Here is a 72,089-nt window from a genome sequence, read left to right on the forward strand (position 1 = left end):
AAACCCAACTTGAAGAAAACTTACCTTTGGCTATGGAGGAGAGAACGGGACGAGCAAAATAGAAGAATAATATAACTTAGCTAACTTCCCCTTTTGCTCTTATTAAATATCCCCAATAAAATAAACTTTTAAATCCATTTCCCCCTAAAGGACCAAAATGCCCCTTCATTCATCCATTCTTACTAATAGGTTTTAAACACAATTTTTCCCAATTTATTTCTTATACTTTACCATTTATTCAATTTAATCATCCAAATTTTAAATCCTTTCATTATGGTCATCGACCCGATATTTGGGGTATTACACCAACCACACTTCCATTGTGCACTATGATCTAAAACTTACACCACAACAGACATTTCCTGCATACTCTATAAAAAATCTCACTAACTCCCAAAGTCCAATCACTACTAACCCCACATCTTTGAAACAACTACTAGTTTGATGTCGATACTTGTCTGAATGTCTCCTCTCGTAAGTCTCACAGATGGGAGGATAGTGAAATTTACCTTCTTAACCTCCTCTATATGTTTGTCTTGGATGAAAATTTATACAGTCACATTGACGATCAAACCCTCTGCTCATTTTAACTTGGTGACTAACTGAACCAGATGTATTCAAGGATCTATTCTTTGGAGTCTCGCGAGCTAACTCACCCAAAATATTATCGATATCCCTAGCCTGATCAACCAAAGTATCGGACTAACCAAAAAATCAAGTAACCAAGTATACTTGAATTTCTTTTTTTAACATATCCTTGATCCTTTTACACCACTCAGCCTCGGTCGAAACTATCTCGTTAGCATACTCACTTAAGCGAATGAATTCAGCCTCGTACTCTGATGCAGAAGATTGACCCTAAACTAGCTTTAAAATTTTCTTCTTCCTTGCATCGGTATATTGTGTCCCTAGAAACTTTCAAAGAAATATCTCTGGAAAATAAGTCCAAGTTAACCGATCAAATGCAGTACCTCTTTTGATCGTCTACCACTAACGGTGTGCATCATCTTGTAGCAAAGACGAAACACATCCCAGTTTCTCTTCATCATAACAACCCATCTTCTCCAAGATAGGGGTCACACTCTCCAACCAATCCTCAGTAATGGTTGGCTTAGTCCGGTGAACACCATTAAATAATCTAGCTCTTAAAGCCTGGATATGCCTTAAAGGTAACCCTCTAACTACTACCTCTAGTGTAGAATCAGGAACTGTATTAGGGATGACTCGATGTAATACACCAATGGTCATCTTCATCAACAGGAGGAGCTGGAAGTGAAACTTATGGTTAGGGTTCATTAGTACCATCTCCGATCTCGATCACATTTACTTCGATAGCTAAACATTTAGTATTTGAAGGCCATAAAAGCACAAGATGTGGTAACATCATAACTGAAATAAACAATACAAATAAACAACAACATAAATCAAACAAAGATGAGTAGGAATTGCATCGGTTATTATTAACCTCGTACAAAAACTATAATTTTGTGCATTTTTACTTAGGTTATTGGTTGTTTAAAAGGCATTGTCATATCATTTATTTGCATTTAGAGTCATTTAGTTGCAAGTGGTGGTAATGTTTTACTACATCATTTTTTATTGACCAAATTGGTGATGCTTAAAGGGAAAGGTCATGTTTTGTTGATGATGTGCAGGTGAGGAAATGTAAAGGAAAATATAATATTATTCTGGATAAGGAGATATGGAGAACTGTTGAAGTTGATGGAATAACAAAATGTTCAAAATTCTGGATAGCATTCCTGGGCATAGAAAAATATAGAAAATTGAAGATATTTTATGATGTTATCCAACCCTTACATGAATTCACCTGTCAACCCATCCAGTCCATACATGTGAAGGGAATAGTCATTTTTAAGAGATAAGGATATCAAACATATTCCATAATTAAGGAGGAGTTGAAGATTTTTTGGAATATAAGAGAAATAACTTGGGAGTTAGAGACTTTATTGTGAAATTAAGAGTGGAAGTTTAAAAGTTTTTGTTTTTGACTATAAATAAGAGTAGAGAAAAGAAAATAAAGGGGGTAACGAGAGGCAAAACAAAGCACTCTATTATTTTCCATTTTTCTTCATTTCTTCCTTTCATGGTGTTCTCCATAGCCAAGCTTCAAAGAGGTACCATCTTGGACCTTGAGAGAGGTTAGCTTGCTAAGGTGGTTCAAGAAGGTGGTTCTAAGTCACGACAGCAGTTCACTTTGGGAGTCTTCTTCCTCTTTGTGCTTTTATTTCTATATTTTTAGTGGGTTTGTACTTAAAATGATTATGAAGGTTGAACTTAGCCACGCCAGGAACTAACCTTTGGGCGCAGGTTTACTTTGAATGATTTTTATTTTATGTTATCGAATGATTGGATGTTTTTATGTTTAAATGTTGCTTTGCTCATTATTTTTATTTTAATTGCTTAGACTTGTAAGAGCTTTTGAGAGTTAGGTGTTTTCTAAGTATAGATGCTTAATATCGAGAGAGTTAGGCTAGATCAAAATAAGTAATGAAACTAAACCAGGATAGTGAGGTCTAATCTACCTTAGAGATAAGGGGAGGTTTTATCGACTAAAAGGGTTAGGATGTAATCGATAGGATAGTGTTGTAATTCACGCTGAGAGGTATCGTAGTAGCATTTTTTTGACAGGTTCCTTACTAGAGATAGCCTAAGAGAACTAATAGCAAACCCTATCGAGCAATATATACTTATAGAATACATAAACCGTTCTAACACAAAATATTAATTGTCATAGCAAACCCAATCATTTATCTCTATAGAAGCTTGATTGTGCGAGGTTGTTAAGTCTTATTTTATTCTCTGAAATTTAGTTTTCTTTTGCTACAACATTCTTTACTACTTGTCACATCTTTTCATTTAATTATTTTCTACAACATTTCTATATTCACACTCCTTACACAGATTAATTTTACCACAACATTCCATCAATTGTTTATACCATAATATATATCTACATAGTTAATTATAATTAAGTTCCAAAGCTAACTTGAATTTTATCCAATCTCTGTGGAGACGATACTCACTTACTGTTATATTGCTCGTTCAATTGTGTATACTTGCATATCTTGAGTTTAATTTATAGTACTCACACAACGTAACAATTTTTTTGGTGTCGTTGCCAAGGATTGACAATTGGTGAGTTTTAGGTTTAGCTATAGCATTAGTTTTTGTTCGTTTTTGTTTATAGTTTTACTTGTTATTTTTGTTTTACTTTTAGGTTTTGTTATTGCATGATCAGAAGGACTGTTGAGGAACCACTGTATCCTATAGTACTTAAGATTAAACACTTATTTTGTTAGAGACAACGTGCTTAATGTGCTAATAGAGCTATGCACGGCGTTCAAAACCAAGGAGGTCAACAAGTTGAAGATCATGCAAATCCAAATGTTGCAGCATTTCAAAATATTGGAGTTATAGCTCGACCACATGCCATTTGAGATCACTCAGCTCCCATCTTGGATGATCTCAACCCTGGTATTATAGCTCCATAGATTTAGGCAACCCACTTTAAGCTTAAACCAGTCATGTTCCACATGTTGAACTTAATAGGACAATTTGGTGGCATGCATAATGAAGATGCAAGAAAAAAACATTTATGCTTTCTTGGAAGTTTGTGATTCTTTTAGGCAACAAGGAGTGCGTAAAGATGTGTTAAAACTTTAATTATTTCCTTATTTTTTTTGTGATCAAGCAAGAGCTTGGTTTAGTGGAGTTTCATGGGGCTCGATAAAATCTTGGGCAGATTTATGTAAAAGTTTTTTTGCTACGATATAATCCACCCAACATGAACACTCAACCCAGAAATGACATAGCATATTTCCATCAAGTTAATGATGAATCAATGTATGAGTGTTGGAACTGCTACAAGGGACTGCTTTCCTAATGCACAAACCATAGATTCCATGATTGGATACAAGTTGTTATGTTCTACAATAGTGTGAATGCTCCAACGCGAATAATGCTAGATGCTTCAGCAAATAAAACTTTGTTAGACAAGTCACCCGAAGAATCTTTTGATATCCTTGATAGGATAGCAAACAACGACTATCAATTCCCTTCTTCGAGACTAGGGACGGGGAGGAAAGCTCAAGGGACCTTTGAGTTGGATGCCAAGGAATCCATGTCAGCTCAATTGTCCACTATCATAAATATGTTGAAAAATATTCTACACCCTAGTGAAGTGAAGGAAGTGAAGGTGGCAAGTTTTGCATGTATTTTATGTTGTGGTAATCATCATGTGAATGAATGCCTTGACAACCACGAGTCAATCAACTTTGTAGGGATTAAATTTATATAGGAACACAACAACCCCTACTCTAATATCTACAACCCAAGATGGCATCAACATCCTAATTTTTCATGGGGAAATCAATGAACCAACCATGTAAGTAGATCAACTCGGTAACAGAATATGAATGACCCCTAGGTTTTCAACAGAATATTCCGTGGCAAAAATACTAACAAGGGGACATCATCTTCGTCAAATACCAACTCATTGGAAGCTAATTTATAAGATTTCATGATGACTACCAAAGCTCTACTGCAAGATCATACCACATCTATTAAGAAACAATGAGCTTTGTTACAAACCCAATAAACATTACTACAAAGCTATAGCTCTTCTCCGAGAGCTTTGAAAGGCCAAGTAGGACAAATTACCTCAGTATTACATGTTCGCCTACAAGGTAGTCTACCCATTGATACTGAAGTCATTAAAGCTCATGGTAATGAGTAATGTAGTGCACTCACTCTAAGGAGTGGCACCCAAATCAACCAAGGAGATAAGTTTGGGAGAAGAAAGTGATAGATTCAACCCCCACAATTGTGCAAGAAGAACCAGCATTACAAGAGGATGAACCGTTGGAAAATGATACGAATAAGGGATCAACAAGTGAATCTATTGAAGAAAGACAGAAAAATAATGATAAAGAAAAAGAAAGATCCCCACCAGTAGAGGAAGAACTCAGACCTCCACCACTCTTCCCTCAAAGGCTTAAAAAGCAAAACCATGACCTTCAATTCAAAAAGTTCTTAAATATTCTTGACAAGCTGTAAATCAATGTCCCATTGCTGGAGGCCATTGATCAAATGCCCATGTATGCTAAATTTATCAAGGATATTATCACCAAGAAAAGGAAGGTTGAGAGGTATGAAACAATTGCTACAACAAATGAGTTTTTTTCTGTTTTGAAAAAGTTGTTACTAAAGTAAAATCCTGGAAGCTTCATCATTCCTTGCTTTATAGGGGATAATTATATGGGGAGAGCTTTATGTGATTTGGGATCAAGTGTGAATCTAATGCCCAAGCTGGTATTCTTGAAGCTTGGAATAAGAAATGCGAGAACGACCACCGTAATCTTGCAATTAGTTGACTGATCCCACATTCAACCCGAAGGGAGGATTGAAGATGTCGTGGTTAAGGTGGACAAATTTGTTTTCCCAACTGATTTCCTCATCCTTGATTATGAAGTCGATGATAATGCGTCCATCATTTTTGGGATGACCATTTCTAGCCACTGGCCAAATTTTGATCAACTGTGAGAATGGTGAATTCACAATGTAGGTGGCCAATCAAAGTGTAGCCATCAATGTGCTCAATACACTAAAGTATGTGGATAATTCTGAGGAATGCCAATGCATTACAGACATAGACTCGATAGTAGAAAATGATGTTGCAGTAATTTATTACAACTTGAATACTATATGAAGCCCAATGGAGATGAAAGTACTAAGAAGTTCAAGGAATTTCCATTGGAGGTGCAACAATCTAGGTTACTCATAGCTAGACCATGTACGTAATTTGAACCTTTAGATTTTGCTGAGTTTATTCCTCCAAAATATTTGCTATAGTATGCATCTACCTTAGAACTAAAGTATTTGTCATCACATCATAAGTATGTTTATTTGGGTAGTAATGAGGCATTGCTTGTGATTATCTCTTCTAGTCTTAAGCCTAACCAAGAACGTAGCTTGATAAATGTTTTGTCACTGCATAAGAAAGCTTTAGGTTGGACTATGGCTAACTTGAAGGGTATAAGCCATACTTTTTGTGTGCACAAAATTCTACTTGAAGATTGCAACATTAATCCTATTAAACCTCAAAGAATGCTAAATCCAATCATGAAGAAGGTGGTGATGAAGGAAATCATTAAATGGCTCAATGTTGGAGTAATCTACCCAATATCCAACAGTTCGTGGGTCAGCCTAGTGCAATGTGTATCGAATAAAGGAGGTGTGACTGTGGTAAGCAATAAGGACAATTAAGTTCTACCTGTGAGGACTGTCATGTAATAACCCAAAATTTTGGATAATGACCAAAATGAAAATTTTGAAAGTTTAATGGTCAAAGTAGAAAATTGGGAAAATTTTTTAGGAATTAAGTGATAAATTTTCTAAAAAGAATTTTATTCCATAAATAGATGGTTTACTCTTGAGAGTGGAGTTTTATAGAAATCATATTTATGGATTCAGAAATTTAGTAAAGAAAAATTAGAAAGGGTTAAAGTCGGTAAGGAAATCGGTAATTCAGATCGAATTGGAATTTTATAAAAATTGGAAGGATGTTATAAATTGGTTGGAAATATTATTTTAATATTTTATATCAGAGAAATTTGATTTGGAAATGTGCAATTTTTCAGATTTAATCGAAACAGTGGAATTTAGTGACTAAAACGCAAGTTTTGAAATTTCATGGGAAATTTCAGAAATTAAAGTCAAAATAATTCATCTTTGACTTTGAAATATAATAAGGATGAGTTTTCATGGTTTTATGGTGAATAAGAAGATTCATTAAGGGTGATTTGGTCTTATCTCAATTAAATGAATTTTTATATTCATTTAAAGTTAGATTAAATGTAAATGAAGATAAAATGTTCCTAACATTTCATTTCACATGCTCATCTTCTTCTCCAAAGCTGCGTGGGTTTCTTCAAAGGTAAGAGAAATCTTCAACTCAATTTTCAAGCAATTTCCTTATGATTTTGAGTATGATGAAAATAGAAAATTGTTATATGGGAAAAACGCTATCATTTGGTACTAATATGTCATGATAATCTTGTTGGTTGTTCAAGTTCATCTTGAGTTGATGAAGGGGTTTTTGTGTTTTATGGGTTATGAAGAGTTAAGTGATTTTAAAGAATTGGTTGTAAGAATTGATGAAGAACTTAAGGATGGGGTTTAAGAAAACAGTCTAGATTTTGAGATTTAGAGTGGGTTTGAAAATTCACCAGATTTATATAAAAATAATTTGGAGGTTATTTTTATATATTGTGTTTATATATCGATCTAGTTTTGTTTAAAACAAACGGGGATCATTTCAAGGTGTGTACAAAAAGATATGAGTTTTTAACCAAGGAAAGGTCAGAAAAATCGGACAGCAGATTCTGTTGGTCAACTTTGAAAATTCACCATAAATTGTACATAATGAATTAGAAGGAGTTATTATATGGATAGATTCATATTTGAGTATACTTTTCAAAGGAATAAATGGAATTAAATTACAGTGTACATATCAGTACAGAATATGGATTCTTTAAAGGTACTGCAAGTTGTCTGAATATGGAAATTTTAGAAAGTTTGGTGATTGTAATATAAATTTCAAATTGTTGGGAGTGTTATTGTAATTATGCCTTTTTGTACTTGGTTGATAATAATTTCAATACTGGAATTTTTGTATTGAAATTCTAAGTGATAAAATGGTGAAGGACCATTTTGTGTAAATTGGAAAAGTTGGTTCCAATGTTAAAAGGAAATTATTAAGTATTAAGTATTTTGATAGATAATGAGTATCAAAATATTATGGAGTTATTTTGGGATATGTTTATGTTAGTACAATACTAACATATGTATCATTATGAAATTGTGAATTATACATATTATGATTGATTTGTGATTGAAGCAAGTCAAGTGGGTTTATTGTGGGCTATAGTGAGGTACAAATTTGGAAAATTATAAATGTCAAGATGAGTGCAATACATGCATGAAATTATACATGGATGTTTTATACATCATCAGGAAGACTTGCGATAAGTCGACCTTGTTTATATCAGCATGATATTATGTCATATTTTTATAAATTGACATGACATTGATATGTCATAGTATGAAATTATAATGCATTGATTTTGGAAAAATGTGATATTTTACCATGAATGTTATTTCGGGTATGAACTGTCCAATGTTAAATATTGATGATATACTTTGCCATGGATGGATCGAATAAAATTGACTATGTTCCAAGTATGTTATTGAGGTTCAGTGGTATTAATGGCATGCCAAGAGTCTAGCAACTGCATATTAGGTAGCACTAGAGTGTCTAGAGAAGGCACATAGTGCAGACCTTAGTGTCTAGTGAAGACACAATACAAACACTACGGTGTACTAGGTGGGTAAATCCCGACCTCACACTTCGGTGCAATATTTGACTCCTATACCGAGTTCCTCATATAGTTATACTATGGGCTATGGATAATGGTTTATTGCTTAATAAATGGTAAGTATGTTGGTAAAATAAGCTTACGAGCTTATGAATAACGACAAGTATATTGATAAAATAAGCTTACGAGCTTATGAATAATGGCAAGTATATTGATAAAATAAGCTTACGAGCTTATGGAATTTAAATGATAAATATTTTGGTAAAATAAGCTTACGAGCTTATGGGATAAATGGTAAGAGATTTTATATTATATTGATCATGGTAAAATATTGGATATATTAATAAAATGATTTTATGGTAATTTGAATTTGACATTATAAATCATGCATGAATTGTATTGCACTATTAAATGTTTTAATTGTCTCACTAAGTATATACTTAGTGTGTTATGATTTTCACGCGTAGGTAAAAAGCCTGTAGTAAAGTGTGCAGAAAGACATCAAGCATCGAGAGATATATTTCAACATCAGTAAGACATCCTATGATGGAATTTGAATTAGATAGTGGCATGTAAATAATAATATTCAATTTGTTTTGTTGAATAAATTTGGAAACAAAATGGAAACTTTATATGATGAAAGGTTGAATTTTTATGAATTTATGTATTTTTCGGCAATTACTGTAGCATTGCATCGATGCACTGTAGCAGTGCATCGATACACAATTTTAATTCGATGTTTTTATGCATCAGTGCACTGTTCACGCCACTGTAGCAGTGCATCGGTACTTTTTTCACTATTCATGGGTACTATTCATAAAAAATCGTTATAAAATCGTTATAATGAAACATAATTTATATGATATGATATTTTTATAATATCAATTACCATTTTAAGAAAATAAATTTTAAATCACTTGTAAAAGTGGAAAATGGTTTTAAAAAAAAAATCGGGTGACATCTATAATCTGTATAGGTATAATTATATGGGTTATGGGTGTTACATGTCACGGGATGGAGGATATGCATAGACTATCGAAAGCTCAACAAGGCAACCAAGAAAGATCATTTTACTCTCATGTTCATTGATCAAATGTTGTATTGACTAGCGGATAAATCTTTTTATTATTTTATCGATGAATACTAGGGGTACAACTAGATCGTTGTAGCACAAAAGGATAAAGAAAAGACAACCTTCACATACCCATATGATACTTACGCTTTTAGGATGATGCCCTTTGGATTTTGTAATGCTCCAACAACTCTTCAAAGTGTTGATGGTCATCTTCTCAAACATGGTATAAAACTTTCTAGAGATTTTTATGGACGACTTCTCTATCTCGGGCGATGATTTCGAAAAATGCCTTGGCAATTTAGCAAAGATACTAAAAAAATATGAAGAAGACGACGTAGTGCTGAACTGGGAGAAGTGTCACTTCATGGTGACCGAAAACATTGCACTATGCCATAAGATCTCACACAAAGGGAGAGAGATAGACAAAGAAAAAGTTGAAGTGATCGAGAAACTACCTCCACCCACCACTGTGAAGGGTATAAGAAGCTTATTGGGACATGATATACAGGCTTTTATAGGAGATTCATAAAGGACTTCTCTAAAATCTCCAAACCACTATGCATTTTACTATAGCAAAATCAACCCTTTGAGTTTAACGATGATTGCTACAGTGCATTCAAAGAGCTAAAAAAGAGACTTATCTCAATACCCATCATTGTTCCCCTAGATTGTACAATATCATTCAAGCTGAAGTGTGATGCAAGCAACTATGCACTGGGAGCACTGCTAGGGCAACATCGAGGTAAAATTTTCCATGTGATTTACTATGCTAGTGGCACTTTAAACGAAGCATAAATTAACTACACAACCACTGAGAAATAATTACTTGTTATAGTATTTTCTTTTGAGTTTAGGGCATACTTGATAGGCACTAAAGTTATAGTTCATGTCGATGACTTTGTCATCAAGTACTTAATGAATAAAAAAGGATGTCAAACCTAGACTTATTAGGTGGATACCTATACTACAAGAATTTGACTTAGAGGTTAATGATAGTAAATAAACTGAAAATCTAGTTGTTGATCATCTTTCTAGGCTAGAGAACAAGGATGCATGCAATGATATAATATAAATCAAAGACGAGTTCCCTGAAGAGAAAATTTTATATGCTACAGTAATTATATGGTATGCTGACATTGTTAACTTTCTTGTTAGTGGTATTTTGCCTCTTGATTTGAATAGCCAGGGCAAAAGGAAATTCAAGGCATGGTGTGCTATTGGGATAAGCCTTATCTATTTAAGTAATATGCCGATCAAATGATTTGAATATGTGTCCCTGAAGAAGAGCAAAAGGAGATTCTATTCCATTACTATAGCACCCCACGTAGAGGTCATTTTGGTGGAGTTAGGACTATTGCAAATGTCCTACAATCTGGATTTTATTAGCCCACACTTTTTAAAGATACGTAAGAGTTCTACAAGGTATGTGATAGATGCCAACGCATTGGCAACATCTCTAGGTAACATAAAATGCCATTGCAAAATATTATGGAGGTGGAACTCTTCAATGTATGGGGAATAGACTTCGTAGGACCCTTTCCACCTTCTTTTGGTGATGTTTACATCCTACTAGCAGTGAACTATGTGTTTAAATGGGTCGAAACCGTGGCTACCCAATGAATGACTCTAAGACTACAACTCAAGTTCCTTTACAAGAATATTTTCACTAAATTTGGAGCACTTAGAGCTATCATAAGCGATGAAGGTACCCTTATCGATAACAAGTTAATTGCTAAGGCATTGTAGACGTATGAGGTGCGGCACAAGATTGTTACAACATACCACCCACAGACCAACGAGAAAACTGAAGTCTCCAATCGAGAAATAAAAAAGATCCTTGAGAAGGTGGTGAACCCTAAGAAGAAGGATTGGTTTCCAAAGCTTGATAAGGTGTTATCGATATATCGAACAGTATTCAAGACACCACTTGGGATGTTACCTTTCAATCTTGTCTATGGTAAGGCATGTCATCTTCCGGTGGAGCTAGAGCACAAGGCCTACTAGGCCATCAAAAATCTCAATATGGATTCCCAATTATATGGTGAAATAAGATTTCTATAGCTAAATGAGATGGAAGAATTTCAAGCCCAAGCCTATGAGAATACTCATTTATACAAGGAGAAAATCAAGACGTGGCATAACAAACATCTTTTTCCATGGCATTTTTATGAAGGCGAACAAGTGCTCCTCTGTAGTTCTAGGCTCAAGATATTCCTGGAAAGCTCAAATCATGTTGGTCAAGCCCATTCAATGTACCCAAGGTTTACCCTTATGGAGCTATAGATATCAAGAACCTTGACGATGGCACCGTCTTTAAGGTTAATGACCAAAAACTGAAGGCCTACACCAGAGCTCAATCTTGCATGACAAGTCATCGTTCACCTTCAGGATATGAATTTGCCCGCTCTATCTGTTTTAAATTGCTAAAACATTTTCATTGATGCTTTGTCCATAAATAATTTATTTGATTTTATTAGTACTGTATTTTTCTTTTACCCTTTATTTCACATATTTTTCTTTTTATTTTATTTTATCATTAAGCCATAAAAATCTCCCATGTGGATGGCTAAGAATTGCTTGAAAAGGTCAGCCAAACGTGCTCGGATTTCACCTGCTGAACAAGGACCAAAACCATTAAGAAAAAGCACCAATCGATCGGTGGGCATGAAAACACCACCACCAAAATGAGGTACCCCATTGCATTTTTAGTTTGCATTGCATTTCATCTAGCTTATTTTAAATTTAGCTTTCACACATTGAGGACAATGCTTCCTTCAAGTTTGGGGGAGGTAGTGTTCATATTTAGGCATTTACATTGATAGTTTTTAACATAATTTTGCTATAACATTTGTTAGGTTTTAAGATAGTTTTTAGAAAAAAATGATGATGCCCAATGATGTTAATTTTTTATGGCTATGATTGATTGAATGTACATGACAGTTGAGCTTGATAAAACCAGCTTTGAGACTTGATTCTTTACGATTTATTTATACATGATTATATACTCTCTATGCTTAAGGAATTTAGAAACTTTTTTATGAAAGGACTCTTGCATGACGTAGTATAAATTGATGTAATAAAATTAAATGATAAATAATGCTTGAAAGGTTATATTAAACTCCCTTATGTTATTGAACATGTTGAATTGTGAATAAATGCTTTGGAATAACTATAGAGAGACACTTCTCTATGCTATAACATTGCATGGAAACCTCCTTGAATAAATGGTAGGTAGATGCATATGCGTGAATGGAAGTAGTCATGGGATAACTCTGTCTGACTAGCTCGAGGATGGAATGTTTTCTCCAATTCATCTAGAATGTGGGATGGTAGTTGTAATAAGATGACTCCCCTCGTAGCAGTGCTAAAAAAATATTTAAATTTTAAGGAAATGAGAGTAAACTTGTGCTTAAAGGTTGAATAACTACTGAAGCAGAATAGAGGACTTGCCTAGAAAATTTCTAACTTTGTTAAGCATATACTGGATATAATCAACACACACATGTAAAGGATTTTGTTCTAGGGAAAAGTTATTGAATTCTCAACTCGTTTAGCATGTTGAAGCCAATTGTTTTTTAGGGTTGAAATTGTATGCCATAGAATAAAATCCTTTACATGTGTGTGATAATTATATCCAGTCTATGCTTAACAAAGTTATGTCAACTCGTCTTGATCTGAACTTTTCCATAGCATTCTTTTATGTTGATTACTATCCATTGCTTGAGGACAAGCAATAGCTTAAGTTTGGGGGTGTGATAACCCCGTAAAAAAGGTGTAATTTTGTGCCTTTTTACTTAGGTTATTGGTTGTTTAAAAGTTATTTTCATAGTTTTTAGTTACATTTATAGTCATTTAAGTGGCGGTAATGTTTTGTTGCAGCATTTTTTATTGACAGAACTGGTATTGCTTAATGGGAAAAGTCATGTTTTGTTGAAGGTGTGCAGGTAAGGAAAGCTAAAGGAAAAATATGTCGTAGCATTCTACTTAAAAAGATTTAGAGAACTGTTGAAGTTGATGGAGACAACAAAATGCTACACCATTATGGATAGCATTCCTGGTCGTAGAAAAAGACAAAATTTTGAAGATATTTTATGGTGTTATCCCCTTCACATGAATCTCACCTTCCAGCCTATATAGCCCATACATATGAAGGGAATAGCCCATTTTTAAGAGATAAGGATAATAAATCAAACATATCTCATTATTAAGGGGGAGTTGAAGAGTTTTTGGAATTTAAGAGAAATAACTTGGGAGTTAGAGACTTTATTGTGAAATTAAAAGCTTTTTAGTAGTTGGAGAGTTTTTGTTTTTGACTATAAATAAGATAATAGAAAAAAAGATAAAGAAAGGTAACAATAGGCAAAACAAAGAACTCCATTATTTCCATTTTTCTCTCTCTTATTCTTTTTGTTGTGTCCTCATAGCCAAGCTTCAAAGGGATAACAACTAGGACCATGAGAGAGGTTAGCCTGTTAAGGTGGTTCAAGATGGTGGTTCTAAGTAACAACAGCAGCTCACTTTGGGAGTCTTCTTCCTCATTGTGCTTTTATTTATATCTTTTTAGTGGGTTTGTACTTAAATGATAATGAAGGTTGAACTTAGCCCCGCCATGAACTAACCTTATTTGGCACGGGTTTGCTTTGAACGATTTTTATTTTATGCTAATGAATGGTTGGATGTTTTTATGTTTAAATGTTACTTTACTCATTACTTTTATTTTAATTGCTTACGCTTGTAAGAGCTTTCGAGGGTTAGCATTTTCTAAGTATAAATACTTAATATCGAGAGAGTTTGGCTAGATCGAAGTGAGCTATGGAATTAAATTGGGATGGTGAGGTTCTAATCCACCTTAGAGATAAGGAGAAGGTTTTATCGACTAAAAGGTGTAGAATGTAATCGATAGGATAGTGTTGCAGTTCACGCCGAGAGGTATTGTCGTAGCATTTTCTTTGTCATGTTCCTTACTAGAGTAGCCCATGAGCACTAATAGCAAACCCTGTGGAACATCATATGCTCATAGAATACATAAATCATTCTATACACAGAATATTAATTGGCATAGCAAACCTAGTCGTTTATCTTTATAGAAGCTTGATTGTGCAAGGTTGTTAAGTCTTATTTTATTCTCTGAAGTTCAGTTTTTTTTCTACGATATTATTTTACTTCTTGTCACATTTTTCATTTAATTATTTTCTACAACATTTCCATATTCACATTCCTCACACAATTTAAATTTAGACATCATTTTATAAATTGTTTATACTATAATATATCTATACATAGTTAATTATAATTAAGTGCAAAGCTAACTTGAAGTTCCTCCAATCCCTGTGGAGGCGATACTCACTCACTACTATATTACTTGTTCGATTGTGTATACTTGCACATCTTGCGTTTAATTTATAGCACCCACACAACACAATAGTGATCGAATAATCTTGCAATCATTTCAAAACAATCGAGGAAATATGGTTCTCATTTGCACCCCAAATCAACATACTCATAATAAGTTCAAACATATATCTAATACTACAAAATATAACACCCTATACCTAGCTATGTAGGCTAACATAGATATTCTGAGTGCATATTAGATTTCAAAGCGAATAGGACAAAAAAACCATAATCATGCTCACTAAACGAAAACAGTTATGAAAAAACATTTAACACACAATAACATAACAAAACTCCACAAAATCGGGCTTTCAACAAACATAAGGTTATATATTGCTAAGAAAATGGAATCATATAATACAGGGGTAAATTAGTTATTTCACATACTATCATTAATCTAACAATAAAAATAGTAATTATTTCTCCATTAACTATAATAACAACCATTTAAACACATGCAAATTTTTATATCAATCGGACACCAAACAAGGACCTAATTAAACATGAAATTCTAAGGACCAAAAAATAAATGATGTAAAAGTATATTTAAGAGTGAAAACCAAGTCTCACCAAATCCCGATTTAAAATATAATAATAATCAACAATTCAATTCTGGGACCATTTTGAACTCATATAATCATCCTAGGGTCAAATTAAGACTTAGAAACTCTCAGAACCTTTAATGAACCAAAGTTTACCATTTTTCATCGAACACACAATGAAGGGATCGATCTTTTTTAACGGGGGATTGATCCTTTGTAAAATAGTAGGTTTTGAATCGATCCTTCAGGAAAGGGATCAATCATTTCAATCAAGGGATCAATCTTTTTTTCTAAAAAATACAAAAATTTCCTAAACATGCAAGAACAAGCCAATAAACTTCCATGCAATTGATCCTATGGCCTATGAACATGCTCGAAAAACTTGAATCAGTTAAAACATATCAAAACACATGTGTAGCATGTTTCATAACATTATTTAACACAACATGCAAGAATTATGCATCGAAAGTTAAATAATGCATACAAAGTCAACTTTTACACAAGTCACATAGTCATATTGTACATTTCAAGTCATTTCATGCAACCTATGAGCCTAACCTATTCCATACACATATTGACACTTGTCCAAATACACAAAAAAGGCTTTCCAAGGCACATAGCAATAATTAAGCACACAAGCAACATAGCATTAAGAACACTTTTGCATACAACATTACCAAGGATCAAAATTATGCATTTATTAAAAAAATTCATAGTATTCAAAAGTCCCATGATGAACTCAAATCATATTCAATGTCTCAATATTCAGTCTACCCGAACTAGAATCCCACATTGCCCTGAATTACAAAATATGTCTACATACACTTTAGTAAAAACCAAGTATTGTTTGATCACAATCAAATGCTCACTCCTTGCTCCCGAACAGTAATCAATCCTTTGTAAAATGTTAACAATGAGTGTGAAAGCTTAACGCCCAGTGAATGAAAAAACATTCCTAGGTGATGTACGTATAAAGGCCAAAGGAGAACACTCATAAATGTCCTGCAACCTCACTTGTTTTTATCTCAATGATCATACCAACATGTCATGCCATGATGCACATATATACACTTTAAATGCACACAAATATCAGATTACATCATTTTAATATTAGCATACACATTCCTGTAATCACATGCACTATAACTTTTCCAATAGGATGCACACACAATCAACATTTGATTTATTTTATGAATCATTAGCCCTTGTTCAAAATACAACTTACTCATCTGATAAACGGACTTCGTACATCTCCCATTTTATTTGTAGACTCACTTAGGTTCAAAACCATTGTTTCGAAGCAAATCTCAATGCACCAACTTTACCAAGAAATTTTTATTAGAGTTAAGCTCAACACACCAACCTTTCCACAACACACTTATAGAAAAAGTAGAGTACTCTTTCCTAGGCATGTCTTTCATATCCAAAGGTCCAATTTTGAACAATTACTAAAGAATCCATATTTACCAAGAGTGGTTAACACATGATGCATAGTTTTATGGAAACATTTTCATTTTAAAATTAAAACAAAAATCAAATTGGTTGTCAAGATCAACCCATATTAGATAGTGATATTGCTCGACTCGTCTCTTTGGACAATAATGATGCTCGACTCATCCATAACTAAACTAAATATTCAAATTTTATGCAAAATAGCTATATAATCCCAAACCAGCTTCATCATAGGATAATCGTAAAGAGTGTGAGCTATGGATTTATTGTCATCACAGCACACCAGACAAGTAGGCTCCTCAGTGAGACCATGTCTCACTCTTTCGGTTTTCATCATTAAACAATTTCGAAGAACCAACCAAATGAATTGTTTCACCCTTTGAGAACCATCAAAATCCTAAAAAATATTCCAAATATTATTATGTTGATTTCGTTTGTTGTTTTGTAATTCATAAAAAATAGAGCTGATAGTGTAATTTCCTTATGATTCCAATGCCACATGGGTTGATCCTCTCTTATGTCATCACTTGAAGGAAGAATGGTAATGATATGATTGATAGTGTCCTCATGCAAGTGAAGGCTTAAGAGGCGTGTGTTCCACTCACCATTGTCCTTTGTGTAGTCCCGCACAACGACTTCAGTATTAATAGGGTAGGCAGTATCGATAGTTTGGGAAATCAGCTAGGTACCCAGAGTCCAATTATCTTTCCAGAACATAATTCACCTACTGTCACCAATAGACTAATAAACATTCTCCTGAATAAGACCCCAAACATAAGAAAAAGAACTCCAAATAAAAGAACAATTTCTAATCTTGATATGGGCAGGGAATAACTCATTCATTTTATATATAGAGCGAAGAACTTTTAACCCACATAGCTTTTAGACACATCAACAAATTATACGCTCATTTAACTAATAAAACTTCATTTTGGGATTAGAGTGGTCTAATTTCGAGACCACCATGGGTAATTGGTCGGTATCAAGTTCTCCAATTAACGAGAGTAACTTGGGGCTTATCGCTAGAGACTTTTCCCTAAATAAACCAGCGAGTGATTTGTTCAATTTGATCGCATATACCTTTGAGAATCACTATTGTTTGCATAAAATAATTTGCGATAGCCATAAGAGTGGCCTTAGCGAGGATCACCCGACCGGCCAAAGACAATTTAGTAGCCACCCAACCATTAAACTTATTTCAGACTTTGTCAATAATAAAATGAAACGTACTTTTGGTCACTTTGCTGTAGAACAAAGACATCCCCAAATAGGACCCTTAGTTCGTAGCTCTCTGGCAGCCCAAGAAATTACTAATCTTAATAGTAAGCTCGTCCTCAACATTGGAAGAGAAGAAAACTTTACTTTTGTTCTGATTCACTTTATGCCCAGAAAATCTACTAAATTGATCAATAATCACCCTAATGAGATTAGCTTGACTTTCAGTTGACTTACAAACAATGATTATATCATCAGTGAAAACAAATGAGAAAGAATATGACCACCATGAGATAGAATCATCGAATCCCAGAGACCAACATCCACCGCGTAGTGAATACTGTAACCCAGACGCTACATGCAAAGCACAAACAAGTAGAGATAGAGGGCATCCTTGACGGATGCCTCTGGCCGGCTTAAACTCCTCCGAAAGGGATCCATTCCATAAAATTTAGACATAAGAGAAAGTGACTGACGCCATTATTACACTGTAAATGTTATCCGAGTAACCCATTTTTCTAATAGATTCAAAAAGAAAAGCCCATCCAACACGATCATAAGCCTTTTCCAGGTACACCTTCAAGGTCATCCATTTGGTTTTACCTTTCTTTTTTTCTCATGGAATGGATAACTTCCTGAGCAACAATAATATTATTCGTGATATTTCTGCTAGCAATGAAACTAGCTTGATTGAGGGCAATAATGTTGACGAAAATGTTCCTGAACCTGTTCGCAATGACCTTCATCACAACCTTATAGAGAACAGTGCACAAGTTGATTGGACGAAAGTTGGAAAAAGTTTCAGGGTTATCCACCTTCGGAATGAGAACCATAATGTTTTGTTGAGCTCGGGCTCTATCGGCTTACCATCGAAGATTCCCTTTACCCATTTACAAATCGAATTACCCACCGTATCCCACTGATTTTGGAAGAAGTGAGCATTAAGGTCGTCTTTTCCGGGGGATTTAAGAGGATCCATGGAAAAAAGAGTACTTTAAATTTCCTCATTGGAGACCCTGGCACTAAGCAACTAAATATCCGTTGACGAGAGCCGAGGAAAGGCATTTTTGATAGGAAACTTATAAGATTTGTTCCCTTCCTCACGGTAAAGAGTTTCGAAGAACTTAGTAGCTTCCCCACAGAGAATATCCTCATCGTAGCATCACTCTATAGTGCTAATCCGCAAAGCTCGAATACTATTAGACTTTCTACGGTAAATAACACCGTTGTGGGGGAAAAAAACTAGTGTTTCGGTCTCCCTCAGCTCGTCAAGTGCTTCTGGACTTTTGTTTCTGTAAGAGCTCTTCATGATAAAGAATCCCTTCAAGCGTAGCACAAAGATCCATCTCAACTATATGTAAGTTATCAAGGTCATATTGCATATTTCTTTAATTTGCGGAGACTTCCCGACATAATTATTAAATCTTATGCCTTGGCTTGGTTTTATGTAAAAAAAGGAAAAAGTTTATTTACTAGTACATGAGTACAAAAATTAATTAATAGTATCTGCTTAATATTTGGTAAATAAAAATATTGAGCAAGGGTATTGCATAATCAACGAAAACTAATCATTGATTTTAGATACAATACTAATTTTTATTTTTTAAATTGATAAATATATTCTTTCATTAAAGTTTTCCAATCAACTCTAGTTTTGGAGATTAAAACAGACTCGTCTCAAAAGAGGGAAAAAGAACCCAACAAGCTTGAGTTTTTCTCGTTTATCAGAATCTTTTATCAGAAATGGTGCAAGTAAATCAAACTTTACATTCAGTTGACTTGCTGTTGAAGTTTGTTTTTCCATATACTCTATATTTATGGTAAGTTTACGGTGAGAGAAGAAGTATAAGAAGATCTAACAATACGTGGCTTTTATCATTTTTTAAATGTCAAGTCGTTCTTTTGTTATTTGGATAAGGAGAGTTAAGGATCAAGGCATCAAAATATATTTAATTGATAACGTAAGGGATCAAAAACCATTTTTTTAATTGATGATTAAAATTGAATGGATTAAAATGATAAAGGACTATCGTTGTAGTTTACCTTTTAAAATTAAATTTTAAAAAATTAACATCTTTATTATCAAGGGTAAAATACATTATTTCTCACTAAAATTTGCTCTCTATCCTGTTTTACACACTATACTTTCATTTTTTTCTAAATTACTCACTGAACTTTCGAATTACTCCTGTTTTTATCACTCTAAATTATTTTATTATTATAATTTTCATATAAAATGATATTTTTTAGTATTATTTAATATAAAAATAATTTTATTATTATTTCAAAGATCAATTTTGATCAACATGATTGACGATGGTGATTATTTTAAGTCTGTTTAAATTTAATAATAAAAATATTTTTTAATATTTATTTTAATTATTTTTATATTAAATAATAATAAAAATGTCATATAATATAAAAATAATAATAAAATAACCCAAAAGGATCAAAATAGGAGTAATTCGAAAGTTTAGTGAGTAAATTAGAAATATTAATGTAAATTATGTAAAATAGGAGAGATAGTATAGTTTAGAGAAAATGATGTAATTTATCCTTATTATCAAACTCAATTCATACTTGAGAGATCTTCGGTTTAACCTTTACTTGATTCCAACTCACAAATTTGGGTGTAGAAAAATTTAGAGAGAAGCCGGATCTCCCTTTTACCCATCACTGGGGCTGCCGATTCTTAGACTCTCCGGTAGATCTCTGTTTCTCCTCCTCACCAAGGAACGCTTCGATCGTTCTCTCTCCATACATCTATTTCCATTTCTCCAACTTTCAATTCTCGAATCAATTGTCCTTTACTAGTTACTCGCAACCTCTCTTACTGGTATTTTCTCACGTTTACTTTTGATCCTTCGTTGGAATAGGCATCTGATGGAAAATTTATCGCAAACTTTAAATCCTTGTAGGAATTAATTGATGTGGGTTTTCTGAAAAACTGCAGTTTGGGAGATGGACATGGAAGAACAAGTAGATTTGGATCACCAGTCGATGATGATCGAAGGTGGTATGCGAATTGATCCAAGGAGGGAACGGTTTCCATGCTGCATTGTTTGGACACCTCTACCCGTTTTTCATGACTGATTCCCTTCATTGGCCACATTGGCATTTGCAGGGAAGATGGAGTTATTCTAGATTTTGCAGGTCCTAATTGCGTCTCTGTTGATGATTTCTCCTTTGGGGCAGTAGCTCGCTATGTCCAGATTAACAAAGATAAGGTATTTATATATGTTCGTCTTCCCTCTCCTTTTTTTGTCTCCGTCGATTTCTACTTCTTCACGAATTTCATTCATTGATTCCAAGGAAGTTGCAATAGGAGAGACGATGACATGATTACTCGATTAAGTAATCAGAATTAGGATTAAATAGATCTAATTGTTGAGATCTGGGAATGGGATTAGATTAGGCTGTTTTGCTTTTCCTTTTACGGGGCTTTGATAGGAAACAATTGTAATAGGCGGTACAAGGTACATTGCAAATTTCTCTGTAACTTGTGGCAAATATGATGGCAAAAACATTTTGAGTATCGGTAGCTAAGCATTGTGTAAATGACAGGAAATAGGTTTCAATTTCTGAATATAATTCATGGCTGCACTTTTTTTGGTAGATTTTCGAGCATAATATAGAGTATTTATACCCAAGTTTAGTTCCAATGAGAGTAATTAAGAGGATTGACATTTGATGCACTGTCATGATATAAATCCAAGCACTGATAGTGAATTCCATAATGCCATCTCCTAAAGACTAAGTATTTGTATTTATTTTAAACTTTATTGATGAGATGTCTTCGTGAGATTTATTATCCCTTTATAGATTTGTACACCGACACTAGGATATAATAACCCTTCATAGAGGCGTGCATTTCTACTTGAATACTACTTTGTTGGTGATTCTTCCTCATTTACGCATGTGAGTTTTTTTTATTCTAGGAATACTGCATTTCCTCTAATTCATCAGCACTGCAAGGAGATCGAGAATACCAGAATGATGACCCAAGGATAGGGACATTAACATGGGATGAGGCACTGGAAAAAGGCATGTTAGAGTTCCAGCAGCGCATGTACAGCCTTTTCACTTGCAATTGCCATTCATTTGTAGCAAACAACCTGAACAGGTTAGGCTTTCGTTCGGGTGGGTGGAACGTAGTGAATGTCGCGTTCTCGTCTTTGTCAAAGGCCGGTGGTTGAGCAAAGCAGCATTTGTTCGATCTTACTTGCCATTTGTCATAGTATCCGGTCTAGGACTTGCATTTGGTGGCACAGCATACTTGTCTTTCTTGGCCCTCATTGCATTCATTCTTGTTTGGTTGGTTCCTTCTTGGTACTTACTGTTTCAAGAATATAATCTATACGTAGCTTCTACCAAAAACCAATACCAAAGAATGAATGGAAATATTTATTTATGTGCGACGTTAATTTGAGTTGATCACATATTTCCTTTATTCTATAAAGTCTAGTTTTAATTTTACCAGTTGTGAATCTGATGTAAATTGACCTTATTTGTTTCTAAATCTTATATTTTAGTCCAATATTATTATTTATAATATTATAATGTTTTTTAGTTTTTCATTTAACTTATAACTATTAACATTATAAAAATGACTCATTGCAATGGTCTAGATTCCGTAGTTATTTGGATTACAAATCACAATACATTCGTTTCCTTCACTTACTCGCATACTTCATACCGAACAAAAAACATTAATTTAGTGAGTATGAAGTGAAAAAGAAACAGAAAACACATAAATTTTCAAAATTCATAGCAAAATATCAGTACAGACTACAACCAGGAGATGAGAGTGCGGAGAGGTCAAACGACAGAATGACACTGAATCCATACATGTTAATTGTTATCGCCATCCACTAGAGATGCACAGAAGCCGGATTTCAATCCGATCCGGATCGGATAAAAACCGATCCGGTTTTTTCTCCCAACCTAAAAACCGGATTTTAAAAAAATCGGTTCGGATCCTAACCGGTTTAGAGGGTCGGATGGTATAACCGGTGTAACCGGTTTCGGTTTGCAAAAAACCGGTTTTTAAAAAAAACCGGATTTTTTCGGATAAAAAACCGGTTTTAAAAAAAACCCGGATTTTTCGGATAAAAAACCGGTTTTTTATCCGGTTTGAAAAAAACCGGTTTTTAATCCGGTAAAAAACCGGTCGTTCAATTTTTTCTCAAACCGGTTATACTATCCGGTTTTTAAATATCCGATCCGGTTTAAAAAAACCGGTTTTTCCAAAATCCGATTTCAGATATTTTTTACCCAAAATCGATATTCGAATTTTTTGTGCACCTCTACCATCCACCTCGATATCATTACTCTTTACCGAGTTCAAAAGTTATCTCCTCATGGTTGGGGCAGCTAAAGATCAACAGACTTCAAAAATTTTCCCTCCATGCAGCAATTGATATGGATAGACGCATGATTTTATATAGGGATAACGGATTTCTAAAATTTCAAGGAACAAAAATAAATTATTGATATAGAATATAAAAAAATATCTAAAATATAATAATATAATAATTTTAAGAGAAGCGACTGCTCTGATTTGTTCCACTCTCGTCCATCCTCAGCAGCCGATATCTACTATTCCTTGCGAAGTCCGTTTGGGTGTAGCTGCAATTTATCAGCAGAATTTGTACCACCACCTTCAGGTTGCCGCATCAGCATGTCGAATCTTCCTGGTTGTTCATCAACAATGGCCTTTAAATCGAGTTAGTATTTTCTTAATTAAAATTGTCATGAGATATATTCTAATTGGCCAAGAAGACAACGTGTTTTGCGATTGAGATGTTCTTTTCGTTACATTACATGGGAATATTGGTACGGTACACTCAGTTCCATATAATAGTGGCAAAATCGTAATTCAAGCAGAATCTAGGTCTAGGGCCCATTTGCCACACCCTTGATCTTCTTATTTAATTCTACACAATAGAGCTGCAGAGGAATAGTATGTTCATTTTTCTATTAAAAAAAGAAAATCTTTTTGAAGATCTAGCAGACAATGGCAGCAGATGAAGGACAAGTGATCAGTTGCCACACTATTGATTCATGGAAGGCGCAACTTCAAAATGCAATGAATCCAAACAGCTGGTATTTTGTTTTATTTTATTTATTTTAATTCTTCACATATGGATCTGATCTGTTTTCATTTGCTTCAAATAATATTATATTTTCTGTCACTTGTTTGTTTCCTATGCATGGATTTAAAAAAAATCCCAGTTAATCTAATATTAGTCAGTCGATTTCACATATTAAAACTAGGATCGTGTGGGAAAGGTGATTAATTTATTATATTTTGATGACATGTCGTATATTGTTTGCTAAATAGCAAAAAGAAAAACCGTCAATTAGAGGAGTTTAGGGTTTTTGTGTGCATCAGATTAAGATTTGATGTGTTTATTTCTAAGGAAATTCTGTTATAGCCCGAATTAAGTTTTGTAGCGTGTTTTTCAATTCTTGGAAACAAAGTGCTAAACAAAGATATGGTAACAGACTAATGTTATAATCTTGAGATTAATAAATTTTAAGGTTGGCAACTGTTGGTGGTGAATTGGTGATGACTAATCAATTACAGATGTTAATGGTGATGTTGATATTTGCTTCTTTTTCTCCATTAACTCAAATCATTCTCTACTTTTGCTTCTTCATAAATGGTAAATGCATTACTGCTTATACGTTACATGCAGATGTGGTTGATTTCACTGCCTCATGGTGTGAACCCTGCCGTTTTATTTCACCCTTTCTGGCTGAACTGGCCAAGAAGTTTCCTAATGTCATGTTTCTCAAGGTGGATGTGGATGAATTGAAGGTAACATATATGCTGAAGATACTATTTTTTTCTCCATTTTCTATTATTATTATTTATTATTATTATTATTATTTTATATATTATTATTATTATTATTTTATTTATTATTATTAAAATTATTATTACAAACAGGCCAAGTCCGACCCAACCCAGACAGGCCCAAATACATCAAAACATAAAGCCCAACAGTGACCCAAATACGGTGGCCCAGACCTAAAGGCCCAAATGTGTAACCTAAACCCATTTAGGGTTTGTATCTCAGCCCCAACCGCCATCAGCTATCCACCATTGGATCTGACATGATCCAACGGTCTATACGCGTCCAGATGATACCAACAGCAAACCCTAGGGTTATGATACGCTAGGGCCATGACGCCGGCCGCCTCTCTGACACCTCCATCAACCGCTGCCACGCTTCAACAGAAACATCCAGAAGAAGCAAGGAACGCCGTCCACGTTTCAACCATGGGGTGAGTCACCACCTACGGTTTGGTGACTCACCGAACTCCACCCTTGGGACCAGTCCGAAGCAAGCTCCGTGGTGGCCTATAAAACCACCACCGAACCTGCAAAGAAGAACAGAGGCAACCAACAGAGAGCAACAAAAAAAAACAAAAGCAGAAAACAAAGAAAGAAGAAAGAAACTTACCCTTGGAGCCTTGACCATCGCCGGAAGCACTAAACATCGCCGGAGAACAGAAAATACAGAAGGTATTTTCATAGATCTACTCCGATTAAAAGTCTTTTTGGGGAAACAAAGGTCGGAATCGACCTTGGGGAAATTAGGGTTGTATTTTAGTGTAAAAAAAATTTTCCCGGCCACCGAGGACGGTGGCCGACGACGGGGTTAACGTCGGCGAACGGCTGCCGGCCGGTGCCATTCTCTCTGTTTTAGAGAGAAGCAAGAGAGTTCTAAACTGTCTCAGAGAAGAGAGAGAGAGAGTGAAAGTGAGAAATGAGAGCTGGCCCTTCGGGCCAGCCGGTTAAGGACTTAAATAGCCCTCCCCAAACGATGTCGTTTTGGGGAGGGGTCTGTCTGTAATTAATTAAAAGTTAAACCCTTTCCGCAGTCATCCTAATTTGTAATCCTTACATTTTAGTCACTAAATCAATTTATAATACTTTTAATTCGGTTCTTTAATTTTAATTTTATTTATTTTAGTCCTTTATATTAAATAATATATTTAGGATAAATAACGTATTTAGTCCTTTAATTTTAATAATTGATATTTTAAACCCCGAACAGCATATTTCAATTTATTTTAATTTGATATATGAATTTTATATAATTTTAGTTTAGTCACTAAATTAATAAATAAGGGGAATAGCATGTTTAGTCACTCAAATTTTAAATAATAAATTATGAATTAGGTATTTAATTCTATTAAGTTACAATTTAGTCATTAATTTCAATTTTTATTTATTTTAAATATATAGTTTTAATTTTGTTCATTGTTTAGTTATATGTTAATTATTACTATTATTATTATTATTATTATTATTTAACCATAAATACATATATTTGTATAATAAATAATATGTATCTTATTTATTAAAATCTTAGTTAATTATTTTTAACTTATTTTAATCCTATTTTAATATTTATTTATTTTCCAATATTAAGAAAGAGCATCTTAAAATAACTGGATTTCCATTTTCTGATATTTTTAAATAAATAAATATCTTATTTTATAAATTATATATTAATTGTTTTAATTATTTATTTATTTTTTTAATATCAAAGAAAAGAGCTGTCTTAAGGCACCTAGAAGTCATTTTCTGATATTTTTAAATAAATAAATATTTTATTTATAAATATATATAAATTAATATATATTTTTCATAATTATAATCTTAAAATAATAGGATTATAAATTAAATATATTTTGAATTTTTAATTTCTAATAATAGAGACAATTTCTAATTAAAAAGTACCAATTTTTGGCGTTGTACGGTTGCTAATCCTTCCCTAAACGTAACCGACCACGAATCCCTTTTTATTATTAAAAAGAACGATTTTTTGGTTAAAACGCAGATCAGTTTATCTTTTAATCGATGTTTTCTTAATAACTCTTTTAAAGGATGATTTTTAGGATTCGACCTACCTGACCCAAAAGGCCGATGGCGACTCCCAAATTATTTTAAAAACCATTTATTCACATCACTTTTCCCGCCAAGTAAAAAATTCGTGCCCGTACGAAAACCGGTTACGACAGCTTGGCGACTCCGCTAGGGACGCTGGTCAAACTTTTAAAATTAATTATAAATTGTCTCTATTAATTATAAATTTAAAATTCATATATTTAATTTATAATTCTTTCTTTTCAAATTTTTTATATACTTATTATTTTTATAGTATTTATATTTATATTTATATTTCATTTTACTTGCAAGTATTTTATTTCATTATTTATTTTTCTTTCAAAGGTTTGAACATTTATTTATTCTCCGTGGGAGTGAAAGCGACGTCTTCGTGAGAATTTATTCTCCGTGTCAAACCTAGTAAGTAACTTTCGGGGTTCATATGCTCTATGTCTTCGTGAGAATTTATTCTCCGTGTCAGGCATAGAGAAGTGTATCCCCTCAAATTGAACTCGATCCACTTTAGTCTGTGATGGACTAGGATTGAGGGTTAGCAACCCAAGGGGGCACTAACAAGGATAATTCGGGTAACTTTATTCTTAGATCTAAAACCCTGTATATAATAAACCCTAGAAACTCTTCCGATCTGAAGCCATGCCGAAATTTTGTCCAAAATAGGTGTACACACAGGAGAAATGAATTTTAACTTTTCCTTTTAATTTATTTATTTATTTTCTTACTGAATAAATTGCATGTGAATTTAAATTATTTAAAATATGAAGAAAGCATGTTTAAATAAGGATATTTAGGTAGACATTATTATTAAATTATTTTTTTTTTTATTATGTAAACTAATTTATTTCTTTTTGTGTGTTCTTTATTTCTTCTGTTTGCATAGCATCATACATGATAAAAGGCATTGATCCTCGTGTTAATTGTCTCATTGGAAAACCTTCATCCATGAATAAAAAGTGTTCGAATCAAATAGTTCTAAACTCAGAAGTAAGACAGTGGGCTGAGGACTTACAAAGACAAGGAGGAAACAGTCTGCAGGATGACTATGTATCTGACTTAGCTAGTTATGCTCCAGTTTCGCTAAAAAGAAATGATATGCAAGATTTGCGAGACATTTGGGAGAGTTGGGACTCAAACAAAAAGTTGCAGTTTTATCAGACTTACGGAGACATTCCATATTTGCTCTATGTTGAAGTTAATGATGACTTACTTCGAGCCCTAATTCAATTCTAGAATCCAGGGTACAATTGCTTCACTCTCAATAAAGAGGACTTGGTCCCTACTATTGAAGAGTACACAACTTTGCTACATATAGAAGGGGCTTTGGAGAATCGAATTTATTCAAAGTCAATTAAAACTCAACCTTTTCGAGTTAAATTAGCAAAGATTGTTGGAGTACGAGAGGAATGGGTGGCATCCCGTACAAAACAAAAGGGCGAAAGCGAAGGCATTGCTTGGACCAACATTACAGAACTTATTTAGAGTCATCCAGACACTAAAGTACGATTCGATCTCTTTGCTCTGAGTATGTATGGTATGATCATCTTCCCAAAAGTATTGGGATATATTGAAGCTGCAGTAGTAGATTTGTTTGAGCAGCTATCAAAAAGGATTAATCATGCTTCTGCAATTCTAGCAGAACTTTCAGATCATTAAACGCTTGTAGAAAGCTATGAGGTGGACGATTCTCAGGGTGTACCCAATTGTTAGACGTATGGATCCGTAGCCATTTTTGGAGGACAGAAAAGGTTTCATACCGGCGCTTTAATACGACTACTCACCATTAAAAGAATTTCTGGAGCAAGAATGGCCGAAAGAAATTACGAAAGATATGTGGATTAATGCCTTTCGAAATCTGCAAAGCAATGACATTGTTTGGCGAGCCCCGTGGCAAATCCAAAGGGAATTCTTTTACAAATGTGGTTATTACAACTAGATAATGCTGCTCGATTGTGGGGAGGAATCAGATATACACCCCTTTTGGTCATAAGATAGTATGAAGGTCGTCAATTTGTACCTGTCACTGCTGGATTACATTCGTCTGAGTTCGCATTCCACAGCAAAAATTATAAAAGAAATATCATGGAGGCCTTTACAGCTTGGAAAACAACTTTTTGTATCCGAGCTAAAGCAGCAAAAGAAATGCTAACTCCTGATTATGAGGAATGGAGATCTGTCAGGAAAAATGAAAATATTCCTCTACCAGACCAAAATGAGGATATCTCTATGGAAGATCGCATTAAGGTGGTTCCATCAGAGATTGAAATCCTGAGAGCTAATTTTGAAGCAGAAAGAGAAGATTGGTCAAGAGAATTAGAGCAAATGAGACGATAAAGCTATGTTGGGTGTTGACATTGATTTTCATTCATCACAATGTGCAATGTTGAGAGAAAACAAAGAAAAAGTTGATGGTGAATTCAGAACATTAAAGAAAAATTACCAGGAGTTATATAAATCCCGGAAAACATCAGGACCGAACCGATCAACAGTACAGATGACCAGAGATTTGAACATCGAGAAAAATCGAGTTGAAGATCTGAAAAGAAAGAATAGCCGTCTACTCAAAAGCCTTGAGAAAGGAAAGCAAAAAATGGAAGATTTTGAGGTTGACAGAAGAGAGCGAATTATAAAACACAAAGCTGAACACCGCGAGATCATGGATGAAATGCAAAGAGAAAGGGATCGAGCCAAAGATTTAGAAGAGATGAAGAATGACATCTTTGATAAATTTGAAGGTGAGAAAAATATCATGTTCAAGGGTTTGAATCTGAAATGAACCATCTGATTGCCGAACTTGAAGTCAGGGGCCAAAGGATTGAAGAGTTCAATGTTGAAAAAGAAAAATGGGAGCTGGAAAGAAAGAATTTCAACACCAAACTTGAGGTAGAGCAAGAAGTGGCTAGCAATTGGATGCAAAGATGCAGAAACAAGAATGTTCAAATCCAGAAGCTTAATCAAATGACGCAAGAAGCACGAACAAAACTTGAAGAAGATCTGGAATAGTCTAGAAATAAAAACTCAGAGTTTAATGCTTACATTTTGCAACTTGAAGAGTCATTATTTCAAGAAAAGGTTCGTCTAGGACCTAGTGATCTTAAAGAAAGTAATGAGGAAAGTGCTTCACTACGAAAACGCATTAGAGATCTTGAAAAAACTCTGCACAATTGTCAAGTCAGAATCACTGAGTTAGAGCAAACTCTCGAAGGAACTATGAACAATGGCAAAAATCAACTGATTTCTATGTAGAAAGAAGTGAAGAAAGAAGTAATATGGTATTCGAGGCCATGGTACAAATGAGCGAAGTTGCTAGATATATTGGGGAACTAGCTGTTGAAGCAAAAATAATTGAGCATCACGTTGATCCAGTTTCTAAGTTCGGAAAGAATGTGTCATGGCTAATGAAAGAAATTATAGAGCTTAATAGGAAAGCTACGCCTTATCTGTAGTTATGAATTATTATAAAGAAACTTTTGTATGCCGATGAAAGTTGTTCTATGACAGTTAACTTTTTGGGATCAATACCTTTTGCATACATGCATTTTGCATACATTCATTATTCATTGCATTATTTTCTTTATGTATAATTTTTATAACATTCATTAATTAAAATTTGAAAAAATAATATCAAAAGAATTTTCAATCGCAGTTATTCTGGCCAAAAGAGAAATACAACATCACTACGGTACTAGACAAGCTACTAAGAGAATTATGGAGGATAAAATACAACGTATTGAGGAACATCATAATAAAGAACAAGCAGAGATGAGAATGAAGCTAGAGAAAATTGAAGCCAGTATTGCAAACTCACAAGACAGCATGATGCAGAAAATAGAAGACATGTTTTAAAGACAGGCTATCATTGGAAAAATGCATGAAAATCCTGTATCTTTCGACCAAGAACCTATGTATCCTCTAGGTTTCCCACCAGAACCAATTTATCACTCTGGTACTACACCTATACAAATCAATGCCCGCACATCAGCATTTCAAGAAGCCAAACCACATGAAAATCGACAAGTGGATCCTGCATCTTCAAGTAAAAATCCACTTATATCAGATGTGAAAATAGGGGATTTTAATGCTGAGCATCTAATCCCAGATTTGAATGAGCTGAATGAGAAAGAAAAAGTAAATGAAGAATTGACCAGACATATCAAGAGCTTAGAAGAATGAATGAAATCCGTGGAAATAACTGAATCATTCTATGGGTTTGATGCTAGTGAGTTGAGTTTGGTTCCAGACCTAATCCTCCCCATTAAGTTCAAAGTTCCCGAATTTGATAGATAAAACGGTACCACATGCCCTTCATCCCACATTACTATGTTTTGTCGCAGAATGGCAGGATATGTGAAAGACGAGAAATTGTTAATTCACTGCTTTCAAGATAGTTTGATAGGACCAGCCTTAAAATGGTATACTCAATTGACTAAAGCCAACATTAGATCCTGGAAAGATCTGGCTAAGGCATTCCTAGAGCAGTACCGCCATGTAACAGACATGGTCCCTGATAGATGGACTCTCTAAAATTTGGAGAAAAAGAATAACGAAACGTTCAGACAGTATGCTCAGAGATGGCGTGACACAGTAGCCCAAGTTCAACCACCTCTGTCAGAAAAAGAGGCCACAGTAATATTTGTCCATACGTTAAAAGCTCCCTATTTAACATCTAATGGGGAATGCAACCAGATATTTTGCAGATTTGGTCATTTCTGGAGAACTCATTGAAAATGCCTTGAAAAGTGGCAAAATTGAATCAAATGAGGGATCTAGTTCCAAAAGACCTATGTACCGAAAAAAGGAGAATGAAGTCAACAATGCAAACTCTTACAACAAGGATTCATCGAAAAGTGTTACAATAACCCAGCCAAGGGTTAAGAAAGAAGAAACAAACACTAATCGAGCAGAGTCCAGAGGATCTCGAAAGGAAAATAAAAGGTTGTCTTTTACACCTTTACCAGTACCCTATGCTGAGATCTATGATTCGCTATTAAAAGCAGATGTCATACGGCCCTATCCTTTGGTTCCCATGCAACCACCATTCTCTCCATGGTATGATGTAAAGGCACACTGTGTTTACCATGAAGGAATTACGGGTCATTCTATTGAAAACTGTTTGGCATTCAAAAGGGGTTCAAAATTTTATCAACACTGGAAAGTTGGAATTCAATTCACCATCTACATCAAATCATCCATTGCCAAATCATGGAGATAAAAACGTGAATGCAATTCAGGAAGAGAACAGAAAGAAAACAAAAACTGACATTTCTGAAATTAAATCTCCTTTTGTTTGGATATTTCAACAACTCTCCTTATCCGGTATAATTCCACAAGAATTCAGGCCAAAGCATAATGAAAGCAAGAATTATTGTGAATATCATCAAGAGAAGGGGCATGAAATTCAACTATGTCCTGAATTTAGGGATTTGATGCAAAAATTTATGAATAACAGAGAGATATAATTCTTTGAAGAAGAACCAGGAAAAAAGAAGATGTTTGTTCATCAGAGGATTCTAAACCTAATCAAAGAACAAGTGATCCTGTGATCATTAATGTGAAATCATCTACAGTGATTCCTGCACCAACAAAGCCGAAAGTAGTTATCACAACTCATTTACCATTTCCATACAAGGATACCCGTAGGGTACCTTGGAATTATACTACCAATGTTTCAATGGTAGGAGGATCTGTTTCTCTGGAAAAAAATAGAAGAGAAAATACAGAGTCTGGATTCGACGTCTGAAGCAGTAAGTGAAGTCAATTCTTTACAAGAAGTGGGAGATGTTACTCTCCCGAAACATCTAATGCATCAGAACAGGTGAAAGCAAAAGGAAAAGCCATGGTAATACCCTAAAAGGTATTTGATGATGAATCCCCTCCAGCATTCAATGAGCTTGTAACAGAAAAATAAGCGCAATAATTTTTGAAATTCCTGAAACATAGTGAGTATAGTGTGGTTGAACAACTACATAAACAACAAGCGAGAATTTCTATTCTTGATCTATTGATGAATTCAGAAGCACATAGAAATGCTTTGATGAGAATGCTTAATCAAACCTTTATCCCTAAAGATATATCCCTCAATAAACTTGATAGAATTGTGGGACATATAGCCGCTGACAATTACATAACGTTCACGGATGATGAAATACCTGAAGGCGGAATGGGGTCAGTAAAAGCTTTGAATATTACCATACATTGTCATGGTCATGTTTTACCAGGAGTATTGATTGACAATGGATCCGCTCTTAACTTGATGCCTCTAGTCACACTTCAAAGAATGCCTGTGGATAAATCACACATGAAAAGTTATCAGAATGTAGTACGAACTTTTGATGGCACTCAAAAAGAGGTGCTTGGGAAAATGGAAATACCGTTGTTAATCGGACCAGTCGTGTACAATATTGACTTTGTGGTGATGGACATCCACCCTACATATAATTGTTTATTAGGGAGGCCATGGATTCATTCTGCAGGAGCCGTTCCTTCTTCATTACATCAAAAATTGAAATTCGTTGTTGATGGACAACTAATATGCGTAGGAGCTGAAGAAGAAATCATTACGTCTATAACAAGTGATGTTCCATATATTGAAACTAATGATGATGCTCTTGAATGCTCTTTCCGATCTCTTGAATTTGTCAATGCAACCTTTATTGCAGAAGGAAGCAAAATTCCATATCCCAGATTGTCTGATTGCACCAAGATGACGGTACGACAGACTTTAGGCATCGGAGCTAAAACTGGGAAAGGTTTAGGAAAGAATCTTCAAGGGAGTTCAGTTCCTGTAAGTATGAAGATGAAGAAAGATCATTTTGGGCTTGGATTTAAGCCCAATTTTCAGCAAAAGAACAAAGAGATGAAAAGAAGATGTGAAGATAGAAAGGCAAGGTTGAAAGGAAAAGAAATTCTTTGGGAACACATGTTTTTCCCACATTTAAAGACCACATTCAGATCAGGGGGAACAATTAATGTAGAACAACAGCTTGTTGAGGCCTTTAAAGAAGAAAAGTTGACGAAAGATCAAAGCATAGTTGAAGAAGATATGAATGGATTATTTATCAACATGATCATGAATGACAACAAGACTGGCAAATACTTGGCTAGGATTCGCCCTTGTTTTCCTGGAGAAACACTCAACAATTGGACCGTTGAAGACCTTCCTGTAGTTTTTAATATTAACACAGAGTAATATTCAGAACTAATCTTTATGTTTAGCCCAAAAGTATGAAAACTTTTTGTTATCTTGTAAAGGAAATTATGTTAAGTTCACCTAATATTATATATAAGAAATTTTCTTTAAAATTTTCAGATGGCAATCATTCTTTACATTTTCTTACATTTTTACATTTATTTATTTCATAAATTTACTACATTCTTTCAGAAATATGTCCGACTTAAATTTGCAGGTGTCACAATGTTAATAGCATGTTTATTCCTAAATTTAATCAAGAGATAAATTTAGAGCAGCCCATATGTCTGGAGGAAATCAATGAGTGTGAGGATGAACTGGAATGTGATGTTCCTACTGAATTATTAAGACTGGTAGAAAAAGAAGATAAACAAATTTTACCTCACAAAGAAGAGATTGAGACTGTAAATTTGGGAACAGATGAAGAAATAAAGGAGGTGAAAATTGGTACTACTCTGACAATCCAGATAAAACAAGAATTGATAAATCTCCTTCAAGAGTTCAAAGATATCTTTGCCTGGTCTTATCAAGATATACCTGGTTTGAGTACAAATATAGTGATGCACAAGCTTCCAATCAATCCAGAATATAAACCGGTCCAACAAAAGCTCAGGCGAATGAGGCCAGAAATGTTGTTGCAGATCAAAGAGGAAGTGATGAAGCAGATTAATGCAGGTTTCCTACAGGCAGCCAAATACCCAGAATGGGTAGCCAACATTGTTCCATTACCAAAGAAAAATGGGAAAGTTCGAATGTGTGTGGATTACAGAGATCTCAACAAAGCTAGTCCGAAAGATAGTTTTCCATTACCCCACATAGACACCTTGGTGGACAATACTGCAGGACACGCATGGTTTTCATTCATGGATGGCTTTTCAGGATATAATCAAAAATGAATCCTAAAGACATGGAAAAAACAACATTTATAACCATGTGGGGCACGTTCTGCTATAAAGTAATGCCATTTGGATTGAAAAATGCAGGGGCAACGTATCAAAGAGCCATGGTGACTTTGTTTCATGACATGATGCACAAAGAGATTGAAGTATATATAGATGACATGATTGCCAAATCCCGAACTGAAGAAGAACATATTCAAAATTTGAGAAAGCTTTTCCAGAGATTGAGGAAGTATCAATTAAAGCTTAACCCCGCTAAATGCACTTTTGGGGTAACTTCCGGGAAGCTTTTGGTATTTGTGGTCAGCAAAAAAGGAATCGAGATTGATCCAGATAAAGTAAAAGCAATTCAAGATCTTCCATCACCCAATACAAAAAAAGTTCGAGGCTTTTTGGGAAGATTAAATTATATATCTCGGTTCATTTATCAATTAACTGACAAATGTGATCCAGTGTTCAAAATTACTTCGAAAGAACAATCCTGAAGTATGGAATGATGAATGTCAAGAAACTTTGGATATTATTAAGAAATATTTATCCAATGCCCCAATTTTAGTATCACCAATGCCTGATAGACCATTAATTCTCTACTTGATAGTCTTTGAAAATTCGATGGGATGTGTATTGGGACAACATGATGAATCTGGAAGAAAAGAAAAAGCCATTTATTATCTGAGCAAAAAATTTACTGATTGTGAAATTCGATATCCACCAATACAAAAATTATGTTGTGCCTTGGTGTGGGCTACTCGAAGACTCAGACAATACATGTTATATCATACTACTTGGTTGATATCCAAACTTGATCCTTTGAAATTCTTAATGGAATCACCAGCTTTGACAAGCAGAATGGCTAGATGGCAGATGTTATTATCCGAGTTTGATATTGTATATGTCAACCAAAAAGTGATAAAAAGGAAGTGTCATAGTTGATTTTCTGGCCAGTCGTGTATCGAATGATTATCAGCCTTTGAGTTTTAATTTTCCAGATGAAGATTTGTTGTGCATATCCATGAATGAAGAAGTCGGAACAAATGATGCATCTTGGAAGCTTTACTTTGATGGAGCATCCAACGCATTGGGACGAGGAATTGGGGCAGTGTTAATTTCTCCAGAAAATATTTATTATCCCTTTACAAGTAGACTGGAGTTCTTTTGCACCAATAACATGGCGGAATATGAAGCTTGTGTCATGGGATTGAAAGCAGCCATAGAAAGAAAAATTAAATGTCTCAAGATATATGGAGATTCATCATTAGTGGTGTATCAATTACGAGGTGAATGGGAAACAAAAGATCCCAAATTATTGGAATACCGAAATTTTACCCTCGAATTAGTGAAAGAATTTGAGAGAGTCACCTTCAATTATCTCCCTCGAGAAGAAAATCAAATGGCAGATGCTTTGGCTACATTAGCTGCTATGTTTCAGGCAACTAACAAAGTTGATATGATGCCAATCAAAATGCAAGTATATGGAATTCCTGCACATTGTTATATAGTGTGGAAGAAGAGGTAGATGGTAAACCATGGTATTATGATATCCTGCAATATATCAAAAATCAAAGTTATCCACAAAATGCATCTGAAATTGATAAAAGAACCTTGAGAAGAATGGTTGCTGGATATTTTCTTGATGGCGAGACTATGTATAGAAGAAGCAATGATCAAATGCTATTGAGATGTTTAAATACCAGCGAAGCCAGAAGCATCATTGAGGAAGTACACAGTGGAATATGTGGAACACATGCAAATGGTCTTTCCATGGCTAGAAAAATAATGAGATATGGATACTATTGGGCTACCATGCACACAGATTGCATTGATTATGCAAGGAAATGCCATAAATGCCAGATATATGCAAATAAGATTCATGTACCCCCATCTCCTTTACATGTAATGACAGCACCCTGGCCATTTTCTATGTGGGGAATAGACGTCATTGGGGCAATCACACCAAAAGCATCGAATGGACATTGTTTCATCCTTGTGGCAATTGATTATTTTACCAAGTGGGTTGAAGCTGCTTCATATGCCAATATTAAGAGGTCCACAGTCTGCAAATTCATAAAGAAATAAATAATTTGTCGGTATGGTCTACTAGAAAGGATCATTACAGATAATGCTCTGAACCTGAACAACAAGATGATGATTGAACTTTGTGCACAATTTAAGATCAAACATGCAAACTCAGTGGCATATCGTCCAAAGATGAATGGGGCAGTTGAAGCAGCAAATAAGAACATCAAGAGGAATCATTACAAAGGCCACTGAAACTTACAAAGATTGGTACGAGAAGTTACCTTTTGCTTTATATGCATACCGAACTACTGTTCGAACATCTACTGGGGCAACGCCTTTTTCTTTAGTCTACGGGATGGAAGCAGTCTTACCAATTGAAGTTGAGATTCCATCGCTTCGAATTTTGAGAAAACAAAATTGGATGAATCTGAATGGATCCAAGCTAGATTTGATCAATTGAACCTTATTGAGGAGAAAAGATTGAAAGCTATTTGCCATGGACAGATGTATCAGAAACGGATGATAAAGTCTCATGACAAGAAAGTACATCCAAGAGAATTTCAAGAGGGTGATCTAGTACTAAAAAAGATCTTGCCTATACATAAAGATTTTCATGGGAAATGGATGCCTAATTAGGAAGGGCCATACGTTGTAAAAAAGGCCTTTTCCGGAGGAGCGTTGATCTTGGCAGAAATAGATGGAAAAATTCTGAGAAATCCAATAAACTCGGATTCTGTCAAGAATATTATGCTTGAAGAAAAAATGAAAAGAAGAAAAGAAAAAAAAAGAAGAAAAAGAAAAAAGAAGAAAAAAGAGAGAGAAGAAAAAGAGAAAAAAAGGGGTCAAGATGAAAACCCGCAAAGGGCATCTTGTAACCAAAGAAGGATTTGAGTTGAAAACCTGAATGGGCGGCTCAATGCATGTTGATATTAGGCATCTGAAGAAAAAAGAACTTGTTGCATTTTCATTCATTTTATCCATGTTGAATTTTGACAGGAATTTCAAAGATTTTAGCAAAGATTTAAATCCATCATTCAATGGATCAACAGTGCCAGTTAAAGTTCATAATGAGAAGAACTCATCTGAAGAAGGAAGAAGAAGTTCATAATGAGAAGAATTTGTTCAACCTTTTGTTTGAATTCATCATTTGATGGATCAATATTGCCAGGTAGAGTTTATAATGAGAAGAACTTGTCATCTGAAGACGAAGAAATTCATAATGAGAAGAATTTGTTCAACCTTTTGCTCAAATCCATCACTTATGGATCAACTTTTCCAGAGAAAGTTCATAATGAGAAGAACTCATCTGAAGAAGGAAGAAAAAGTTCATAATGAGAAGAATTTGTTCGACCTTTTGTTTGAATTCATCATTTGATGGATCAACATTACCAGGTAGAGTTCATAATGAGAAGAACTCGTCATCTGAAGAAGAAGAAATTCATAATGAGAAGAATTTGTTCAACTTTTTGTTTGAATTCATCATTCGATGGATCAACTTTTCCATAAAGTTCATAATGAGAAGAACTTATCTGAAGAGGAAGAAGAAATTCATAATGAGAAGAATTTGTTCAAATTTTTTTTGAATTCATCATTCGATGGATCAACTTTTCAGAAAGTTCATAATGAGAAGAACTTATCTGAAGAAGAAGAAGAAATTCATAATGAGAAGAATTTGTTCAACCTTTTGCATAATTCTATCACAGAAGGAGATAGATCAGCATCAGCTTTTCCAAAGAAAGTTCATAATGAGAAGAACTCATCTGAAGAAGGAAGAAGAAGTTCATAATGAGAAGAATTTGTTCAACCTTTTGTTTGAATTCATCATTTGATGGATCAACATTGCCAGGTAGAGTTCATAATGAGAAGAACTCATCATCTGAAGAAGAAGAAATTCATAATGAGAAGAATTTGTTCAACCTTTTGCATAATTCTATCACAGAAGGAGATAGATTAGCATCAGCTTTTCTAGAAAAAGTTCATAATGAGAAGAACTCATCTGAAAAAGAAGAAGTTCACAAGGAGAAGAGCTTGTTCAACCTTTTGTATAATTCTATCACAGAAGGAGATAGATCAGCATCAACTTTCCAGAGAAAGTTCATAATAAGAAGAACTCATTTGAAGAAGAAAGAAGAAGTTCATAATGACAAGAACTTATTCAACTTTTTGAATGACTCTATCACAGAAGGAAATAGGTCAACATCAACTTTTCCAGGGAAAGTTCATAATAAGAAGAACTCATCTAAAGAAGGAAGAAGAATTTTATAATAAGAAGAACTTGTTCAACCCTTTTCCAAATTACATCACAGAAGGAGATATTATCATCCCCAGCGGAAAGTTCATAATGAGAAGAACTTATCTGAAGAAAGAGAAGAATTTATTCAACATCTCCATATTAATTAAGTGAATTCAAATGGATAAAAAAATATTATTATCTTTTCGTCTTTGCTCTATTCTTGTTAACACGAGAATGAGCAAAGAGGGACAGCTGAAGATACTATTTTTTCTCCATTTTATATTATTATTATTATTATTATTATTTTATATATTATTATTATTATTATTTTTATTATTATTAAAATTATTATTACAAACAGGCCAAGTCCAGCCCAACCCAGACAGGCCCAAATACATCAAAACATAAAGCCCAACAGTGACCCAAATACGGTGGCCCAGACCTAAGACCCAAATGTGTAACCCTAAACCCATTTAGGGTTTGTATCTCAGCCCTAACCGCCATCATCTATCCACTGTTGGATTTGGCATGATCCAACGGTCCATACGCATCCAGATGATACCAACAGCAAACCCTAGGGTTATGATACCCTAGGGCCATGACGCCGGCCGCCTCTCTGACACCTCCATCAACCGTTGCCACGCTTCAACAAAAACATTCAGAGGAAGCAAGGAACGTCGTCCACGTTTCAACCATGGGGTGAGTCACCACCTACGGTTTGGTGACTCACCGAACTCCACCCTTGGGACCAGTCCGAAGCAAGCTCCGTGGTGGCCTATAAAACCACCACCGAACCTGCAAAGAAGAACAGAGGCAACCAACAGAGAGCAACAAAAAAAACAAAAACAGAAAACAAAGAAAGAAGAAAGAAACTTACACTTGGAGCCTTGACCATCGCCGGAAGCACTAAACATCGCCGGAGAACAGAAAATACGAAGGTATTTTCATAGATCTACTCCGATTAAAAGTCTTTTTGGGGAAACAAAGGTCGGAATCGACCTTGGGGAAATTAGGGCTGTATTTTAGTGTAAAAAAAATTTCCCGGCCACGTCTCGGTGGCCGGCGGCGGGGTTAACGCCGACGAACGACTGTCGGCCAGTGCCATTCTCTCTGTTTTAGAGAGAAGCGAGAGAGTTTTAAACTCTCTTAGAGAAGAGAGAGAGAGTGAAAGTGAGAAATGAGAGCTGGCCTTCGGGCCAGCCGGTTAGGGACTTAAATAACCCTCCCCAAACGACGTCGTTTTGGGGAGGGGTCTGTCTGTAATTAATTAAAAGTTAAACCCTTTCCGCAGTCATCCTAAATTGTAATCCTTACATTTTAGTCACTAAATCAATTTATAATACTTTTAATTCTGTTCTTTAATTTTAATTTTATTTATTTTAGTCCTTTATATTAAATAATATATTTAGGATAAATAACATATTTAGTCCTTTAATTTTAATAATTGATATTTTAAACCCCGAACAACATATTTCAATTTATTTTAATTTGATATATGAATTTTATATAATTTTAGTTTAGTCACTAAATTAATAAATAAGGGGAATAGCATGTTTAGTCACTCAAATTTTAAATAATTAATTATGAATTAGGTATTTAATTCTATTAAGTTACAATTTAGTCACTAATTTCAATTTTTATTTATTTTAAATATATAGTTTTAATTTTGTTCATTGTTTAGTTATATGTTAATTATTACTATTATTATTATTATTATTAAACCATAAATATATATATTTGTATAATAAATAATATGTATTTTATTTATTAAAATCTTAGTTAATTATTTTTAACTTATTTTAATCCTATTTTAATATTTATTTATTTTCCAATATTAAGAAAGGGCAGTCTTAAAATAACTGGATGTCCATTTTCTGATATTTTTAAATAAATAAATATCTTATTTTATAAATTATGTATTAATTGTTTTAATTATTTATTTATTTTTTTAATATCAAAGAAAAGAGTTGTCTTAAGGCACCTAGAAGTCTTTTTTGATATTTCTAAATAAATAAATATTTTATTTATAAATATATATAAATTAATATATATTTTTCATAATTATAATCTTAAAATAATAGGATTATAAATTATATATATTTTGAATTTTGAATTTCTAATAATAGAGACAATTTCTAATTAAAAAGTACCAATTTTTTGGCGTTGTAGGGGTGCTAATCCTTCCCTAAACGTAACCGACCACGAATCCCTTTTTATTATTAAAAAAAACGCATATCAGTTTATCTTTTAATCGATGTTTTCTTAAAAACTCTTTTAAAGGATGATTTTTAGGTATTCGACCTATTTGACCCAAAAGGCCGATGGCGACTCCCAAATTATTTTAAAAACCATTTATTCACATCACTTTTCCCGCCAAGTAAAAAATTCGTGCCCGGACGAAAACCGGTTACGACACATATATGCCATGTCCGAACGAATCGAGAAATGAAAATTTCGATCGAACTGATGGTTTTTTCTTTTGTTTTCAGGAAGTTGCTGCTGAATGGGGTGTGGAGGCAATGCCAAGTTTCTTGTTCATCAAGGAAGGAAAGGAAGCTGGCAGAGTGGTTGGTGCTAAGAAAGAAGAGCTTCAGCAGGCTGTGACTAAACATATGACTCCTGCTTTTGCTTCTGCTTGATGGGAGGTGATTATTAGTACTACGTTTGTCATGTTTTGAGGAACTTATTATCACAGACAAGCATCTTTTATGTGCTGGTATTAATCTTCACATCTCTAAGTTGAACCCTATGTTTGTTTCTATATCATTTGAGGTATTTTTATATCCTTAACTAGTATGATTCATAATCAAAGCTTGCTTTCATGGTTGATGTGATTTTGGTTATGTCATTTGAAACTTTAGCCTCATAAATTATTTGATACTTGTAGGGTGTCAGGAGATAAATTATCTCGTCATCTGATGGAAAATAAATTATACCACAATTACCTTTGATGAATTATAGCTTGGAAATTACAATGCAAAGAACTGCACATAAAACAATGGTCATACTAGGAACCGCTCCCAACATGAACCTAATATGGGTTCAATTTTCCCCCACCGATACAAACAGATATCACACCAAGTACAACTAAGCGTCTATTTCTCCGGTGCCGATATATCCGCTTAAAAGTCTGGTGGCACACACCAGAAAATTCACCCGTAGGACCTAAATTTAAGGATCCCAAGAACTTAGAAACTCACCTATCTCATAATCACTAATTTACAGTAACTTTAAAATTAAAATGACTCATTCCCTATAACACTGAACAATGAATAACTTTTGCCGGAGGACTCCATTTGGAAATGCTGTGGCACCTAAACTAAACGCCTATTCTTTGCTCTCTTTTTTATTCTTATTTTTTTGTCTTTGCTGCTTTCATCGAGTGCTGATGGTGTATAGTTAAATTACTAGATGCGAGCCTTCTGGAGTTGTTCTGTGAGTTGTTTTTAATCTAATCAGCCGCCCCAGTTTGGCTGTGCTGTTGTAGAAGACATCGGAGCACAGATAGCTTTGACAGACAACCGCTTCAACACATTCGGGCATGGATCTTGCTCGAACTTACTGTTGGCTATGGTGACAACACATCTTTGCTTCCCTACACACTTCTGCTAAACATAAAACATGACAACATAGTGAGAAATATACATAGATGCAAGTTTTAGTTTATCTGTCGGACAAAGAAAGTTAGAATACCTTCTCTAGGATGACATACGAAGCAGGAGCATGGCAAGGGCCTTCCTGATAACTTCCACAAGTTCTTAAAGGAGTTCCAAAGCTTGCAAATTTAATGGAAGAAATATATTGTCTGGGACTACACCACAAGTGAATCTTTGGTCTGTGGAACTCTTGTAGCTTTCAGTAGCTTTCGATCTGCCACTTCTTAATATTAGGGTGATATTCAGAGACATCGGCACAAAAGCTGGACACAGATCTTTGTAAAAGTGAGATTCTTGTGGGATCTCCTCCTAGCTCCTCAAACAGAACTAACAGATTCTGTGTAGGTTTCAACCAAGACAGAGGAACATGGTACCTGAGAAAGAAAAATTAAGTATAACGCACGCTTGAAAAGTTTTTGCATATCTTCGGTCCAAAAAATGATTACCATCTTTGGGTTGGTTTTCCACAACCAAGCTGACACTTGGGTGTTCAAAACGTTCCCGCATAATTACAGCCATTGCAGTCACCGTGAGCATACGCATTCCAATATCTACCAATGCTCTGCCCATTAATCCAGATTTGACCTTTTCCCATACTCCCCATGTCCAAAGCCAATGGCTCATTACCCTCGGGGCATCAAAATAAGCCTACAACATTGAAAGGGAGCCATATTGAACTTTTAAGAATCCCCACCTTATTCTGCAACCACTTGTACTGTTCATTTTTCCTTGCCCTATGCCATCTTAAAGGCTGATGTTTTTGTGCAGCCAATGATCCTTGCCTCCACTCAACCGAGGAAAAACTGTTTGGTGCGACTAGATCCATGGCCTCTCCTTTTAGTCCTACCTGTTGAAAAAGGATTCATGAGAACATATTTGCATCACAATACAGACAATGAAGAGGTTCATTTCACTACCTGGTAAGTCCATTTTTGCCGTGATAGGTCCCATTTTCCTTGGTCAAATCCACTCACTGCAACTGGACCTAGGATAACTGTATTCCATGTCTTAAAGTGTCCCCCTATATTCTTCAGTCCCTAGAAAAACAAAACAAAAATGTCATTTCCCATCTCAAAACACAATAATCATGTCATTGTTTTCAAACTTTTGATAGTTTGAAGAACTAACTGGTAATCCAACGGCAACACTCAGCAGCGCAATTCTGTTTGTTCTGGCATGCAGATTGACCTTCCCTGTGTATGTGAATCTCCTATTTTGCCATGTTCCAAAAGCAGAACCTGTTAAACACCATGCTAAGACTTCTATTTCTAAAAAAGAAAAAGAAAAAAAAAAAGGAAAATCCAGGGCAACGTAACTAGGTACCTGAAAGTTGTCTGTTGATAAAGACGTGTACGGCATGGCCTGTTGATTGAACACTGAGAGTAGGGAGTTCCCCTCCACGAAGGAAGGATTCAGATGAACCAATGTCAACACTGTACCATATAACATGAATTTTTTAGACATTCCCAAATTGACGAAGACATTTGGAAACAGACAAATAATTGCAGAAGAAACAAGTTATAGTAAATTGAGAGAGAGGACAAAGAGAAATATTCTTCAAATCTAACCCCGGGTTCGTTGCTCTCATCTAGTAATGTACCACAGGTAATCACTTGCATCCCTTGTGATATTTATTTGCTCTAGTAGCCCATCAGCAGTAATTGCAGACCTGTTATCTAGTGAAGAAGGATCTTCATCATAACTTTCCCAAGAGAATATCTCCGTGTTCGTCGGTAGCATCTGCATTTGTGATGTCTGAACTCCAACCTGAAGAAAAGAGCAGTAGTTACATAGAGATCCTAACATTTTATTAATTAATCTAAAATGTATGCTTCAGTCCCCATAGTCCTAAAACTGATCATGAAAATTCAATTATTTCACGAAATTAATACCTTTGCAGTATTAAATACTACATTCCTGCAATCGGGAAGGATGCTGATGGACCAAGGAGGCAAGTTATAATGCATGTCGTTAAACAGCACTCTGGCGGCAGATTTGGTATCGTAGTTTGATAGAAAAGCTGCACAATCTCCTGATTCCGTTGTGTACATATAAGCCTGTAAAATTCCAAACAATGTCTAGAATTGGTGAACAATTAAGGATAACTATGGACTTTGAGAATATAAGCAGAAACCTGTTGGAAGTCTCCTAGTGAAGTAATAATAGGATCTGCTGAAACTAAAGCTCGGTCACACATCTTAATAGCCCTGTGGAGCTCCTTTAGATGACCATATTTTGGTTGTCTAATCAAACTGTCATTTTTAGCTTGAATAAGAGGTAAGGCAACGGGGAGGACCATGTAAAGGGATAGCAGATATGATCTTCCCATTTTTGTAACCCAAAATCAAAGGAAATAAGCTTTTATAGGTTAGAGGAGAAGGCATAAGCGAATGAGGATACGAGTTCATATTGTTTTCAGTTTAATGCTATTGATTTGAGATAAATACAGTAAGGTGTGAAAAATTCTTCTATATTTTAATACATAAACAACATGGAAGCAGGGTTGTAAATGAGACGAGACAGATCGCGAGCTACTCGAGATCGACTCGATCAAGGCTCAATAAATACTCAGATCGAATGGACTCGACTCGACTCGAACTCTTAACGAGCCGAAACGAGCTACTCGATATTCGACTCGAAAAGCTCGTGAACAGCTCGAAAAAAAGTTATATTATAATTTTAGATTTTTTTAATTTACATTATTAAAAATATATTAAAAATACATTATTGATAATTATAATATTTTAAAAATATTATAAAAATTCTATAATACAACTACCTCAAATTTTAATTTTTTTAATTAACCAGCCCAAGTCCAATTGTTACATTGTATATTACTAAAAGAAAAATAAAAGCCCATTTAATTAAGCACATGTTAGATTACACGTGTTTAATTGATTTTTTTCTTTCTTTTTAACTTTTTACCGTACATGTACTTGACAATGTAGAAAAATAAAATAAAAGAACAAAGAAAAAACAGTCAAACAATAGAAAATTGAAAATAGTTAAAAATTATTTTTGAATAAATATTTTTATATTTATTTTAAATTGATAAAAAAATATTTATCTAATGGCAAATATTTAATATATTTCTAATGATAATATTTTTAATAACTAATTTTTTAAATTGTTGTTATGATTTGAAGTTTCGGGTTCAAACATCATAAATATCAAGGGTTTGAGCATTTAATATCAAGATACTATATTGTACTTACCTCATAACTAATTTTTTATTTGATAATAAATATAATATAATATAATGAAAATATGATTCAATTTAAATATTAATAATTTAAAAAAACATATCAAAATAGAGTGTAACTGATTTTATAAAGAATTAAGAGAGAAAAAACTCATTTAGACTTACATTAATATCTTAATTAACAAAATTAATGGTATCAAATCATATTTGAGAGAAAACGATCATCCCTACTACTAACATGTACCATATAAAGTAAAACAAGACAAATATATATGCATTACTGGATTCTACTCTAAAAAAGAAAGAATAATAATTGCAGAGTTGGAAAATCAAAATAGTAAATAAAGAGAAGACTGAGAAGAGAAGATGAGCATAAATAAAAAAGACTTGAGCTTTTTATTAGATTTTTGTTATTCAGAAAGCAAAAAAACAAGTCTACTCTCTCTCCTTTCATTAAGCCATCTCATTCCTTCTAATTATGTGATAGAGTTTAGAGTTTAGGATTTAGGATTTAGAGTTTAGGATTTAGAGTTTAGGTTTTTAGGGATTAGTGTTTAGGGTATAGGGTTTAAGGTTTAATATTTAGGGTTCACAAATTTAACTAAGGATTAAATTTAAATAAAGTGAAAAATAAACACACAAATCAAGAATTAAAACAGTGTTTAAAATAAATAGCACACATAAATAAGAGGGACTTCAACTTAAATAACAAAATTACAACTAAAACTAAAATTGGGAAAATAACAAAATCCGGACAAATATAAATGGATAAATTAAAAAAAAATCCTTATCAGTGACTAAAGTATAAATATACGGCTAAGTCTAGGGGTATGAGAGTTATTTACCCTACATTTAATATATAAAGACCTAATTATAAACTAAACCTAATATGAACTAAAACTATCCTCTTCAGCCGTTTTGCTCTCTTCCCTCTATTCTTTTCTTCTTCCCACAACCGAGAGCCTCAAAGGCTAACCACATCGCCACTCGCACCATCGGCAACAATGACCAACGCTTGATCACCGCCCCAATGGCCTCCACTCACACAAACAGCGGCTGTACACCAAGATCCCACAACTCGTCGATAACGCACATGGTGAAGGTAAGTATCACTCAAACCTTTCCTTTTCTTCTTCAACCGAAAGTTTTGAAATCCTCTACACCGTTTCTCTCTCTACTCTACACCGGTGAAGATCCAAACACAACAAAGGTAAATAGATCTCTATCTCGTTTCTATTTCGTTTTTATTTTAGAATCTGAACCGATGAACGAACCACTAACTCCTATGCAAGGTTTCCCGAGCAACCTTCAATGCTTCGGTTTATGCTGCTTCATTGTTTTCTACACTCTAAGCTTTATAAGGACAAAGTTGTAAGTGCCAGTTCCATTTACACTATCTAGTGCAGGTTTATGAGGTCTTCAGCCATATGACACTACTAGCTCGCTCTAACGCTGACTGTTTGGGCTCTTCCATGGCAAATGAACTTTTTATAATTGTTCGGAAGTAGGTATGTTATGCTAGCATGACTCTTAACCATAGAGTGCTTTGAATATTGACTTTTTGTGCAATTTTTAGACGTTATCTCTAAAATTTTTGTACTGTAGATTTGACTCAAGGATCTTAGAATGGTGGTTGTTTTAAATAGCATTACCTTCAATTGGGCAGGTCAGTCATCCAGATCTGAAGTACAAAAAGATGGGTCTAATTGGAATCTTGAAAATAGTTTCATGTCTAGGAGGAGAAAGTAATGCTACTTTATCATCACCATTTGAGGTAGGACCTAGTATCAGTGTACCTCCATATCCGTGACCCTTGGTGATTATATTGTTCTTTAGTTGCCGACCACTTTATCTTACTTTAAAAGTTGCAGCATATTAGTATTTTAACTGTACATTCTACGTGTGTCATGTTGTGATCTTCATGGTGAATTGCTGTTGTTTCTGTCTTTTATCATGCCTGTCGTTTACCCTCGAATCCAAAAGGATTGTTCAGAAGAAAAACAAAAGCAAGGACCTGCTGAAAAATTTGAAAAACTTTTATCTTTGTGTTTATCGTAAGAAGCTACTGTAAAAGTTTCCTTATATGAGGTTAATGGTTTGAATTATTGCTTTGATTGAGGCATTATTGGCATTAAAGCTGATGGTCAGAAAGTCTACCTTAGAGCTTGGAGCGACTGAATTCCTTCTACAACACTTATGAGAAGGATGTGATGTAAATTGATAGTTACACTGTCACTGGTGCTAGTTAACCCACAAGCAGCCTGAAGAACATAATTTTTTCATCAGTTACAAGGAACACTTTAATGTACTTAAATTGTCAAACAGTGCATCCCGAGTCCAGACCTATGATATGGATTTTAAAGTAGTGCACCAAACTTATGGGGATTAAAAGTTGTGCTTGAAACAATTGAAACCTATTTCTTCCAGTGTTCAGACCATAATAAAAGCTAATGTATAACTGAAGTTGTAGCCTCTAGGTAAGGTATAAAGAAAAGTCTCCATGCCTCTTCTGCAATCACAGTTTCAAAGGGAGTCAAGAGCTTCTCTAGGATAAAAAATAATTGCACTAAGGCCTCCTTAGTGAACGAATAGTTCAAACAGGTTGGATGGATCTTAGGCTGAACGATGGTTCTGCAAATTATAGGAAGAGAGCAGAAACTGACACTGAATCTACCTACATTTTCAGGATTGTATTCACTGCTGGAACTATTTTCCTTGGATAATGCTTGATTCTTGTCCATGTTTACTTTTTTATTGCTTCCAAGTGCTTGTAAGCATTGATGGTGAAATCCTTTATCGTCCTTTCTACTAACAGGAAAATATAGGAAACTTCTTGTCATTCTCTTTCCCTGTTGAGTAGCTTAGGATGTTTGTTTTTATCTTTACTGTCCATTCACCATTGTGAGATCTCAAATTTATTTATTGAGCAAACAGAAATCATAGATTTTATTTCTGTTCATGCATATATGTTTCATAAATAAATAGCAAGAACATTATTTGTTTTCTGCCCTTTGGCACCCTATGAATCATTTGATCCCTACAATTTTCGCTGATCAGTTTATTCCATGCAGGAAGTGAGACGAAAAGAAGAGGCAGCAGCAAGAGGCACCTTTCATTATAATATGACTATTCACATTGAAAACATTTAGTTTTGCTCATTGTTTCAAGTTTTGTTGAACATAACATTTTTTTTTTGCAATTTTTTTTTACTTGATTCTTTTTTCTACCGTGAGCTAGATTTTGACTTCTCCATTTTGCAGCTGGAATTGTTTTGGACAGAAAAATTAGCCATCAAAGCTTATAAATTTCTTGTAATTGTATTTTTATTTTTAAGATTTTTTATAGTTCATACATTCATAATGTATTAGTGATGGTTGATTAAAGGGAATATTATTTATATATTTTAAATGTAATATAAGATTTTTGTAGGTTAAAATTCGAGTTTGAGTTCGAACTTGAATCGAGCTCCTGAATTTTTTTTTTGAGTTCGAGCCTTTTCGAGTTCGAGTCGAGTTTAATAATATATTTCGAGTTGGAGTTGAGCTTCATAATTTTTAGTTCGCGAGTTTTCGAGTCGAGTTGAGCCTAAGTTTAAAGTTTTCGAATTCGAGTCGAGTTCAACAATACTCGAGTTCGATTCGGTTCGTTTACGCCCCTACACGGAAGTAATAAAATTAGCCTTTTTTTTTACCATATTCATCTATTGGAGCATCATAATCATAATTGGTAGTGATGAAAGGACCTCCAGCCGTACGTTCGAAATTGGCCCCTCATGGTACTGGTTCAAATTGTAAATAAGAATCAGGTTTCCACTGTAAAAACTGTATACCCTTTGAAAAAAGTGAAGATAATGAGAAAAAAGTAGGAACTTACCATGTAATAGTGAACAAAATATCCTCCTTTTTGAATGAATCGAGCAACAGCAAATTCCAAATCTTCAGCTGGACGATGGTGAAGTGGACCACCAAACTCGGAGAACCTTATGCATAAACAAAGGCATATAATGGTTGGACTCACAAACCATATACAAGATTCTTCAAACCAAGGTCACGAAGAAGGTAAAAGAAAAGAACTTACCATCCACTCAAGCCTCAGTCCACATTGTTGGCTTGTAGGGTTTGTTGGGTTGGAATGAATCACAGTAGAAACCATTGCATGTGTTTATCTATCAAAGTACACATAAAGCTCTATTAGCATCCCTATTATGTATATTAACGTTGAGATTTATGGCACAAAAAAAGTGAAAAAATATATAATTTGAAAACATGAAACTGGATTTTGCATATATTTGTCCACAGTAAGTAATTCCTTAGAACACTAAGATCATAGAGCAAGAGACTTAACATGCTAAATGTTGATTGGATTACTTACTATTGGGTCTGGGGCATCTTGTTCCTTGCACATCACCCAAGGGACTCCGGTTCCGGTCTCGATGGCCATTTTTGCTGCCCAAGAAACATAATTGTAGCCAACAGCCCCTTGTAATTTACTCTGTGCCCCATACTCATTCTCAATCTGAGTTCATACAAATTAAAAAGAGTAAACTAGAGGCTCATATGACCATCATAACCGAACCTCGGATGCGAAATCTATGGTTGCATAAATCGACATCTTAATGGAAACGAGAAAAGATTTTACCTAAGATAGAATAATGGGACCACCCTGGGACTCAGGTTATGACTCGTCATCAGTCCCACAATCTTCTCAGTTAAACCTTGCATAGCTCTCTGCAATTATATGTATTAACAATCCTTCTTTATTTGCTTCTAGTAACAAACGGTTAAAATATATCCTGAACTATTACTGTTAATTTACCTTCCAATAATTTTAGTCATGCTGTAAAATCAAAGGAAGAAGTGATATACCTTGAAAGGCTCATTGTCTGTTCTGAAGCTGATGCCTGGTACATATTTTAACCATACAGGAAACCCTCTGGACATGGTAAAAAAATGTTAGACCAATTAGCTCAAACAACAAAGAAAAGAAATAAGAAATGAAGCATCTAGAGATTAAGATCTAACCCAAAATTCCACTCTGCACAAACATAAGGCCCAATGCGAAGATGAGCATAAGACCTGCTCTCTGTATTGTCTTGATGAATCTCAAAAGGTCATATCTTCCTTCAAAATTATACAGAAAAAACAATAAAATATTTAACAATTTCAATTCCAAGAAAAAGGAAAGCAGCTTAGAAAGCCAAAATATTATTTTTATATTGTGGCGGAAAATGGAGGGAAAGAAATAAGAATAACATTCCCAGGAGTGGTTCGTGACCATTCCAAAATACATAAGTTTCAATCACATCAATTGCTCCATCTTTAGCCTCCTGTATAAGATCTTCCCACATCTACCAAAAAAAAGTTTCTCAAAATGGAATCCATACCCCAAAAGCTCAAAAATCTTGAAGAAAAAGATAAATTTTTGAAGTACCTCAGGGGTGCTTCTGGGATAATGAATTGAACCAGAAATGAGGATTCTCCTCTGTCCATTGATCACAATGGCTTTCCTATCATAAGTAACACTTCCCTGAACCAATTGACAACCCGAACACAGAGCTAAGCAGAATGTAATTAAAAGCTATGAAAATGGTCTTCCTTCCATGTTTTGATTAGATAAAAAAACAGCTCAAGATTCAGCCTTTTTCACTTCAAAACTAGGGTGAGGATGAGAAATAATAAAGAAGTAGAAGAAGGATTTATGGTTTAACGAGAGTGAAATGAAGAAGGAAGAGAATCCATTTCACAATTGAGGCCCTCAGCAGACCTCAAATTTATAAATTGAAGAAAAAAATGGGTATTGCAGTTTTCAACTCACAGCTCACACTGCTTACAAGTGTCCACAGCCATTATAACAAATACAATGAAGGGGGAAAAAGATAGAGAAAACAAAGGAAAAAATGGTATCCCAACAGTAAATGATGGAAGCTTTGGACTGTTATTAAGTGAAGATTAAAAGCTTAATGCTGGTGAGTTTTTCCCACGCCTACAGAATCTACCATAACTTTACTAGTTTATTCACTGCCATTTTCCAGTATTTTTACTGAAACCATGAAAAGGTGACATGTAATTTACATATTCATTAAGTACTACTGTACATATTTTGATGTATTTTTATCAAATATTTTCGTTTAATTTCTGGAAATTATATACTTGAATAAATAGGAACCCAAGTTTTGTTTTTCCTCTATACAGTTGGATGAATGTGTCAAGTCATAAGATAAGCTAAATCTTTAAGTCCATTTGTCAGTGTCACTACAATACTACCAAATGGACATGCATCAAAATCCTTCTCTGATAATCTAATTCCAGATTTAACCCAGCAAACTTAGAGAGCCAACCGACAACACTCTTTTTACAGCACAAATGTTTGTGGGTTGAGTTGTTAATATACCATCTGGCCTGGGACATTATGGTCATAAAAGAAAGTACAAAGAGGAAAATAATTAATGAAGGGATCCTTGCTGAAGCCTGCCTTTTGTTTTTAGGGACCTCTTGCATAATCTGTCTCCATTCCTTCCTCGGTATTTTTCCATGTGAACCCACAATAACCCAGCTCAGTTTCATGAACCTAACACTCTCTCCATATTTATTGTTCTTTATTTATTGTCACAATTCTTTTGTAATCAAAACTTAGATTATATGAAGAAATTTCACATAGATCAAACTGCAGACTAGAAGTCGACAATTAGGGACGAATGCAAGAAATTATGTTTACGGGAGCAAATTTAAATTTATAGGAACGAACTAAAATTTCAGGGGAACGAAACTAGATTTTTAATAAAATTATATAATAAAAATCTAAAATATATGACAATTTTAAATTTTTAATAGAGTGATTACTCTCCCTCCTTCATTCATCCCTGCCGACAACACTTAACCTACATACTGTATTATGAGATTTATTTTGGTTTTAATCGACACTAACTGATGTCACCTTTGTTGTCTTTATTTCTCTTCACAATAAATGGATTTTTTTTATATTTCTGGCGATTCTTCTCAACCTCACTGGCTCTCCACCCTAAATCAAAATTGTACACTGCACTTATGATTCTGGAAAATAAAACTTGGTTTGATTTGAAAAAAATAATTTTCTTGATTCGATTCGATTTACGGTTCGTAATTTTATAAATTTGATATAATTTTAAAAAATAAATTTTCTTGATTTAATTCAAATTGTAGTTCGTAATTTTATAAACTTGATTTGAGTTGAAATTTTTTCAAATAAAGTTTGGTTTATAAAATATGATTTAAATAATTTGAATAACTGAAAATTTTTAATAGTTAGTAAATTGATTTTCAAATTCAAGTCAGATCTCTCAATTTTACATAATATATGTATATCGCATATGAAAAATATGAAGAAATATTTATATATATGAATATCTTATATAGTTATAAAGAACCATTTAAATTGAAACCAATTAATACCATAATATTATAAATATTTACTATTACTATAATATAAAAATATATTATCAAATATAAATAAAATATTTAAATATATATAAAAATTTAAAAACTTCAAGAACGACCGCCTCCATCTCCATCAGCTCCTCGGTCCAACCCTCGTCATCATTACTACAGTATGAAATCCCCAATGCAAATGCATATGGTACTACAATAAGGCATAACTGGATTCAATGCTTAATCTCTACTTTCTGTGAAATTGGAGCCTTCTTCTTTTATTCATAATAGGGTCACTAATTCCTTCAAATTTGAACTTGAAACTTATTGTTAATGAAAATTTAAGCAATGCAAGTCTCTCCGTAATTAGTAAGCATGAAAGTTCACGTTTATAAGGTTTATAAATCAAGTCAATGTATTTACCAGTTTAGGACGAGACATAATTTTTTTGGTTGTCTTTAAGTTCCAAGGCTTCGTCTTGATTAATTTGGATCGACCCGTGTCATATATTTAGCTTTGGTGGGTGAATTCCAGTAGGGATTTTTTGCATATACATAGACTCGAACTCGATACCTTATTTAAGTGATATCAAATTGTTTATCATTTGAACCAACTCCTTTAGGAAGAGACATAATTGAATGAACCAAGTTGACCGCAAGGTCAACATGAACGTTAAAATTAGTATAAAATTATATCCCTCGTTTGAAAATGAGTTTTACCACACTTTTTAAGATTAACATGAAATCTCAGATTAAATTTTACGATAAACTTCATATTTACTCATTTGCTTATTCTTGAGGTTCCGTTTTAGTCACTCAATTATTTTATTTTTTAAAATCATTACCTAACGTTATATTTTATCATGTTTTGGTCACCCATCAATAAAAAACTAACGGATATGATAACCTGATACTATATGGTATGTCCTGTCACCTTGAAAAAAGTATAGAAATTTATTATATAATATTTTTTTTAACAACGGGTGGTCAATACGTAACGTAACCGTGAGAATAAGTATGTGACTAATACATAATTTATCCTAAATTTCAAATGCTTTCTCTACCATTTATGAAATAGTTTTTTAGGAACCCTTTAACTAAAGTAATTAGATTTGCTCAAACCAAATGACAAGGTAGTAAATAAATTGTTGTTATTCTTAAGGTATAGGATTCGAACACCAAAAATGATAGGGTATGAGCGTTCAATGTCAAATATTTAAAAATTTTCTTTAAACATATATTTCTTATATTAACTCATATTAATAAAAAAATTAGATATGGTAAACTAATCCTAAACAGATCATAGATGTCAAAGCAAGGGTTGATTAGATAGATAGACGTGTGTTTCTAATACGTTCCCACATGGCATGTACTTAATAATTAATTAAGTAGGTAAAGGGGAAAATAGATGACATAACCATTTTTTTATAAAACAACTAATAATATTTTAAAAAACGATTATGAATTTTTATTTGGAAAAATTGGTGATTTTGGATTAATTGAAATTAAATTGAAAAGGAGTCGTCATCGACCTTTGGGTTGGGTAGGTCGAATACATAAAAACGTCTTTTAAAAATAATTTTCAGAAAAATCATTTTTAAGAAAAAAATTGTATGCGTTTACCTAAGATTCAATTTAATGGGTCCAGGAGTCGGTTACCCGTGGGGAAGGATTAGCACCCCACAGCGCCTAAAATTGGTATTGTATTGCTTACACGTTGTCGTAAATGGTAGAAATTACAAATAGAATATAAAGTTAAAATATAATCCATTTGTTGAAATATAATTAATTTGCTTTGAATTAACTATTTAAAGAAAATCTTTTAACTCGATAAAAAATCTTGAAATTTGCAATCCTCCGTCGGGAAAGCTATATTAACTATTCTTCATTGTTAAAGAATATTCTGTCCCCATTGATTTTAAAAAATTACGAATCGATGAAATCGACATTTGCATAAAATAAACAAATTGATGTTTTGAAACGTACATTGCATCATTTGAATAAAAACATATTAATTAGTAAAATAAACTAGATTTTATTTCAAGTTCTCATGTCGTTAAAATGACGTATCGGATCGCACCATTTCGACCAAATAATGTTTTCCACGCTCATTCTATGTATATGTGTTCTTGAAATATTTGAATAATATTAATATTAAGGAAATATAATAGAAACAAATGCGATGAGAAATGTAAAATAAAATATTTACAACATAAAATAATAATATTTATTTAATGTTATACCTAAAAATATACAACACGTTAAATATATACATTCATAAGGGATTAAAACAGAACAATAAAAAATTTAAAGGACCAAAATATGATTAACATAAACTTGAGGACCAAAATAGAAAAAATAGAAACTCAAAGGACTAAAATAGAATAAAAATTAAAGGAATAAAATAGAAAAACAAAAATTTAAAGGACTAAAATAGCAAAAATAAAAACTTAAAGGACTACAATAGCAAAAATAAAAATTTAAATGTCTAAACCATAAATATACAAAAAATAGAGCCAAAAATGAAAATATTAAACAGTACAGGTACTATAAATGAAAATAATCCATAAATCATATAAAAGTCTAGAATAAAATAACCAGAAACATAAAGGAGCAAATACTAATTAAACCATATACAAGACAATGACTAAAATGAAATATTTACAAATTTCATGTCTAAATTAAAATATTAGCAATAATACATTACATATGAAATCAGTGACTAAATCACAAATATTGAAACATAAGTCCTCGAAATAAAATAAGATGGAATTTCATTAAGTGGTTGAAAAGTAAGGTTACAAAGCATGGGGAACCTAAACGGCTATTACCCCATGTGCTGAAAACACACAGAAGACCCCTCAGAACGACTTCATTCGGGGAGTTATATTTAAGGACAAAATAAGGCCTAAAACCAACCCAACCCCTCATTTTCTTCCTTCCAGATCGAGAGAAAAGAGAGAGAATGAGAGACTTTCTCTATTTTCCCTCATCGGGGAAGAAAAGGGTCTCTATCGTCGGCAGCAACCACGACGGCTCACGGTGGCTCATGGTGGTCGGAGCGACCTAAACAACCCCACAATAACCCTCTCGCCACCCTCAACCTAGATTTAGCCTCCCCGTGACCTAGAACTCACCCCAGCCCACTATATTTAAAATTTTACCTTTTAAAACACCGAGGAAACGACGACCCTTTGGATTCCCTCCGATGAGCGTGGTATTCGTAAGTTTTCCTCCTCCTTCTCTGTATTTTCTTCTATATTTTCCTCTCTGTCTGAAACTCTCACTGCCCCCGAATGGTTTTCCCCTTTCTCTTCGTTTTTTCTTTTTTCCCTTTTTTCCTAGAGAAAAAGCCCCCTCATTATTGTTTTCTCTCTCTTTCTTTTATGTTGCCTCTGTGATTGGTGATAGCTTTTGTTGACTTGTTGAGACTGCTACCAAGGTGATGGGATAATGATATCCTATCTCCCTTGATTGACCCAAAGGAGATTTGCCTTAGATTTATTTTGTACTTGCCATATATTTTTTTTAAAAAATTCTCTAGTTTTTACTGACTGATGTGGTGGTTATCACTGTTGGATTGTTGGGCCCTGATCTACGGTGGCTCACACGAATCGGGAGTATGGTGGTGCAGTGTACGCGCGGTTGAAAAGTTGGAACATTGCTGGCGGCAGCGGTTGTTATTAGGGGATTAGGGCGAAAACCTTAATTACTTAAGGTTTCTAAATTAGGCCGGTTCGGGTCGGGTAGGCTATAGTTGGGTCAGATCCTAAGCCTGAATCGGGTCATGTAATGACGGGCCTGTGTTGGGTCGGGTTAACCCAAACTTGGGCTTCTGGGTGATAGTTGGGTCATTTGTAATAGGCTGTTGAGTTTTAATCTGGTTTGAGCTTCAAGGCCTGTAAAATGTAATAAATGTAATAATAATAATAATAATAATAATAAACATAATAATAATAAATTAATAATATTTTTGTAGACCCAGACAAAAACGGGTATCTACAGTTGCCCCTCTTTGCACATTCTTGTGTTAACAAGAATAGGCAAAGACGAAAAAGACAACAAGTTTTTGTCGGTTCTCTTTTTGGTTTTGAAAATTTGATATATTTGTGTTGGGGGACGACACTGCTCATACGTGATGAAGAGTTCAGGTCGTCTAAGGGTGACACAACTCCTACGTGATGATGAGATCTGGTCGTGGATGACACAGCTCATACGTGATGAAGAGTTCTGACCATCTTTAGGAAAGGTGATAACACGGTTCCCACGCGATGAAGACAACTGGTTATCTAAGGGTGACACGACTCCTACGTGATGAGGAGGTCTGGTCGAGAATGACACGGTTCCTACGTGATGAGGATGACATGCCATCTTTAGGGATGATAACACAATTCCTATGTGATGAGGACGCCTGGTTATCTAGGGGTGACACGGCTCCTATGTGATGAGGAGGTCTGGTCGGGGATGACACGGTTCCTATGTAATGAGGACGTCATGCCATCTTTAGGGAGACTATCTCAAGGGAGACAAAACTTTATTTCAAGGGAAACATACTCAAAGATAGGTGTTTTAAGAGAAACTGTTTCAAGAGAGACAAAATTCGTTTCAAGGGAAACGATCTCAAAGATCTTGTTTCAAGAGAAATAATTTCAAAGTTTGTTTTAAGGAATACTGTCTCAAGTGAGACAAAATTTGTTTTGAGAAAAACAATCTCAAGTGAGATCAACTTTGTTTCAAGTGAAAGAAACTCTAAATTTGTTTCTCAAAGGAAAAAAATGTCTCAAGCGAGACGAAATTTGTTTTAAGAGAAATTGTCTCAAGCGAGACAAAATTTGTTTTTAGGGAAAGCTGTCTCAAGTGAGACAAAATTTGCTTTTAGAAAACCATCTCAAACGAGACAAAATTTGTTTTTAAAATAAATTGTCTCAAAGGCAACAACCACTCTACTTGTTCATGCATGTGTAGGAAAGGCCTTTAGAATACCTGATCATTCATTTCAGGATGTTGAATCTCCAAAGATGCCCCATCATTCATCGTTTCTTGCTTCAGCACTGATCCTAAGCATGAGCTTTGTGTCTGTGAGCCACATGTCAACTACCAAGATTCACTCCAGAGAGATTGTCTTGTTTGGAAAAAGTTTTTCTTCGTCTTTCATTTTCAAAAGTCTGAAAATATCAACTAGAAAAGTTTTAAAAATGTTTAATCAAAGATTTTGAGAAAATATTGTCCCTTTATAGGTTTCACAATTGAGACAAATTATAAAACAAGAGTTCATTGGATATCAAATAATTAATTACACTTTTAACCCTTTTGTAAATTATAGCTATTTGACAAGTGTCAAGATTATTGTTATCTTTGAGGTAGGGTTAAGTAAAGAGAGGATAAATGAAAAGTCTCAAGTTATTGTCTTTGGTCTAAGGTATGACATTCTCATTTCTTTGATGTTCACTGGTCTGATGGAGTAGCTTCTATGCTCATCTATTGGGGTGTTCTCCAGTTCTCAGCTCTCATGAGCACATTCGGGTTGTGCGATGCTTTATCTAGGAATTTGTGAGGTCACCTCCTATACAACAGCTGGACAATCTTTATATTCGAGCCGTCTTTTCAGGTTTTCAACTCAAATCCTCCTTTGGTTTCAAGATGTTATTCAGAATTTACATCTTGAATCCCCTTTGTTATTTTTATTTTATTTTTTCATCTATTATGCATTAAATATTTTAGAAAACCTTTTGTGAATAAAAGATAAATCCTGATGGGTAGGATGAGATCTGAAGATAGTTTCTTCTGTTTAGAAATTCATGTATGATTATAAGGGACTTTTAGGTACGTAACGTAGGTCATGGTTCATGGTTATGAAAGAAAGGGATAAACATGCCCAAACAAGTGTTTAAGGGTAATTGAAACAATGATCAATTCATTTTGATGCTTTCAATCTTGTCTTGCTCGATTTGAATCTGCTCGTATGAGTCTTTTATTTTCTCTAGATGCTCTATGACCTTCTGGTGAACTGATTTTGTGATGACTATGCTTGATCAATCTCATAGTTTGAATATTGATGTGTCATTTAACTCGAAGGAATCTTTGCATATGTTTCTTATCTTTTTTTTTCCTTTCTTTTGTTCTTTTTTTCTTTGATATTTCTTTGATTTTTTTCTTCTTTGCTCTTTTTTTCCTTACTTCTTTTCTCTTTGTTTTGATTGGATCTTCACACTTGGCATTTGGTTCACCTTTCGGTATCTCATGTGAATTGATGGTCTTTATTCATACGAGCAAACTTTCTTTACCTTGGCCCCCAGTATAGAGGGTGATCATTGGTTAAGGTTGAATCAGAAGAAAACATAATTTAGGCTCAAATGGGGACATAAGGGATATATTTTCTTCTTTTGTGAAGGGATAATGAAAGAATGTCATTCATCATTTCATACACAAAAGTCCTTGCAGAAGTGGTATCCCCAGGGGATAATATTTAGGATTAATTTTTATTCACATGAAAACAATGTAATTAATGCATGATAGAATTATTTCGAATTAATTTCATTTTTTTCTGCTTCTTGCTCCCAGCATGCCTCAATTCTACAAGCTCAACTTCAGAAAATTGATGCGAGATGTCCCACGTTGTCTTCTTAGAAGAAGGCTCATGTTCAATTAAACATCTTGTACTCAATGTATTCAGGTTTTATTGGTAGTAAAAATGTTGATTTTGCGTCTAAGATGATGATAGTGTAACTTTATTGGCTCAAAGAAAGGTAAGTGTATGACTTTTGTGTATCAAAAAGATAAAGGCAATGTTTCAAAGTCTCAGAGAAAGGTAATGTCAAAAGTTGGTCTATTTGTAGTGACCGTGAATGATTTCGAGTAAAGAATTGAGAGATTTTATTTTGGGGTTTTGGATGGCATAAGAAAGGTTTAATCTTGTCATATGTCAAAAATCCATAATTCTTGAAGAATTAAGAGAATCCATAATTCATTTGATATTCGAAGAACTAAAGATTAAAACTCGTTCAATTATTCAACCTTAGAAGCTATCATAAGTTCAATCAGAAGATTAAAAATATTTAAACAAATATCAAAGACAGAACAAAAACGAGTTCAAACAACACACTGCTCTCAATGCAAGTGGTAGATGCAATGCCCCCATCCTTCTTCAACATCATAACCCTCAAGATATGGGGACTCTTTTCTCAGATCATCATAGAAGGCTCAACCCTGCAACCAGCCGAACAAGCTCTCATCGTACTGATTTCAACTTCTTGCTTCTATTCTGAATGTGGTCAGGTGATCAGAATCACTTCCATCGACTTCTCCACAAATTGAACCCATGTTTTTATGAATGATACATGTGAAAATGCTTAAAAATAAAATGCAGATGCAAAATGCAAAGATACAAATGCAGATGCAAAAATGTTGAACCCAACGATGAATATCGTAGAATAATTTTCACCAGAAATAAAAGCCTTCACATTACAAGACAGTCTACTTTATAGACATGCTTTCGCTTAGATGTTGAGTCTAGAGTGGATCACTGTTTCGTCTCGGATCTTTGTCCTTGAAAATGATGCCCCTTAAGCGTTCTGTAACCTAACTCAGTTAATGCCCCAACAATGCTGAAGTTAGTGTGTCGTTCCTTGATAACTAGCAATGAGATGATCGTAAATAATACTCCACTATTGGATTACTCCTCAGATCAATGGATCATCTTTATGGTCTCGAATGTTGCCCGATCTTCGAGCAAGTCTCATTCTTGTACTCTAAACTTCTTTTAGCCTTCGGTGCATGTCTGTGTATGCGACCACTTGATTGAAATTTTTTATCTCTTCTTGTGAAAATTTTCTCTCGAATATCCCCTTGCGGATCAACACTGTTGCATTATGTTATGACAATGCAATGCAATGCAAAAATGATGAAAAATGATACAAACAAAAGAAAAGAAATAAATTAGTGTACACAAACAAAATAAAAGAAATTAGTTAGTACCAGTGAGACAATCAATATAAATAAAAATGTTATTCAAAGATGAATATAACACCTACCCTGTCATGATATCTACCCGAACATGCTTTAATTAAATAACATTCCTACTCGGACATGTTTTTTACCCAAAATGATTATTTTCAAGAAATTGATCCACATGATATCTCGTTCGCATGCTTATATTTAACCGAATTTAAAGCAAAAAGGAAAAGTTCAGAAATGCTCCTCTTTTGTGTACACTTATTTTGGGTACCTACTGACGGACAGAGGTTCGGTATAACTATACCTAGGGTGACCGTTCTACGATTCACTATATGCATGGTTTTGGTTCTAATAGGGGAAAAAAGGTACCCAAATTGTCCTTGATGTCGGTACTCCCTTGGGCTGCCAAACCCTCGATCCTCACCCATTACAGGTTTCAAACAGAACGAGTTCAATTCGAGGGGATTCACTGCCTTATACCCATACGAGGAATAAATCCCTACGAAGGTATAAGGTATGTATCCCATGGGTTATTTACTAAAACTTATACGAAGAATAAATTCTTACGAGAATAAAGCATTCACTCCGACTTATTTGGATCGAAGCTCGTGTCTAGAGCTCATTCTACGCATATGTGTTCTTGAAATATTCGAATAATATTAATATTTAAGGAAATATAATAGAAACAAATGTGATGAGAAATGAAAAATAAAATATTTAAAACATAAAATAATAACATTTATTTAATGTTATACCTAAAAATATACATGTTAAATATTTACATTCATAAGGGATTAAAATAGAACAATAAAAAATTAAAGGACCAAAATATGATTAACAGAAAATTGAGGACCAAAATAGCAAAAATAAAAACTTAAAGGATTAAAATAGGAAAAATAGAAACTCAAAGGACTAAAATAGCACAAACAAAAACTTAAAGGACTAAAATAGAAAAATAGAAATTTAAATGACTGAAATAGAAAAAACATAAACTTAAATGACTAAAATAACAAAAATAGAAATTTAAACGATTGAACCATAAATATACAAAAAAATAGAGCCAAAAACAAAAATATTAAACAGTACAGGTACTATAAATGAAAACAATCCATAAATCATATAAAAGACTAAAATAAAATAACCAGAAACATAAAGGAACAAATACTAATTAAACCATATATAAGACACTGACTAAAAGAAAATATTTACAAATGTCATATCTAAATCAAATATTAGCAATAATACATTACATATGAAATCAGTGACTAAATCACAAATATTGAAACATAAGTGCTTGAAATAAAATAAAATGAAATTCATTAAGTGGTTGAAAAATAAGGTTACAAAGCATGGGGGACCTAAACGACTATTAACCCATGCGCTGAAAACACACAGAAGACCCCTCAGAATGACGTCGTTCAGGGAGTTATATTTAAGGACAAAATAAGGCCTAAAATCAACCCAGCCCCTCATTTGCTTCCTTCCAAACCGAGAGAAAAGAGATAGAATGAGAGACTCTCTCCACTTCCCCTCATCGGGAAGAAAATGGTCCCCGCCGCCGGCAGTAATCACGGTGGCCCATGGTGGTCGAACGACCCAAACAACCAAAATAACCCTCTTGTCACCTTCAACCTAGATTTAGCCTCCCCGTGACCTAAAACTCACCCTAGCCCACTAGATCTAAAATTTTACCTTTCGAAACATCGAGAAAACGGTGGCCCTTTAACTGTTGGGTTGTAATCTAGTTTGGGCTTCAAGGCCTGCAAAATGTAATAGATGTATAAATAATAATAATAATAAATTAATAATATTTTTGTAAACCCGAACAAAAACAAGTGTCTACTAGCGGAAAGTGAAAGTCCCATTTCTCGCTTCCAATTCCAACCGTAGGTTAAGGCCACCAACTGCCCACCACGCTGTTTCTTTTTTTTTAATGAGAGAAAAAAAAAGATTTGTTTATTTAGGGCTGTAATGAAATGGTTTTTACAACTGAGTTTATCACTCATTGTGGCAGGTTTCCATGTTCCTTGTCCTGCTCAATGCTGTCTCACCGACTGTGAGTAAAATTATAATTAATAACCATTAATGGCTGCTGCTTGCAGGATTATGCTTAGCCTGCTTAATGTTGATGATGCATTGCTCCAAGTATTCATTTAGACCGAGTGGATTCCCCTCATTTGCTATCATCAAATTGATTAACTTTTTCTTAAAAAAAACATCATTTTTTTTGTTTTGTTGACTGAAAGGTACCATCCAGCTTATCTGTTTCTTTTAGTTATTTCTTGTTTCCAAAAGAACGTTGACAGGCACCACTCATAAGCTGGACGGACAGTTCACATATTCATATGAAATTTCCATACAATATTCATATGATTTTGGTTACATCAATCAAATACCTAATCAACCTACATCAATAATTGGGGGGCTATGACCTAATCTCTGCTGTAATGGGCTGAACAATCTAGGGTAAAAAGCTTGTGAATTTTTATTCTATTTTCTTTCATAGGATAGGTGAGGTGATTCATATAACGATTGCGAGTAACTAAATCAAAGCCGTTATGGAGTTAGTTCGTAATGTGAAATGAGGGCTAATGCTGAATTACGTGTATGGATGAACCAATTTATTTCATAACTTTGGTTATTAATTCCTTGTTCAATTTTTGGTTCATTTCATTTAAAAACTAGCATTTGGTTGTGACTACTACATTGGAATCTGTCTTTAATAGGTAATTAATTTCATATTATGCCTATGACATGGCTTCCCGGAGATTGCATTGATTGATTCTGGAGAAAATGCTTACGTCTTACCATTGGGTTCAGCAGGCAGAGGCAAAGAAGAGGAAAGCTCAGTTGCAAGAAGCTAATCGGAAGAAGAAGATAAAGCAAGTAGAGCGTAAGATGGCTGCTGTGGCAAGGGAAAGAGCTTGGGCTGAAAGGCTGGTAGAACTGCAGCTGCTTGAGGAAGAGAAGAAAAAGGCCGTGGCTTGAAAGTTTCACTTGCTTATATCTGTCGTCTTCCGATGCTATGCTGATTTTGAGACGGTTTATAAAAACCTCTAGATTGTGTTGCTTTTCTAATGTTTGGTTATTGCGTCTGTTCACAACATAGTGACACATCTGATGTTGGTTGCTCTAGTTCTTCACTTCCTCCAGTGTCTCGTTTTCTTAGCCTTGGGTGAGAACTTATTTTTAAATTGGTGAATCAAGATGTGAGAAATAAGTCGGTGTTAATTTTGATTTTTCAGTGATGAATTATTGCCGAGTGACCTAACAGAAAGTCATTGCGGTATAAAATTTCTTTCAAGATAATGCTCTACTGCATGTTTGAGGATTATTGAGGTTCCATTTCCTACCTTTTTGTTGTTCTGACAACTCGCGTCGTAAATTGGACTGTGACTCGAAGTGTTTTCTAAATTGGGTTGACTTGTATTTATCATTTGGCCCAGCTCGTAGTGTTGGGAGACTTGGATCCAGTGGGAGACTCGCAGTGTTTGCCGTTAACGAATTGACGAGTAGGTTGGCTCTGTAGTTCAATTAGGCTTCACATGCGAACTGTTAATTGTATGTATTGTTGTAGTTACTTTATGCCTACTATAAAGTTGTTTTGTTTGTACTGTTATTATATCATCTTGGTTTGTTAGACCACAATGAGTTCTTTTAGCTCACTCTTCCTAACTCTCAGTTTCAGATATTATAGGATCGACTTGGTATTCGGGACATCAAAGTCCCAAATATTTTAATTAAATAAATTTGGTATTCGTTTTATTTCATTATGACATGATTTTATTAAATTATTTCTTAGATATTTAATATTACTAATTTATGTACTTTGTAGTTAAAATAAAAATAAAATAGTTATTCCACTATTTTTCACCATAGCCATTACGATAGGACAAGCACAAATACCTGCATCTCAAGCTATTAATCTTCGTGAAAGGAATTTTCTTTTAACTTCTCCTTTTCTTGGCGAGGCAATTGTTAAGTTCAATTCCAATCATAGCTATCCTTTTCTCAAGATAAAATAAAATAAATGATAGATTTTCTTTTAAGATCGTGAAAGATAGAATATGAAAGATCACAATGCAACAAAATCCTGACGCGTGGAAAGCTGCGAAAGGAGCAGTTTTTCAACTAGTGCTACCACAGGCAATTGCTGGTTCACCCACATCGTTGTAAAACGTGCTTAATCTAGTTATAGCAAGTGCCTCTCCAAAAAGTGATGCTCTTGAAGACTTTGTTATATGAACTTCTACATAATCACCGATAACAGGATTCCTTTTCTTATCCCTTTGATTATCTCGATCTACCAAAGGAAGATTAACAAATGCAACTTTATGACCTTTATCGCTTTTTCCAATAAGCTCCATATCTGGAGCTCTCTTGTTTGATCCTTCAACCAGCACAACTTGGATTGCTCCAACCTGAGAGTCATAGCACTGACCCGTACTCTCGCGGAAAGCTTCGATAAGTTCAGTAAGCCTCCTTTGCTTGATTTCTTCAGGAACATCATCGGTGTAGTTTCTGTGGGCATGTGTTTTCTCCCTCATGCTGTAAGCAAACATGTATGCCATGTCATAACCAACAGCCTTTACCAGGCTTAGAGTGTCGGTATGTTCCTCCTCTGTTTCACCGCAAAAACCTGCACCCAAGGATCCAGATAATAAGAGGGGAACACCAGAAACTTGAGGTTAACATTCATACATGATTAAGATCTGCCACTGATAGCAACTCTAGCAGCAGTGCATCTGCAGATCGTCGAATACCAACAGCACGGATTCTTTTTACAGTAAATGATAATTGATGTCAACCCTTCGAGTCCATACTAAAGGTAAAATGTCCAAGTTTCAAATATAAGAATATAATCGAAATAATAAATCAGAATAAGATGATAATAACTTACCACATATAAAATCACTGGTTATTCCGACGTCTGGGATGATTTTGCGTATCTTCTGAACAAGCTCTAAATAAGCCTCCCTACTGTATCCTCGACGCATTCTTTCAAGCACTGTGGTACTCCCTGTTTGTGCTGGCAAATGTATGCACTTGCAAATATTATGGCGGTTGTGCATCAGATACAGTAATTCATCTGGAAAATCTTTAGGGTGCGGGGATGTATATCTGAATCTCATCTCTGGAAACTCAGTAGAAAGTCGATCTAAAAGGTCAGCAAAACGCAAGCCCATATTTTTTACCTTACACATGCTTTTAAAGCCATCACTCAACTCCCAATTACTTCCTGGTTCAACTTCCTTTTCACTACCAGATGCATCATTATAACTATTCACATTCTGTCCAAGTAGTGTGACCTCTTTCACACCTTGTTCCCAAAGCTCCCCCACCTCCTTCACTATAGACTCCACGGGACGAGATCTCTCTCTACCTCTAGTAAATGGAACAATACAAAACGAGCACATATTATTACATCCCCTCATCACAGACACAAAAGCCGTAACAGAATTCTTCGAAATCCTAACAGGGCTAATATCTGCATACGTCTCTTCGAGAGAAAGAAGAGTGTTAATCCCTTTCTGACCATAATCAACCTCTTCCAACAACCTCGGCAAATCTCTATAAGCATCCGGCCCACAAACCACATCAACCATCTTATCAGCATCCAGAATCTTATCCTTTAACCTTTCAGCCATGCATCCTAACACAACCACTTTCGGAGGGTGCAACGACAATGATCTTCCTTTAGCTACATTACTCTTCCAACGCCTCTTCAAAAACCAAAAGTAATTAAGCCTTTGCCACACTTTTTGTTCAGCATTGTCCCTTATAGCACAAGTATTAATAAATATAATCTCCGCACCCTCGGGAACTTCCACAGTTTCAGTATAACCAGCATTCTTCATAATTGATAGCACAATTTCCATATCGTTTACATTCATCTGACATCCGTAAGTTTCATGATAAATTCTACCTTTTGAAGCAACTTCTGAAATCGGTGCACCACTAGACAAAATACTAAAAACCAAAAAAATAAATCATCAGATATTGTAAGATAAGTACTTGTTTTCTCTTGATCTACTTATGAATTTCATCTCGAAAACTAAAATGTTACTCCTCCTACTTTAATTTATCAAAATTTGATCCTCATACTATTATATAAAAAAATAGTGCACTTGAGTAATATTATTAAACATATATATTAAAGAAAAACACAGTTCAACGATTTCTATTCAATAAATTAGTGAAATAGTTCGAGTTATGTGTTTACCAATAATTGAAGCCAATTCTCAGTCTCCGTAAAATATGAGAATCAAATTTAACAAATCAAAGGCAAACGGACTAACTTTTCAGCCTTTTTTTGTTGTAAATAGAGGCATGAAATTCATAATTAAACCATGTTTCTTCCTTGAAAATTTACTTAATAATTCCACGCATAAGAACAAAAGTAAATGGAAAAAGAAACTTACTCGGGCTGTGATTGAGAGGCCGTGAGGGAAGCTTGAGCGATGAAGTGATGGAGAGTGGGGCCATCGGTGTTGAGGAGGCGGTGAGATTGAGAGAAGCTTCTGGAAACGTCGAGAGCTAAGCGTTTTCTGAGCGGCCGGTGCGAGAAAGGGCGATGAGGATTTGAACGGGAAACTAACGGCTTTGAAGAGAAAAGTCTAACAGTGTTAAAGCAGCTTCTCCGATGGATTCTAATGCAGCAGATGCCAGGCTGAGTCAGAATGGAGGCCATTGGAACCATTTCGTGATCTGTGTTTTTACCTCGACGCGACTACACCGGATAGGGATAGGGATAGGGATAGGGAAATGGGGAAAGGATCAAAACGCTGCGTCTAAGCAAAAGATAAACGAGATGTTAAATTTCGTGGTTTCTATCCCTTTCTTATTCCAAGCTTTAGAATTTGATCCATGTATCTGGCATAATTCGGGGCTCCTACTTTTGTAATATTATAAATTAGTCCCGATTAATTGAGCTTATTACGGTGGTTGACTGGTTGTCTCCGTAATGTATTATTATTACATATTATGAATTTCGGGTTTTTATCCCTTTCTTATTCTTTGTACATTATCATCTTCTTTATTATGATAGTTTTGATTACCTCACTAAATTTTTTTAATTAATATGGGTCAGCACAAAGACTACCTCACTGAATTATGTAAACTTATTACGTATGTTTTAACTGCTACAGTAGGACATCAATTTTAATAGAATGTTCGAGATTGTATTTTAATAATTGCAAGTCAATTTTGAGTCAATTCAGTTAAAAGTTCATCGTTTAAATGACAGAATGATAACTATGTATTCATGTTACATTAAAATTGTAACCCCCTCATACCGATAAGAGTAACCCGATCTGATCCGGGAAATCACATTAGGGTCACCGGAGCGAACCACTGTAAAAAAAATAGCGGAAAATTTAAAACTTTTATTAAAACATGTAAACTTATAAATTCATTTATCACTATTTAAAAATAAAACAGATTTTCAGACTCGTATATAAAACTAAATACAATTACATGTCCCCTAATTACATGTACCATACTCTGCAAGCAACACCGGAAGAACTCTCTTACTGATGTCGATAGATATATTGGTACGAATCTTTTAACCTGAAAAGATGAGTAACATAGTGAGCTTTGGAAAGCTCAGTAATACAGAATTACCAGATGATGTTGAAGAACGTGCAGATACAGATAGACATATATTTCCTTATTGGTTCAATATCTACATATTTTTAGGTTGAGCAGAGATCCTACTGATTTTGCAGGTGATAACGGACAAAGAGCTTTCAGTTCAGAGAAATATTTCAGATGACTGAGTTCAGAAGATCGGAATATGTTCTATAGTGTGTTCCCAAAAACCATGTAACTTTTCAGATATTTTTAAAACACACATATATATATATGTTCCCAGAACCATATAACCTCGTCACGAACAGTAAGGCCCTGAGCGCAAAGCCGAGGAGCCTCCAAGTATTCTTCCTCCAACGATACCCCCAATAAAACATGTTTCGTCCGTAAACGGATATATCAAAAATCAAAACATAATTCAACTCAAGTATCAGAGCAGAATCCAGGTCATGTATCAGATCAGAATCCATGTCAATATCATATCAGAATCCATGTCAGGTATCATAACAAAATTCAAATCAGAAATCAGATAAAATATTCATGTAATTAGGGAACACACCAGAGTTTACAAGTATTATTCAGAGGCACTGGATATATTAACAAGTAGATGAACACAAATCTTCAGTATACCAATAGAATATCGAAATTCAAATTACTATTAGAAGAGTTCAATAACTGACGAAATCATCAATTATTCAGAATATAACTTGAGCTGGTAAGGAAGAAATGAAGGTTCAGGACATTTACAGTCTACGTCGATTGATCGGATTATCAAACAACTCTTAGATGAATAGCTTCCAAAACTAATGTTTGTCGATTGATCAATTCATTGATCGTCCAGGGTATTTACTTTTTTAATACCACAAATCATTATCCATAGATCATTTTCGGAATCATCACTGAATAGATCTTCCAATGTCTTCATTTCATTTCCACGTTTCCACAATATCATGAAATGCTGACGTACTTTACAACGTTTAGACAGATGTTACTGGTATTCATTTTTGTACAAGTATAACCTTAACGAATAGATACTTCAGTTTACTCATTACAGATAGGAACTCAGCCCTGGAGTTCCGGCTCAGAGAGGTACGATTGTAGTCTAGGGCATGTACTGATCAGACATATTTTGATATTCGACCGGGCGGTCTATCATGAAAAGTTTGACTCAAACTAGCTCTGATACCACTAAATGTAACCCCCTCATACCGATAAGAGTAACTCGATCCGATCCGGGAAGTCACTTAGGGTCACCGGAGCGACCCACTGTAAAAAATAGCGAAAAATTTAAAACTTTTATTAAAACATGTAAACTTATAAAATCATTTGTCACTATTTAAAAAAAACAGATTTTCAGACTCGTATATAAAACCAAATACAATTACATGCCCCCTAATTACATGTACCATACTCTGCAACACCGGAAGAACTCCCTTACTGATATCGATAGATATACTGGTACGATTCTTTTAACCTGAAAAGATGAGTAACAGAGTGAGCTTTGGAAATCTCAGTAATACAAAACTACCAGATGATGCTGAAGAACGTGCAGATACAAATAGACATATATTTCCTTATTGGTTATGATATCTATATATTTTTAGGTTGAGTAGAGATCCTACTAATATTACAGGTGATAACGGACAATGAGCTTTCAATTTAGAGAAATATTTCAGATGACTGAGTTCAGGAGATCATAATAGGTTATCTAGTGTGTTCCCAAAAACCATGTAACTTTTTAGATATTTTTAAAAAAAACATATATATACCCACATCCGTCACGAACAAAATGTGTAGGTTCCCCATAAACATACAACCCCGTCACGAATAGTAAGGCCCTGAGCACAAAGCGAGGAGCCTGCAAGTAAGCCCTGAGCACAAAGCTGATGAGCCTCCAAGTATTCTTCCTCCAACGATACCCCCCAATAAAACATGTTCCGTCCGTAAACAGATATATAAAAAATCAAAACATAATTCAAGTCAAGTATCAGATCAGAATCCTGGTCATGTATTAGATCAGAATCCATGTCAATATCATATCTGAATCCAGGTCAGGTATCATAACAAAATTCAAATAAGAAATCAGATAAAATATTCATGTAATTAAGGAACACACCAGAGTTTACAGGTATTATTCAGAGGCACTAGATATATTAACAGGTAGAGAACATAGATCTTCAGTATACCGATAGAATATCAGAATTCAGAATTACTATTGGAAGAGTTCAATAACTGACGAAATCATCAATTATTCAGAATATAACTTGAGCTGGTAAGGAAGAAATGAAGGTTCAAGACATTTACAGTCTATATCGATTGATCGGATTATCAAACAACTCTTAGATAAATAGCTCTCAAAACTAATGCTTGTCGATTGATCAATTCATTGTTCTTCCAGGGTATTTACTTTTTTTAACACCACAAATTCTTGTCCATAGATCATTTTTCAGAATCATCACTGAATAGATCTTCCATTGTCTTTATTTCATTTCCACGTTTCCACAATATCATGTAATGCTGACGTACTTGATTATTTTAATCATAAACCATCGTAATTGTACACTATGTAAACTCATTAGAGTTTCAAGACTTATCCAAATTACTTACTAAATCCTCATTCATTGAGGTTACCTAATTCATTTAGCAGTCATGTCCATTCCCGTTATTTCGAGTTTTTCAGGGTAATTCAAAAATTTCTAAATTTCGGATATATATTGTACTTCCGTTCAATTCAATTCGGTCTTCGTGGTCGATTTGTCTAACAAATATCAAATCCTTACTACTGAATGCGTTCTAAAGTTGAGCTGAGCTGATACTTCCAAAACTATCATCGAGCCAAACTTGAAAATACAAACACGCATTCAAGTGACATCTATGTCGTTCAGGTACTGATATAACACTAGCATTGGTTGCTCGGTTTAATATTTGATCCATAACTTTTAAGATAAGTAC

General features: G+C 34.3%; 2 protein-coding genes, 1 long non-coding RNA gene and 2 pseudogenes across 3 annotated transcripts; 3 read left to right on the forward strand and 2 right to left on the reverse strand.

Annotated features, from left to right (window-relative positions):
• Nucleotides 1-20,699: 20,699 nt before the first annotated feature.
• Nucleotides 20,700-22,534, forward strand: LOC120139227 (annotated as a pseudogene).
• Nucleotides 22,535-24,137: 1,603 nt separating this feature from the next.
• Nucleotides 24,138-41,989, forward strand: LOC120139249 (thioredoxin H-type 1-like). The gene is made up of 3 exons (XM_039154546.1): nucleotides 24,138-24,182; nucleotides 24,778-24,897; nucleotides 41,824-41,989. Exons 1-3 carry the CDS (start codon nucleotides 24,138-24,140, stop codon nucleotides 41,971-41,973), a joined length of 315 nt encoding a protein of 104 aa, XP_039010477.1. The 3' UTR covers nucleotides 41,974-41,989.
• A 313-nt stretch (nucleotides 41,990-42,302) lies between these two features.
• Nucleotides 42,303-52,165, reverse strand: LOC120139228 (annotated as a pseudogene).
• On the forward strand, nucleotides 47,096-49,483 carry LOC120139229. The gene is made up of 3 exons (XR_005517603.1): nucleotides 47,096-47,700; nucleotides 47,859-47,966; nucleotides 49,264-49,483. It is a non-coding gene; the product is annotated as an uncharacterized LOC120139229 (long non-coding RNA).
• A 13,401-nt stretch (nucleotides 52,166-65,566) lies between the features above and the next one.
• LOC120139311 (CDK5RAP1-like protein) lies at nucleotides 65,567-68,272 on the reverse strand. Its single transcript, XM_039154580.1, has 3 exons — nucleotides 67,970-68,272; nucleotides 66,448-67,517; nucleotides 65,567-66,186 (listed from the first exon to the last, which is right to left on the reverse strand). Exons 1-3 carry the CDS (start codon nucleotides 68,245-68,247, stop codon nucleotides 65,675-65,677), a joined length of 1,860 nt encoding a protein of 619 aa, XP_039010511.1. The 5' UTR covers nucleotides 68,248-68,272; the 3' UTR covers nucleotides 65,567-65,674.
• Between the last annotated feature and the right edge of the window lie 3,817 nt (nucleotides 68,273-72,089).

The sequence above is a fragment of the Hibiscus syriacus genome, unplaced genomic scaffold, assembly GCF_006381635.1.
Source record: "Hibiscus syriacus cultivar Baekdansim isolate YM2019G1 unplaced genomic scaffold, ASM638163v2 tig00110733_pilon, whole genome shotgun sequence".
Classification (NCBI taxonomy): Eukaryota; Viridiplantae; Streptophyta; class Magnoliopsida; order Malvales; family Malvaceae; genus Hibiscus; species Hibiscus syriacus.

What these genes read in the sequence shown, in the direction of transcription:
- LOC120139249 (XM_039154546.1), top strand. Translation starts at nt 24,138, where the DNA reads ATGGAAGGCGCAACTTCAAAATGCAATGAATCCAAACAGCTGGTA. An exon ending in ATGAATCCAAACAGCTGGTA is followed by an intron (nt 24,183 to 24,777) that starts TTTTGTTTTATT and finishes TTACATGCAGAT; the next exon opens with GTGGTTGATTTCACTGCCTC. An exon ending in TGGATGTGGATGAATTGAAG is followed by an intron (nt 24,898 to 41,823) that starts GTAACATATATG and finishes TTTTGTTTTCAG; the next exon opens with GAAGTTGCTGCTGAATGGGG.
- LOC120139311 (XM_039154580.1), bottom strand. Translation starts at nt 68,247, where the DNA reads ATGGTTCCAATGGCCTCCATTCTGACTCAGCCTGGCATCTGCTGCATT. An exon ending in GCCTCTCAATCACAGCCCGA is followed by an intron (nt 67,518 to 67,969) that starts GTAAGTTTCTTT and finishes TTTGGTTTTTAG; the next exon opens with TATTTTGTCTAGTGGTGCAC. An exon ending in AACCAGTGATTTTATATGTG is followed by an intron (nt 66,187 to 66,447) that starts GTAAGTTATTAT and finishes CCTTGGGTGCAG; the next exon opens with GTTTTTGCGGTGAAACAGAG.